The 72,089-nt window shown below is 44.0% G+C and overlaps 3 protein-coding genes across 4 annotated transcripts; all 3 read right to left on the reverse strand.

The window, feature by feature from the left end:
• Window positions 1-2,079: 2,079 nt before the first annotated feature.
• On the reverse strand, window positions 2,080-6,323 carry tmem119a (transmembrane protein 119a). Its single transcript, XM_080004053.1, has 2 exons — window positions 6,131-6,323; window positions 2,080-4,610 (listed from the first exon to the last, which is right to left on the reverse strand). Exon 2 carries the CDS (start codon window positions 4,593-4,595, stop codon window positions 3,864-3,866), a length of 732 nt encoding a protein of 243 aa, XP_079860179.1. The 5' UTR covers window positions 4,596-4,610; window positions 6,131-6,323; the 3' UTR covers window positions 2,080-3,863.
• Window positions 6,324-7,660: 1,337 nt separating this feature from the next.
• Window positions 7,661-48,648, reverse strand: coro1ca (coronin, actin binding protein, 1Ca). 2 transcript variants are annotated; one of them, XM_080003559.1, is made up of 11 exons: window positions 48,531-48,648; window positions 29,766-29,965; window positions 15,230-15,352; window positions 14,206-14,335; window positions 13,830-14,011; window positions 12,310-12,429; window positions 12,114-12,218; window positions 11,857-12,002; window positions 11,593-11,650; window positions 11,249-11,491; window positions 7,661-10,617 (listed from the first exon to the last, which is right to left on the reverse strand). In XM_080003559.1, exons 1-11 carry the CDS (start codon window positions 48,601-48,603, stop codon window positions 10,498-10,500), a joined length of 1,500 nt encoding a protein of 499 aa, XP_079859685.1. In that variant the 5' UTR covers window positions 48,604-48,648; the 3' UTR covers window positions 7,661-10,497. The 2 variants fall into 2 exon arrangements, with proteins under 2 accessions (XP_079859685.1, XP_079859686.1); XM_080003560.1 differs by lacking the exon at window positions 48,531-48,648 and adding an exon at window positions 47,196-47,297.
• A 7,163-nt stretch (window positions 48,649-55,811) lies between these two features.
• ssh1a (slingshot protein phosphatase 1a) lies at window positions 55,812-66,699 on the reverse strand (the record flags this gene model as incomplete). The annotated part of the gene is made up of 14 exons (XM_080003211.1): window positions 55,812-57,228; window positions 57,430-58,135; window positions 58,301-58,501; window positions 58,883-59,029; window positions 59,154-59,200; window positions 59,421-59,549; window positions 59,639-59,732; window positions 60,000-60,194; window positions 60,500-60,565; window positions 60,810-60,878; window positions 61,401-61,522; window positions 62,231-62,295; window positions 64,634-64,734; window positions 66,602-66,699. 14 exons carry the CDS (start codon window positions 66,697-66,699, stop codon window positions 56,107-56,109), a joined length of 3,162 nt encoding a protein of 1,053 aa, XP_079859337.1. The 3' UTR covers window positions 55,812-56,106.
• Between the last annotated feature and the right edge of the window lie 5,390 nt (window positions 66,700-72,089).

The following is a 72,089-nucleotide window of genomic DNA, read 5'->3' on the forward strand; positions in this document are numbered from 1 at the left end:
ACAATTAGCTGACAGGTCTAAATGGGTCAGGGATGGAGGGAGATTCAACGGCAGGCTTGTTAACTTGTTGCCTTTCAACGTAAGGACCCGCAGCCTCCCCAGGCCTTGCAATGCTCCCGGTTGGACGGCGCGGATACGGTTGTCTTCTAAATCCAGGCGAGTCAGGTTTCCTAGTTGCCAGAGCGCTCCAGTGGTGATGTAGGTGATGCGATTCTCTTGCAGCTGCAGGGTCTCCAGACTTGAAGGCAGTCCGCGTGGAAAACGGGCCAGCCGGTTATCTCTGAGGCTGAGCTCCTGCAGACCAGAGAAAGGGCGGAGGACGTGGTCCACGTTACAGAGCTGGTTTCTGGCCACGGACAGCGACGAGGTGCTGAGCGGGACGGAGCGAGGAAGGGACCTGAGGCCAAGAGACTCGCAGAGAACCAAAGGCCCAGGGCGAAGGCAGCAGCAGCCGGCGGGGCAGGGAGCCATCAGCAGGCAGGCCGCGGGACAGATACAGAAAGCCAGGAGGACACCACCCCTGCACCAAGGCATGGCTCACTGAAGCGTACACGAGGAGCAAAAGCAACACACGAGGTGAACTCCTGTGACATTACACCCACATGAGGCAGCATGCTGAGGCGCGTCCTACAAAGACACCGTAATAAAGATGAATTACGTTTCGAATAATCATCATATTTGGACATCGGACGAGAACGCGAGACCATCAGGATAGAACAATGTATCCACAGCCAATGCGTCACTTACCATTTTACGCCTCTATTATCTGCCGCTTCAAGAGAGGAGCGGGGCCGCTTTCCCAGTGGTCCTCACATGATCCACCGTCTCTCAAGACGACCGTCGTCTTTGAGAATTCCAAGCAGATGCTCATCAAAGTTTAAAGACAGTCTCACGGTGCTGTGTTACCCCTTCTGGATCCTATTCATCTTCCCCATGCCTCAACAGCTCTCGCTCCTCGTCAAATACTCATCGGAAGACAACATTAAATGTAGAGCTGGTGGCGAAAAAGCACATAAAACGGACACGCAATATTTTCTTGTGAAGTCAGTGCACGGGCAAGTTCTTGCCGGGGGGACGTCCTGTAGCCACGTGCTTTCCTGCACTCCGGTGGGGGAAATCGAAAGTGAAGTGTTGGTATTTTTCTAGAATTATTTAGCACCTCAGCGACAAAAGAGGAGGGAATCTGACCCCGGCGCAAAGCTCTGTCAGGTCTCACGTTTCGGCCACTACAAGGTGTGGCCTGCTTCTCAGCTCTTCAACTTTCACCTCTGATGTTCGGCCTTGGATAAGCTGACGCCGCCGTACCTGTCTGGTGGAGATTGTTGTCTTTATGTAAAAATCAGTTTTGTAGTTTACAGATTTGTTTAAAATTGAATCATTTTGACAGCTTTTTAATAATATCTTTTTGAAGAATAGATTACGGCTTGAAATGACCTATTCGTTTACAGATTTTTTTTAAGGCAAATTCTCGAAACATAAATCTGGTTGTAGAAATAATTGTTTGATCCCTTATTTATACTTAATGTTTATATGAATGCATTATTAAACTGACATTACTTCAGCTCATCAAACTTATTTCTAATCATAGTTTTTACTTCCCGCATGAAAAATCTCCCGAAAAAAAAATGTGTAACTGTTATTTTTTTTGTTTCGGGTTTTATGGAAAATTGCTCCATATGTCTGGTTGACACTGTTGAAATATTGATAGAATGTTGTACAGTAGCCAGTGGCGGGACAAAGACACTATCGTCATAGGATGCCGTGTGTTTTGCTGCCAAACCCTCTACAAGACCCTGTTATAGATAGACTTTGTATTTATCCACATTTCCTGTTAACCTGCACATAACACCCGAGACTGAGAACGACACCTGAGTTCGTCCAGGACACATTCTTACATGTTGACAATTTCCTTTAAAATGCTGAGTGATTTTAATCAATATTATGGATTGAATTTAACACCCAGATATAATCTGCTTCAGGTAAAAGTGTTTTCTTTTGTCTTTGTGGCCAGGTGTATATTCCATTTCCCCGATACCGTTCAAGTACAATGATAGTCCACGTCGACCACTTTATTAAACATTCTTTTTTTTTTTTTTTATTACTTTTTTGGAAACAAAGCCAGGGTTTGAAAGGGACATATAAGTCAAATAATCTCCAGAGAAGCAAGAAATAAAAAACGAGTATTAAAATATGACTAAATCACAAATCATACAAGGAATATCACACGTGTGTTTCGAATGGGTATCACGTGTAGTGGGACAGTGAGCTTTGTGTCAAATAGTCACACACATCATTTTTAATTTAACTGGATTCACCCGCTCTGCCCTTTTTTGGTTGACGTTCCAGGGTGCCTCCTTTTTTTTTTTTTATTTAACATTTATTGAATAGGTTTATTTATTGAATGGTCACTTCCACGCTTCCCATGGTTTCTCTGTTGCTCAAAGACGCACCAGAGGGGCAATGGAGCCGCTCAAGTCCCCAAACGCCTCGACCTCAGAGGTTTCTGTGCTCTGATTTTGACCATGGATCAGAAACACAACACTAAAAACGATCATGTGTAATGTAAAGTGTTAACTATAACGGGCAGGATGAACCTGGTTTCCTCAAAGATAATTGTAGTTGACAGATCACAAATTCCATTCAACTCAAGACACTGAAATCAGAATAAATATTCAAATAAGGGAGGATATTAAGGAGAGTATCGCCTTCGTTCCTTTTCACAACAGGGTCAAAAAAAGGTACAAGGTGTGAAGTCGGTCCCACATTGAAGCAGAATATGATATAAAATAACACAACAAAATGTAAATACAAAATAAGAAAGTTATTATAAGTAAAGGGTGTAAATCTCCCGTCGAGCGAGTAAAGAAAGTTGACACATTTCTATTTTTTGCATTATTTTACAGTACAAGACGTTTTGCGGATGTTGGTTGAGCCAAAACAAGCTCTTCAACTGCCAACAACAACAACAAACAGATCTCTGCCTCAACTGTTAATATTCGATGATCAAACCTTGTGTTTCACAGCAATCACTTTCTGTGGATGGGAAAATTTGATAGAAAGGACAAAAACCCGTTCTACTGAGGTCGTGAATGATGTTTCGATTGAAAGTTTGAATCGGGCATAAAAGTGTTGACACAAGAAGCATAAGAGGCAAAAGAAAACACAGGCGAATACTATTATCATTATTTTGTCGTGTGTAATTCCGAAAACAAATGATAATTTCATTTGCAAACGACGCCTTGAAGTCGGGACTCTTGTTTGATAAAATACAATAAATTATATTTGGTTGATGGAAGTGAAAACAGTTTGTGAAGTTGGTGTAATATTAAGGAGGAAGTGGATTACTGAGGAGGTTGTTACCGTTGTACATATTTGAGGCTGGCATCCATACACCCACCTCCACCTTAACCCTCCACACCACATGAGGACAAACAGCTCCAACCTCCCGGACCTGAAGGTTGGTGACACGGGATACTGACTTACTCCTGCTCAATTCCGTACAACTTTCTCACCATGTCCTGCTGTTTGAGCACCAGCAGAGTCAAACCGTAAACAGGACAACCATAGATATACTGCAGAGAGTAATCATTTATTTCCTGGTGCATTTCTTTGTTGCATATCTTGAAAATTAGAAATATTTTAATAGGTAGCATTTCACATGTTTTAATGTTTACGTCTCAATATATGAAAGCCCAGATTGCAGAGGAGGCTCTTTTTGTTTTTAGGTTGTTTTTTTCGTTTTGTTTTTTTTTAATACCGAGGACATCTGTTTTCGTCTATCTCCTTCGCTTGTGAGCCGTTACGATATCTCGTGAGAAGAAACTCCAACATCTTATTTCCTTTACCAAAGCCTTCCTAAATCCCTAGTGATGGGCCTTCTTGAGGTGGCACGTGCAGACCACGGTCTGGCCGGAGCTGGCGCCGGGGCCGGAGTTCTGCCGCACCTCCTCCCGCTGCTTCTCCTTGTGCTTGGGCTCCTCTCTCCTCTTCTCCACCTCCACCTCCCTCGCCGCCTGACGAGGCGACGACCGCACGTCCCTCCCCAGCTCGCCCACCAGGGCCTTGGAGGGGACGCGCAGGTTCTTCGGGGACGCGGCGCTCTGGCTCTGGATCCTCTTGACGTGGTCGACGGCGTACGGCCGGTCCTGCAGCTCGCCCGCAGCCTTGCTTGTGGGTTTGTCGGCGGCGTTCTTCCTGGGGGGTTGAGCCGGGGCCTTGTAGGCCTCCAGCTTGCGCTTGTGACTCATGGCGGAGGCGCAGCAGATGATGAAGACCATGACGATTAGGAGGGAAGTCACGACGATGATGATGAGCAGGTTCTCCTGCAGGAAGTCCACCACGCGGCTCAGGACAAAGTCCTTGAGGCGGATCATTGTGGTGGTGATGGAGTTGGTGAGGGTGGGCGCGTCGGTGGCCGGGGTGATGCCGTCGACGGGCGCCCGCGTGGAGACGGAGGTGGGAAAGAGGACCTCCAGCCCCGCCTCGTCCCCGCTGCCATCCATGGAGACGTTGTAGAGGGGAGTCGCCAGGCCCCCGCCTCCCCAAAGCAGGACCAGGGCAGCAGACGCGAGGTGGAAAACCAAGGAGGACTTCATTTTGTCTTCCGGATCCTACGGCGAAAAAGAGATGTTTTCAAATCAGGGTTTATTCAATCGGACGCCCGGAGCCCGACCAGATGTCTTTCTGTCACAAGTCGTAGGTGTTTATAAGAAAAACCTGGGAGGGTAAAAAGGTTGTTTTTTTTTCCACCGTTTCCCCATCTTGAATCAAATCTATTTTAGCCGGTGGAGCAGTCATTACTTATTTGGGGTGGAGACGGTGAGTTTAGCACTGAAGGGCTTATAATTTGTTTAGTGGAGGGAGGCCACCCCTCCACCACACCAAAGCCTTGAGGAAGCTATATATTGCCCAGGGAGCAGAGAGGCGTGGGAGATCTGTGGCTGCGGCCTCTATATTTACACTGCACAGCAGCTGCTCTAAAACACACGACAGTTGGAAATGGATGAGATTTTCCCTCCGTACGGCGGGGCCTGCGCTCAGCGTCGTGCCTCGAACGCCGTTGCTCTGAGAATCGCACATTTTACTACGGAGGTAGAACGAGCGAGGGGCCTCATTCTTTCTTCCCCCATAGTAAAATGTGCGATGAAATATTATTTAGCATTCAAAATGGCAACCTTCACTTCAAGGCCTCTGTTTCCATCCCGCCGACGCTGTGACTCTTATGATAGTGTGTAATTAGAAAAGCGCCTTCTAATCAGCGTCTCGTTAGAGCGAATCTCGGCCCCGCTCCTCTCTACTCGCCGACACTCTGACACTGTCTTTTTGTGTGGTCCCACGTAGGAAATACAAAAAAAAAAAAAAACTGGGCGACTGGACGGTCACCGCTGTGTGCACAGCTCTCGGGCCGCAAAAGTCAACTCTCCATAATTACATCCCCTGGCATCTGCTGCAGGGTCCGTAGAACCTTGAGAAGACGGTTCAAAAGCATATTTTCTTCTTTTTTTTTCGTCCAGTTTGTCTTTTGTGTCCGTAGGCCTGAACGTGTACCCTTTCATAATATTTTTTAAAGAAATTAAGCTTCTGTCGTCCAACTGCTACGTGGCTTGGCATCAGTACATTAGGACACATATAGAAATAGAAATAGTTTCTATCTGCCTCTGAAATAGGAAGGAACATAGAAATGAAATAGAAAGTTTCTGTCGCTGCGTTGGACTGGATGAGGGGTTGGAATCCTGACGAGACATTCCGGCTAATCATCCTCCGTGTCTGATAATTGCCGTTGGGTAATTGCCACTCCAGGAAAAAACATGGATCGAACTTTTAAACTCTACAAAGGCAGCAGCCGCACCCGGGGGAATCGGACTCGGGGAACGGCGCGTCAAGGCCGCACACTGGAACGGATGTTTGTTCAGCATGAATACCATTCAGTATATCATTATCTGGAGACATTACCCCCCCCCCAAAGTAAGACATGTAAGTACTGTACCGTTGCATTCCAAATATAAAAATTAACAAAAACTAAAAATCACACCAAAGTTTCCCACATGCAATGACTGAAGAACCAGCCTGTACCAGTTACATTCTCTTGCTATATTTTACAAGTTTCGATGAAAAAACCTAGATGACTTACAGAGTGTGACAGCCTGGCCTTGTCCTCCAAACAGAAGAAGTCGGTGCGTAAGGACGAAAGATGGAGAGAGGGAACGAGGTGGAGTACGGAGGGAAAACTGAGGGACGAAAAGAGGTTGCAAGTTACCACCCTTTTTTTTTTTTTTTTTTTTTTTTCCCGCTGAGGTCTATAATGCCTGTTCACTCCTAAAAGGATGTCCATCCCTCTATTTTCGGCTTCTCCTCCCTCTTTTCCAATTTAACTCCAGTGTACAATCATCAGCCTTATGTTCTCTTGCTCTTAGTCGTTGCAGAGATGTGCAAAATGTGCAAAGTGTGCAGTTTCATCACGCATGGAACAAGAACCTCCACCCGAATTTGGCCTTAATGCTTTAATGGTGGGAACACCGATCACCTGACACACAGTCAGCGTTCCAAAATGCATGTCGGACCCCAAATGAAAAAATCTTTTCGATAGAATATTACATACTAGGATTTCTCTTCGAAGTGAAATTCTCCGCATCACTGCCCTCGAGGGCACCGGCGACTGAGTATCGCCGTCGCCGAACAGGTTAAAGGGTATTTCTGTGCTCGGCGGGGCGAGGCTGCAGCTTTCTCTGCCTCCCAGCGAGTCCTCTCTCTAATTTGCTCTCCCTGATTACAGCCCGTCTCCGCTGGGCACGGCGCAGGAAAGACACGCCTTGCGTCCGAAAACACATGTACGACCCGACCGTATAAACCTTCCTGGTCGTTTATGCCTTGTTTGTCTGTGCAGGGATTTCGTGCCTTTGTGCAGTATGAGTGACTAGAACCTACTTTATGGCTCGATAGAGAACATCCGAGAGGCAACGTTAAAGGGTAGAAGAGGAGATTTGACAACAAGCAAAGAAAACAAAATTCTTCTTTAAATATTTATTCTGAATTCCAGGTTCTCCGGTTGGAGCTGATCATGAGAAGAGCTGTGTAGAAGACCAGGATACCCCAATATTTCCCAATGCTGTACCTATCTTCAGTTTGGTCTTTTTTTGATCGTTTTAATAAACGCAGAAACTTTGGTCAAAATACTATTGAGGAACTGTTGAGGTAAGCGTTTTGGGGCGTTGGTTGAAAGGTAGATATCTTGTAAAATAGTGCCTCATTATAAAGGGATTATCAACAGGCCTACAAGTACATGAGGGAAAAATATGGCAAGATTTCGATTTTTGATTAAAAAATAAAAACAAATTTGAAGGAGTTCAGCAATATTCTTTTCTTAAATAGAGTTAACGCCTTTGGTTTAGTTCGATCACATTTATGTTTTACAATTCCAGGACCAAATAATAAAAAATAATAATTTTGAGTTGAAAATGATCTGTACCAGGGATAAGCACTGATGTATGAACAGTTGATAAGGAAACATACCGTAAGGGAAATTGGTTCTATATTGGGACCTAATTTTAGCTTTTGCTACGACTTTTTTACCTGACCTGTTTGAACTACACCATGAATATTTACAGAAGAACAGTGAAGCACATCAGCCAAACGTCGATTTAAAACTGCAATACAGAGGAGCCACTTTTCAAAATTTCTTTATTAACTTTCTTATAATCAACATTTGATACTTGAAGCAGGAATAATGAACAAAAGCGCTGAGCACGCCTCCACATGAGGCTTCATCCTGGTTTGTTTTCCTCTGAATATTTTTCCATCGATATTCATAACACCTGTGCTAAAATGGAGGCTTTGTTTTCATTTTTCTTTTTTTTTTCTCATGATGCATTATGGCAAGGTGTAGAGAACACAGACGAGGGAAAACGTTTAAAAACCCACAATAATCCACCTTCCATACAGATACCCTCTTCAGCACAACCAACAGGAAAAAAATAAAAAATAAAAACCCAAAAAAGAAACAAAGGTCATATTTACACAGCTCTCACTCGTACACCCTAGGCCTTTATTACAAACATACATCTACCTTTCAACTGCACGTTTCTTCAACCTACCGTGTCCCTTTGAATAACTACTCACTAGTGTTCCTCACATCCCAGCGCTCCTTCCTAGAGTGCTATAAATAAGCCATAGACTGGCAGCCTGATGTCCGAGATAGGGCAGAACAGTTTAAGGACGACACAACCTGTTGGAGGACGACGGCGTCTACGCGACCAGACCGAGCACGAGACCAGGTTTCGCGAGTCAAAACCGCAAAGAGCGGGCATCATTTAATAATACCCGTACTGTGGCGGAAAGCGGCCGAATATTTTCGTTGGTGCATTCATAAGCCGAATTCACGACAAATTCACGGACGTCCCCCAAGCAAATCTTCAGCGGAGGAACGCTGCCTGGTTGTGCATGGGGCACTTCAAGACGGACTGGAAGGACTGAGTGCCGTCGCTCGGCAGACTGACATTCTTTGCTCCGGTGCTGGACCGGTCGAGCACCTTGAAAGAGAGAAGTGGAAACCCTTTGCACCTATCGCACGTTAGTTCTAAGCAACTCTTTTAACTATTCTAAGTCCTCCGTTCAACACTCCCCCGGTTCCTCTGCATGGCACTTTCTGGTCTCAACAGTGGTGACAAACTTAAAAAAAAAAAAAAAAAAAAGGCAAAACAACAGACTGAACCGCTACCCGTCTCACCTCCTCGCTCCGTAAAATGCAATTCATTTCTAGCTACTGAACTAATTTGGGATATTGAAGAAAAAAAAAAAAACAAACAAACAAAAAAAATAAAAATAAAAGAAAATAAAATTGGAAGCGCCAAGAGGGATATAAGCACAGTCGGAGCAAGAAAATTAAAAGTGAAGCAATGACGCAACTATTCAATTCATTGTACTTGTACATTCTACTGTGAATGGTTTTCATAACCAACCCCTCCCTCGTTCTTCCAGGGTGCGAAGACAAAACAAAATCTACATGGAACAAACTAGCTACATCCAACAATACCCCAAGAAGGCCCAAAAAAAAAAAAAAAATACAGTTTGGCCTACATCTGGAATGCTTTCATTCAGCAACTGGCTGTTGCCAACACGCAAAAACAAAGAAAGGTCGCACAAACTTTGTTTCAGATGAATTCCTGTTCTGAAGGTGTATCGTATGTTTGACTGCAACAAGAGAGATAAAGGGGAAGCCAGCCTCCTCTCGAATCCTAAATCGCCCGACGAGCGGACAAAACCGAGCGGGTTTGTGAATGAGAAAGAAGCAGGACGGGGGAATTCAAAATGTCACTGGTCGGTTTCTGGGGGGGTTCACCACATTTCACAGAAAAGAAAAATACAGGAAACCCACCGTTAATCACACACACACACACACACACACACACACACACACACACACACACACACACACACACACACACACACACACACACACACACACACACACACACACACACACACACAACTGTACCAGAGTTTGACATATAGAACACGCAGAGTGTTTACAGAGAGGAGGATTTCCCCCCGAAGCTGCTTTCGTTTCTGTCTATTTTGACTCATGAGAACGCGACACAAACTAAAAGAGAAGGTTCCAAAGGAATGTAGGTTTTAAATGAATCGTTGTGTCAGGAGACGGAACATAGTGGCTTGAGGAGAACTGGGGACTGGGATAGCGGAAAGAGGGCGTAGCTTAAAAACAGACAATAATTATGTCATAATACATTTAACTGTGGCAACTAAAAGCACAATCTGGATCGGTTTCCTTCCCCCCATCCCAGAGTTTTACGTTATTTTTTTTGGTCCACCTTTACTATCAATTTTGTCCTGCCCCCCAATTAATCATGATTGATAAAACCCATCTCATATTACTAGCGTGTTGCATTGAGCCTCAGAGTCGACATTTTGAATTGTTCCCACAAAAAGAAAGAAAAGAAAAAAAAAATACTGTTCAGGAGGTGTAAACAAAAAATACTTTGAATTTGGCAACGGAATAAGTGTGGAGGCTTGGGGAGGGGGGGGGGGGGGGTGGAATACTGAAATTGACTCAAAATAATAACATTTCAGTCGACCATAGCAAACGCAGAGTGCTCACGTTGGGGATTTTGGGTTGGTCATAATTCTACGAGAACATCATCCTTTTGTTTTGTTTTTTTCCTCCTTTCTTTTTTTTTTGCATAACAAACCCGATTCAAAGGAATATTTCTCGTCCCAACGGAAAGCACGGGTATTTTCTGCAAGAGTTTGCCACGCGTCCTCGGAATTCCATTTGCGTGGAGCGGAGGGAAGGGGCTTGGCTAAGAAAAGAGTTCGTTTTGGAATGTTGCTTGGGATCGTTGCTCAGCAGGCGTCGGGAGGAACGCTGTCATTGAGATTGGCAGTGACTGGTCCCGTCCACCTCCCAGCCAATGGAGCGTCCTGAATTGTAGTGGGTCGAGGGGAAGGGGGGAAAGGGGGTGGGGGGTGGGGGTGGGGGGTTCCTTAAATGGCAATTTTGGACATCTGCTCTTCAAGTTTGGTGATTCGCTTCTCCTGACTGCTGACCAGGTCCTTGAGGGATTTGATTTCTTTCAAAATTTCCTCCAGCTTGGCTTCATGTTTCTGCGGGGGAAACAGAAAGAGACAACAGATTTGAAACGTTTTCTTCCGCCTGATTTTTTATTATTGTTTTTTTTTTTTAAACATAAGAACAAAAACAACCGTGATGCTCAACTTAAAGCACGTCCTTGGAATTTGACGTTTGTCAAGCTTATTCATTGCACAATAACCCCCCCCCCCCCCCCCCCCCGCCCCTTTTTTATTTTTTAGTTTTTAGTTTTTTTTAAGCGCTACAGTCTGGAACTGTGAGGGGTTAACATGCTTCCCTTGCAGGCTGCCTCGCTGTAATTACAGGCCTGCAGGAGAAGCAGGGCCCTGGGCTGGGTCCCGGCCGGGGCGGTTGTGTTGTGGGCGAGGCGAGGGAGGACACGGAGCAGAAAGGCGCCCGGAACAGCAGCAGACCCTCAGTTTGTGGGTCAGAGACAACATCTCCAAGCCAGCTCATGAAGTCAGCCAGTAATCTGGCGTGCTACTTAGAACATGTACATTAGGCACAGGATGCACCTCATGCTCCTGAGCAGGAGCATCAGCGTAAGATTCTGATGGAACGGTTATAGTCCGTTTTCAACCAATGTCGTCAAATACGAATCAACCTTAGGAGCGGGTTGGTGCTAGTCGAGCAGCTAGAACTCACAATGGATGGGGTGGGAGAGGCAGACTTGACGGCAGGGCCCGTGTTCTCAGAGTTCTTGCTCAGCTTGTTGTCCAAAATGTTCTTCTTGACCACCTTGAGGTCACGGTTCTTGCCTGGGACGTAGCCGTGCTTGAGGGAGATGAGGATGGGATCCCCGTTCTTGCCCGCGAACCATTCCTCTGCTTCCAGAGCAGGGTCCGGTCCCGCGGTGTCCGGGTACAAGTCGTCCTGGAACAGGTCCGACTGGAGAGGGGAGGGGGGGTAAGGCGCATAAGCAGACGTGAGGAATGTTACGAAAACGCACAACAGAAATAGTTGACCGCCCATTCCGGCGCACAACTCACTTTTCTTGGTACGGTCATGATGATGGGCTCGCACTTTCTCTCGTGCAGTTTGTAGAACCTGCCGACATACAAATGCAAAGATCAATTGACCACATCCAAGCAGAGTGCTGATTCGCCGCGGTGCCTTTTTCGGGATATTGTTAATACGTGCTGCCACCTAGGGGCCAAGCCAAGAATTTCACTCTATTCGAGGAGTCAAGGTTGCTTTCAACTGAGACACATTCTGGGCGTTACAGATTCATTCTACAGCCTGACTGGGCCTACCTTGCTATTTCGCACTTGTTGACGTCAAGACCCCTCTTGGGCATGTAGCCCATGCCCCGCTGGGGCTCCTTGGTGGCAAAAGTGTTGAGGTAGTGGACATACGGAGCCTCGTCTGTGATCTCAAAGTAGCGAATGCTGCTGTCTCCCTGTAAGCGTAAGGAGGGTTATTTTCCCAGTTTTGACTTCATCGGATAAATTGTTTCCAGAAATATATAAACTTTTTTTTTTGCGGGTAGCAACCACTTGGAACAACTTACTTTCCCACAAAGGTAAACCACATTGGTGTCTGGGTCGTAGAAGGGCAAAAGGACTCCATTACTGGTGTCCATCTCATGGACAGAAATGGCCTCTTCCATGTTTTGCTAAATATGAAGCAGAGAAAGCAGTGAAGAGACGACTGACTTTATATTGTTTAACTGCACTAACTGTTCTGCTGTGGAGGAGGCAGCTTACCGGGTTCCACAGGGCGAGCTGTCTCTCACTCATTCGGCTGAAACCTGTGGTGAAGACATTGCCATCAGCCAGGAAAATGGCTCTCATAGGCCGAGCTCCGTCATGTGCCTTGTCCTTTTCCTGTGGAGCACAATTCAGAAGTTAAGCCAGCCAGCCTTTTATAAACTACTGTAATGAAAGAAAGGGAAAGCCCCTTTGATAGTTTTATTGCTGACACTATTGATCGCTGAAGAGAGGGATCCCTCTGTCGAATTTTCACTCTTCACTGGTAGGTCAGAGTGAGGGTGAAATACATCAGCGGCTTGTTTAGGGACGTTTTCCTACATGGGGGGGGTTTAAAGGCAGCGCTTCGAACCAAAGGCTTAAAACTCGATGCCATACACTGATCAGGCACAACATTAAATTCACCACCAATAACCACTTATATTGTGTAGCTCCTCCTCGTGCCGCCAAAACAGCTCTGACCCATCGAGGCATGGCCTCCACAAGACCTCTGAAGGTGTCCTGTGGAATCTGGCACCAAGACGTTAGCAGCAGATCCTTTAAGTCCTGGAAGTTGAGAGGTGGGGCCCCCATGGATCGGGCTTGTTGTTCCAGCACATCCCACAGATGCTCGTTCGGATCGGACCCTAACCCTGGTCATCCACATGATGAAGAAAAGGTGATTCATCAGACCAGGCCACCTTCTTCCATTGCTCCATGGTCCAGTTCTGACGCTCACATGTCTATTGTAGGCGCTTTCGGCAGTGGACAGGGGTCAGCATGGACACTCTGACCCATCTGCGGCTACATAGCCCCATACGCAGCAAGCTGTGATGCACTGTGTGTTCCGACACCTTTCTATCATAGCAGCATTAACTTTTTCAGCAATTTGTGCGAAAGTAGCTCTTCTGTCGAACCAGACGGGCTAGCCTTTGCTCCCCACGTGCATTACGGAGCCTTGGGTGACCATGACCCTGTCGCCGGTTCATCGATTGTCCTTCCTTGGACCACTTTTTGGTAGGTACTCCACAAGACCTGCCGTTTTGGAGATGATCTGACCCAGTCGTCTAGCCTTTACAATTCGGCCCTTGTCAAAGTCGCTCAGATCCTTACGCTTGACCATTATTCCTGCTTCCCACACATCAACTTCAAGAACTGACTGTTCACTTGCTGCCTAATATCCCACCCCTTGACAGGTGCGATTGTAATGATGAGACATGTTAATCACTTCACCTCTCAGTGGTTTTAATGTTGTGGCTGATTGATTTACATTACATTTTACATACACTGTGAGATACACTTGCCAGAGTAGTGTGCAGTGTTAACATACTACAATATTTCACAAAATTTCGTCATTCTGGTACTTTCGCTCAAAAATGTATGGCAGTAACGGTGGAGTTGATAAATCTGGGAAATGAATATCTACTGGAGGCGGCTCTTAAAATGACTGAAGTGAATCACACACCATCGACCCGTCTTCACTTGTGATGAACGAGACGAACTCAAGGAAAAGGGGAACATCAGAAAATAAGTCTCACCGCCACCAGCTCCTCCTTGCGAGGGTCGATGACACGTATGCTCTTGTCCTTGCAGGAGGTGCAGATCAGGCTGCCGCTGCGGTTCCAACAGACACTGTATATGATGTCGGGGTGCATGTCCTCCAGGGTGATCATAGCATTCCCTGTGCCCACATTCCAGATGATGATCTGGTTGTCGCAGCCTGTCAGTAGAGAAAGCGTTCACAACAGTCTATTTATTACCTTAGAGGCAGGTGTTTCGATAGTAGTTAACTTAGTGTCAGTTTTGAGCTAAAATGGTGGATTTACATTTTTTTTATAAGTTTATAGTGTAGCATGTATGAACATAGAACTGCAGGACAGATAGAGGCTCTAAAGGGCCGAGAAAGACACTGACCGGCACTGAGAAGAACATTGCGTGCTGTAGGGTGCCATGTGATGATGCCAACTCGTTTAGAGTGGCCGTCGAGGACCACCACCGGCTCAGACAGGGGAGTGGTCAGGCCATTCTCAGGTATCTGCCACACCTATTAAAAAACAAGGCCAAGATCAGGAATCACAGACAAAGGAAATTCAAATGTTGCAAAACCACATTTTTACCTTTATCTCTGAATATATCAACCCATACATCAATATCATTTGAGTGGCAAAAATCTAAAACCACACAATATTAACACTGTTATTAAACAGCCAATGATCTAATGAACAGTGACTGCCAGTTGTAGCAACTATCCAGTAGGGGGCAGCAGAGATTAAGAAGTCTACTGGCTACACAGCCACAGACATCAACATTATATGACCATGGTTATCATCCGCAAAACCGAACAATGGTTCAGAATAATTATATGGAACTAGAGAAGTCAGTGGCGTGACAGCCATACAAGTGGCCCTTTCAAACCGGTAACTTCTCCATATTCGTTCAATATTGACACATGGGGCAGTTAATAAGGAAGTTCTAATCTCAACTAAACACTGCTAAACAAAGCCTATTCAGATGGTGAGTTTTTGCAAGCGGTATCAAATGCAGTGAAGAGAGGAACCATTGACTCTAACTTCTGCAATTAGGGTTACTTCTGATCCACTGGGTGGGATGAACAGGGAAGTCAGCGCTTTCTGATTTCTGCCTTTCGTCAACCAAATAAGGACAGAAGAAAAGCACAGCAACAGTTTCAAAACTAGTCAGTGACCTCAGCCCAATAAAACGGCAAAATCATGCCCAAGCACTGATTCCTACGACGTACGTTTGAACCTAATCTAATCCACAGGGCAAGGCCTGTAGCCACTCTGGGCCTACTCCAGCCTTACATTTTGCAATCAAAACATGTAGCCTCCTGTTTGTAGCTTAAGGGTATGTGTGTGTGTGTGTGTGTATATTGTTTCGAGGCAAATGTCTCTGGAGTTCAAGGTGACGACAACCTTACCATGACGGTGCAGTCCTCAGATCCACTGGCGATGACTTGGTCATTGTGGGGGCACCAGTCGATGTCTAATACTGGCCCTGTGTGTCCACACACTGGGGGGTAGGATTTGTCGATGCGTCCCGTCTGCAAAAGACAAAGACAACAGCACAAAGTAATGAGATTAGCTGCTCAGACACCACAAGTGGTGGTTGAGTGAACCTGTTGATAAGGCCACACACACACACACACACACACACACACACACACACACACACACACACACACACACACACACACACACACACACACACACACACACACACACGAGATGAAAATATGAATACCTGCGGTTATCATACAGTAGCAGGAGAGAAAAAGCATAGCATTGCAGAATGTGGAATTTTCTAAAAATAAAAAGACATTGGTGGATGTGGTAAAGAGGCACTGCTCAGCATATTCTTATGTCAACATCATTCATATATTAAAAAAAGACATGCATATGAGCTTGCATATGAGGCTCATAATTGTGAGTGACTTTTATGAGGCTCTCTCTCTCTAGGAAGCGTGGATTCAAACAGGAAAATAAAGCGATAAACAACAACAAACAAACTGCTTGGCTGCATGCCTGGCCTGCATTTTACAATCCATGTTTGGCAAACAGTCTGATTATGTGGTCAGTGTTCATGTTATGTGCATCACATAGTCATGAAAACACTCCACAGGATAAAATCAACCATAATTGGTCACTTCATCATTTGGCCCCGGGGAGGAGGCTGAGGAGTTTATTTGTGCCACACTGCATTCTGGGATTACACTGAGCCCTTATTGGACCAGCCACATTAATTAAGCAGGAATCTTGGTAGTGGTGGCGTCATTATACATTTGATGCCAACAGATGCTTAGTCTGCTACAGCATCTCCTGAGGTGAAAAATGATAACCCTGAATCAGAAACTAAAGTAACCCCTTTATATAATGAAATTATGCAACCCATGGAGCAGATGACCACAAATAAACGTACACAGGAGGGACTGATTGACTGACACACACACACACACACACACACACACACACACACACACACACACACACACACACACACACACACACACACACACACACACACACACACACACACGACGGAATAAATCTGGAGTGGGATTTGATCTCTTGACCCCACAGCCCAACAGAATCAGTGTCTGAGCAGTGCAGCACAATGGCGGATGGTGGAGGAGAAGGAGACACACCCTATTCTTTGCTGTTGATTCCTCGCTGCACAGCAGGGCCAGAGCGATGATGTCATGTCACCCAGAGAGTCCTACTGCTGTGGCCCTATTTAAAGCATCATGGCTCCCCTAATAAAATCTCCTCCTGCCCAAAGCCATTCTACCATCAGACTGGGAAGTGACAACAACAATAGCTTTAAAATGCTCGACAATTACATATTCTGTCACAGGCATCGCTGGGGTTTCATAACACCTCGGGACAAACACAGGAGCAATGAATTGTGTTACTTGAATGAAAAGTGCAAGGCTACCAAAATAAAGGACTTTGAAGGTAGGGAAAGGAGGAACTCTATCCCGTTTTGTTTTAGTTACAAGTGAAACAGTATAAGCCAGCCACTATATAGTGGGCTACCTGACGTATATCTGTACAATACAGTTGTGTTTCAGTATCTGGGAATTAAAGCTATTATTGACGTTTAGTGTGGTAGGTACAGCATGTATTGATAAGACTGAACAGGACAAACCAATATGACGTCTTAATATCTTGAAAAATAACAACAACAAACAAACGGCAAATGTTGATCAGAACCAGAGTCTGCCAGTCCAGGAAATGAGTCAGTGCGTTGTCCACGATTTCAGGCATCGCTTTCCTGTCTCTGCAGCAGCAGACAACAAAGCCTGGCAGCGGCCATTCAGGCCTTAAAACACACACACACACACACACGACTGTGGTCAACATCGCCAAGCAACATGACTCACATCTTACAAGGAGGCTGCTCAGATACAGCGTGGTCGTTTGGTCGGACAAGATAAGAAAGAGTAGATACACAGGGCAGGACTCTCACTCTCAAAATACCAGCAGAAATTACAAAAAGAAAACACTGTGAACCTGGACGGATGCAATCACCTGACTGAACTGACACAGGGGTTCGGCTGTGACACATACTCCAAGTCCAAGCACAGAGATCAAAGTCTGAGAGTGATTGTGTGATTGTGTGTGTGTGTGTGTGTGTGTGTGTGTGTGTGTAGGTGAAAGAAAAATCACATGACTTTGTCAAGCCTCGCCTTTTCCAGAGAACACACGTGTTGCTGTGAGCTCCTGACACATAATTAAAGCAATCAGGCACTTTTTATTTATTTATTTTTAAATCCACTGATACCACTGCTGTTATATAAGTGACAACCGTCGTCATTAGGAGAAACTCCAGAAAGGCTGCATCCCGGAGTCGCCGCCGTGCAGTAATGTTGATTTCTAATCGACACTCGACGCAAGGCAGACTCAGAATTATCTTTCCACTTGTAGAGATTAACTGGCAGGATATCTTTGTTTGGCGATGACACGTCCGTACTGCTCTGCGGACAGTTCCCCGGGGCTCCGTACAGCAGGATGTGAAGCCGGAGGAACAAAGAGGACGAGGCCTCCCGATGCAGGAAGTGAATACATGAGACTGACCAAGGAGACTAGATCACCAAACACTTCCAGGCTGCTCAAAAGTTTACAGGTCCAAAGGGAAATAATGAAAAATACGCGAAAATAAATACACTATCACAACTTCAAGGTGTACAGTTTAGTGTTGGTAAATTCTTCCGCCGACATTTGATCCCTGAAGGGCTGAGGTTCCTCGGCGAGTCTGTACTCCAAACTACATGCTGCTTACAACTGCTAAACACACACTCTCTAGCACACACACACACACACACACACACACACACACACACACACACACACAATGCTGCTTCCTGCCTGTCCGGAATTTCCCGCTGACGAACGCTGTCCTCCTCATAGAAGCCTGGTTGACAGAACAAGTGTAGATTAATACCATGTGCCTGTGCAGCTCCTGGACTTTGCCACGTTTATCAGCAAATCGACAGTCAGACCGAACCATTAACGTTCCCTTGCACGTTATTCAGTCTTAAATGTTCGTTCAATCACAGGCTCTTATTATGATAATGCTAAACCGTATATAGCCTATAGTATGAGCTGGTGGACATGAACCATGGACCCCTGTCCCCCACAGCATTTGACCCTCGCCATGCGGACTGACCTCTTCGCCACCCGGAGCAGAGCGGGCCGGGCCGCCAGCCGCAGTGGAAGGGGCTGACGGCGGGTGCCTGAGGCGTTCCTCGCATTCTTCAACTCGGCCCCAGGCAGCTCTGGTATGGCTTTGACTAATGAGAGCAAGGGGGGCGCTCTGGTGTCAAATGTAGCACCCTTTGAGGTGTTAATGGTGTTTGTGTCTGATATATACAATTAGGAATTCCGAGGTCTGAGAGGGCGAGCGCGAGAAGAGCTCGGCGTCGCGCTTGAGTGAACAGGATTTGATAGTACGATTATCTACACAAGGCAGGAATGCAGCAGGCACGGAGTGAGCTCACTGCAATAGTGAGCGCTTGCCAATAAACTATCAAATTGTGAAAACACTTCTGACGTGGAGCAAGCACCAACCTCTGCCAGGAAAAGAAACAGCATCTTAGAGACGTAGCACTTTGTAAACTTCTCTTGTACAATGTTCGCAAATATTCATGGCTCTCTACTAGTGTAATTGGTGAACATCTACAACTTGACTATAATGGGATAGGTTCATAAAAGCGGTGGACACAACGGCTGGCCTGCGGCAACCTGCCTTAATTCCTCCTCCGCGTCCACGCCCCCTGAGAGATCTGGAGCCCGGGGGGGGGGGGGGTTCAGCCCTCATTCTGCTTAGAATGCCGTTACATTTACCTGCACGTCATCTGAGCGGCAATAAAACGAGCCTTCCATTCAGGAAACGTAGAGTCAAAAGGCGAAACTGTCATTGACATTTGTAATTTACAACAAATCAAGAATGCAGGAACACTTTTGAAAAAAGTGCTCGCTCCTTCAGGGTTTTCAATAAGGACCTAACAGTGACTTGCTAGAATGGTTGGTCAAATGCTTTGAACAGACCGATCCAGCCCGGCACCAAGCATCTCCACGGCAACAAGCCTGGAGGGAGTGTAATTAGCACGACTAGAGACAGTTGGAGTGAGCATCAGTTTGACTAGACAAGAGAGGTGAGAGCTGAGAAAATTGACAGCTCAAGGGTAAAGAACACCCACCCACAGGGAATAAACTCACAACAGTGGAACCGCTAACATGTTCATAACTCTGCTACACACATTTATATTCTCAGAGAGGAATGTCTGAGGCCAAACGAACAGGCTGTTGCATAGCAACAAGTGAGGGCGTACAAAATAAGAGTGAGAAAATACAAAGAGTGCGCAAAACATTAGAGGAAATGGATAAAAATGGCAAAGGCACTTTTTTATTATTTTTTTATTTCACACAATATGCCTGCATTGATTTCCCTGGCTGAACATGTGATTTACACATGCGTTATACTAAAGGGTCCTTCCATGTTGGCTGCCCAGTGCTCCTCACAACTCCATGGAAATTTCCACTTTTGCAGTTCCCCTCTTCTTCTGTATGGCAGCGAGACAAACCACTGAGCCGTGGTTACAGCAGCCCGTTAGCCCTAAAGCTTCTGTCTGTGATTTACAACCTTTGGATGATAGGGAAGGTGCTGTACAACACAATACAGTCCAGTTCAATGCGACCCAGGCAGATAACACACTAGCCATTAGTGCTGGACGATAAAGCCATAACTATCGCTATATATATTTTTCTCTGCGGTGTCTAAATAAAATAAGCTTGATCATTTTGATTATGTCTTCCGCACATTTGTTCATTATAGAAGCGTTACCTTACGCTCACACCATTGTGGTCGCTCAATCGCCAAAGAGCTGTCGCTGCAGGCTTTACACCACCAGCGATCGCTGTCGCTTGAGGGCGTTCCTGTTCAACTCATCGGTGAGGAGTTCCATAGCAGCGTATAAACAGATTAATGTGCAGATAGCTGCATTCTTCATTTACATGTTTGCAAAAATATATATTTTTAAGTGACACGGTAATTTTTATATTTATCTATAAATAAAAAATAATATTTAATATACTGTATACAGTGGTGTAAAGTAAAAACACTTCAATGTACAAGTATCTTTTGGGAGTATCTGTACTTTGTGAGTTATTACATTTCTGTCAACTTTTACTTAGTTACATTTTGCCCCAAAAAGTATACTTTTACTCCAATACTTTTCCCCTGAACAACTTCATTACTCGCTACGAAATAAAATCGGGAGAACAACTGGTAGTCAGTGATGTTAGTGAAAACCAGTAATCACAAAGTTAATATCATTACAAGGGTCATATCAGCCAGCAAGCTAAGTGTAAAAAAAACAAAAAAAAACTCTCAAGCCCGTGTTCAGAGTTGCCAGATTTCGGGTTTTCCTACTTTTAAAGTGTTGAAGCGGGTTGTTGTTTTGTCAACAAGTTTGGAGGGTGGCTGGGTTTGTCACGGAGACCTGGCAACCCTGCCCGTGTGAAGGTGCATTTTTGTGGCATTGCTACTGAATAAGCACAGGCATGTCCCAGAGAGACAACTAGAGCAGCGTGTCGAGAGCGACGGCCACAGCGAGGACCTCCTCCAGCGGTGATGCTGCAAAGCAGATGGTAAATATCCATTGTAAAATATACTCCGCCACAACTTAAAAAAAAACACCTGACTAATATCATGTAGGTCCCCCTCATGCCACCAAAATAGCTCTTACCCGCCTAAACACTGTTTATGTAGGTGGTACGTGTCAAAGTAACATACAGATGAATGACAGTGCTCAAGGTTTCCCAGTAGAACATTGTCCAGAGCATCACACTGCCTCCGGCGGCTTTCCTTCTTCCCATAGTGCATCCTGGTGCCATATCTCCCCGGGTAAACGACCAACACGCACGCTGCCATCCACACGATGTCAAAGAAAACGTGATTCATCAGACCAGGCCACTTTCTTCCATTGCTCCACGGTCCAGCTCTGACACTCACGTGCCCATTGCAGACGCCTTCGGTGGTGGACAGGGGTCAGCATGGGCGTCTTCAACTGCGTGCGGCTACGCAGGCTTTTCAATAGAAACACAAGATAAAACTACATCGAAATGTTTTAGTAAAGCGTGCAATCAATCCAGGTGTCCAGGAAAATGACCCGCTGGGATTGCCGTGTCCCTCTTTATTACGAACTTCTCTTGAACTTTTCTTTTGAACGGTTATTTTGTAGGAATGAAGGGAACCGAGTCTCGCTGGGTGTGAGCCGTTCTTTTTTTTGTCAAGTTTTACAGTTTTAGGTTGTGTCGTTTGTTTAAGTTGCCGTCTCCCGCTTCCGTCAAATGTTTCCCCTCTATGTAAAAGATAGCCTATGCTCCTCCCTCGCCGGGAGGTGTCCTGGCTGAAAAGGAGCACACCTACTGTCACGTCAGGTTCACAAAGCGAAGGCACACATGCACTGGTCTGACTGGGAGGTTTTATTTCAGAAAGTTATTTTTATTATTTATGTGTGAAAAATACGGTTTATTAGTGTTCTACACAAAAATAAGTAACTATAGTACTGGGTTTATTTTATTTTTTTATTGTGAAACATTTAAAAAATATTATTTAAATAAATAAATATTAAGGGAAATTAGTATTTCAGTTATCTGCTATCCTGGACACCTCCCCTACAATCAGATGAACTTATGCTAATTATTACAACCAATCAATGAACTTGAACCCCCGACTACTATAAAAACATTGTTTTACATCTTTTAACTTTAAATGTTTTGTTTTTTATTAAATATAAAGATACCGCAACCGTAAAGAGATACTTTAGACTGTTTGTAGTTTCAATAGATATCAGGGGAGTGCTGCTTTCGGTTGTGCGTCGTAGACTGAATGAAGGCGGACTGTGTAAATTGACAAATCGACAAACTGCGAGGTGTGCGTGTGACACGTGACATGACGCTTTTGGCGTGAACTGGGGGTTAGTGTGCAATGTTAACTTGTTCCCTGAGGTCTCACTTGTTTGATAGTCATGTCAAAGCAGGAATGACAGGTAGCGGTCACATGTGTTTACAGCCATTCTTATTGACTTACGTGTACACGGCCTGGCACCATTTCTCGCTGTGCAAACCAAAACAATATGGGCCAATGGGATTTAGATCAATACATACAGTATATGGCACTGGCAGTGTGGTTGACCAATGGACATCCCTCAGTTCATATATTTTTAGTAGAAAACTTGGAATATGTCAAAGGTTAATAAGCCTGTTTAAAATTTACACTTAACTTTAATCTATCTGATGATGGCTCCTAAATAAAAAACATAAATTTGTGTTTTCATGCGATACTAAATAACTGCTTGTGAAGCCTTCCCTGCACCATTAACAACCACACTGAGCTTTGTGTTATAATGTGACTGAGCAAGACACCTCCAGTTACTATATAACACAGTCAACATTTGATGTTAGCACCAATTTCTCCCATCCCGGCCGCTCTTCCTCTTCCAGCCTATCCCAGAAGGCACATGTGTGTCGGCATGGCGCACGGCAGCCAATGGCGGTGAAGGGAGGAAATGGTCTTGGAAGGCTGTCAGGCGGGGAGCAATGAATGACCATATATGGTAAAATCTGCAGTCAGCAGGACGGAGCGGCAGCAGCGGTGCAGCAGAGGCAGCTCGGTGCTGGAGAGGGTCCTGGAATACAGATTGAGCGAAATATGGGGAAAGACCTCTTTTTATTAAGCGTGACCATTTTATTGTTATTGTTTTTCACGTGTTAAGACGGAGAACGCGAATGTGGCTTAGCCTGCTGCTTTGCAAGTGTACATTTCGTTAGAGGTAAATAGTGAAATACTGTGCGCTTGTGCACACACCCAGGGATTACCAATACCAAAGGTTGAGTCGTGAATGAATGGGGGATTGAGGGACTGGACCTAAATCAAACACACACACTCACTCACTCCAAATCTGATCGTCCTTTCTGTATAGAGCCAGGGTTTGAACTGCAAGCCCACAACATTATATAGTAGAGAATGCACTGCTTTTCTAACCTTCAGACGGAACAACTTACTGAACGGTGACAAACAAATGCAGACTGTGTGGAAAATGAAGATGCTGTGGCTGAAGCAGACCAGACACCACTGAGAATTTAACAATGTCATGGTTGGCTGAACTAAGTAAGAGATTCCAAGGCATGGGGGATATTAAATCATAATAGTTGTGGTACTTTATTGGGACTTTTCTCCCTCCCCTGTATACGCTAGGCCAGACAGAAAAGAGAGGAATTAGCAGGAATGTCTGACTGAACACTTGCTGGCTGCTGCGTTCACACTCCCACAGCTTCCTTCATATGGTAATGAGGGCATAAATTAGTGAGCATCCAGCTAAGAGGAGAGAAAGGGAGAGATTGAAAGCATGAGGGAAGGGGATGACATGTGTTCAGCTGGACACCTGACACCCTTTTCACAAACCCCTATGTGTTCTGACAGGAGGAAGCAACAATGCTCAGGGCTGCGCTGAGTCATGCCGGCCCGCCGCACTAACCTCATCCTACTCAGTCACACCAAAGACAAAGAGCCGGCCCAGCCCCGTCCAGCGCCATTGGCCGAGTCCCTCCAAGGGACGAGGCCTTCGAGGCCCCGGGTCAGGTCACAGACCCAAGACATCGACCTCTGCCCTCCCCCAGAAACACGCTCTGTCTCCATTGAGATAAAAACAAACAACACAGAGACAAATAGGTTTCAGGAAAACATGTGCAGACAAAGCAAAAATTCTGTTCGATGCAATTGAGAGGTTGAGTTTTGAAAAAGGGGTTTGAATAAAACCTATACCTCAATGAAATAAAAAGACGACCATAATCCTGGGGGCCCTATAAATCAGACATAATCTGAGACAAATTTTGGAGGGGGGTGGGGGGGGGTGCACCTTACCTCCACCTCCCCCCAGCCAGAGTGTGGCACTGACAAAGGCTGCACTGCGAGTAGCTGTGGGACAAAGGGCCTGAGCAGCTGGCTGCCCATACAGACTGGGAGCAGCCCAGCATGGGCAGATGGGACAGCCAGCCAGATGCACCCTCACATTAGGGCTGGGGGTAGGGTCGGGTTGTCTTTAGGGGGGAGTGGGAATAAGACTCAACTGATTTGAACTCAAAGTGGCCTTCTTTGAGGAACACAATTCAAGCATTGGTGCAGAACTGAAAACCCACCAAAAACAAAAACTAAAGTGACAACCTTTAACCACAAGCGCTCACATCCAAAGTGAAGCATTACCACTGACTGTATGGGTGCCTTAGGAATTCATTAAAAGACATTTCTAACAATCCTCGAGGCAAAAATCATATTTTATTCAGGTATGCGGCTGCAAAGGGATGCTTTGTAATAATATTCTACAGCAGTCGTCTTCTAATGCAATACAAATACAACTCATCCAAAAAAACATAATTCAAGAATAGATTAAACGCACAGGGCTGTCACAGATCTGCGCCCTCAGCTTAGGCTGCATGGAGATGTCCAGATGGGCTTACCTTTCCTCAACGATTGCACACTGGATTGGTTTAGAGATAAAACCGTAAATCAGGATGCAGAAAAACTAAAACAGAACCACAGACTGAAAATAAATTACAATGAAATGCTACCTTATTGTCTCAGTGTTATACCGATGGACCTACAATTTGAATATAACAAAGCAAACAATTACAGCCTTCAACAATAGAGTGTGCCATGCCGCATAATTTGGCGTGACACTGATGAGCAGTTTATAAAGTATATTGCAAAGATTTAAAAATGTTTTACTGGGCCCAACATGATTACACCATGAGTACCTGTTGAAATATTTAGCACTGCTGAATTCCTTTCAGGTTCTCTTGTTGATTGTCAAGGAAAGACTCCTTAGTTAATTCAATGAAAGATGAAAACTCCTAACATGTATTTAACCTTACTTCATGCTATCATCACTGGCTTGAAGGTAGTCAGATCTTCATATATGCTAAATATATAGGAAAAGAGCATTCAAATTTCACTTAAGGAAATTGCCCAGGCTCATTGCCCTGCCTCTGTGCCATTTTTAAATTAAGTGGTGAATGGAAACTCTGTTCGGCGCAAACACACCATTTCTGTAGAGCGATATGTCAGGCAAAGGGCAACTCATTCAAACACTGAGACACAGAGAGGACGGGGTGAGTGTGAAGCTAATCTCGAACCCAGCCCTACTGTAGGACAAGCCCTGTATTGAATGAGCTGTTGATAGGCGTAAGCAGTGTGATGACAGGCCCTCAGATGACACGACAGTGAATTGGCCCTCTCCAATTACCATTCCAGGTTGGATGTGTCAACAGCACAGCAGCACTTATGTCACTCGGGGTGTCCGGTCCTGCCACTGAACCACAATGGGGAGCCGCCCAACAGGTACCCCAGCAGAACCGTGTCCGCTGTCGCCTCCTAAAACTCTACCTGTGGCTCGGCAATGTCACCCAAGGAACCCGCGGGGTTGGGGGTCGTTTTGCAGCCAGCGCTGGTGTGAATGAGTGTCGGATCTTTGCTACACCTTCATTAGTGCCGTGATGACCGCGGTTTGATCAAACTCTCGTTTACAGCCAAACAGGATCGTTTGCTGGCCAAAACGACGTAGTCAGAGGGGAGCGACTGGATGCCCATATAAGGACGTGAGATGCACGGAGACTGTTTCCACAGCTTTAGTGTGGTTTCTGCTGTGTACTGTACATGCCGATTGTGTGACACATCCCTCTGCTAAATGTTAGCGACGTGGATCTCAGCATTCAGCAGTCCTGCCTGTAGAGAAAGTTCCGTACGCAATGCAAATGTATGTTTACTGTCCACAAAGCAAACATGGGAAAAATACTGTCAACAGACAAGTCTGTTACTGACTGTCAAGTTACTGGCAACAGCACAGGAAACAAGAGTTTAACATGGAAGCCTCCAACAAACCTCAGTGACATGACAATGTTTTTTGCATCCAATCTCAAATATCATAACTGAAAATAATAACATTAAAAATGAAATGACAAAGAACATACAATGAGCAATTGTTCAAATTATGTCAACTAATAAAAATCATATTTGACCCTAATGCACATGCGTTTTCTTTCTATTCTTAAATTGTAATTAATTTGAGTACTTATTTAATCATAATATTTTAATACAATATAGGTAAACAATCCTCAGGTATATTTTTCTATTGCATTCAGTGACCAATATTTACATTGATCAGCCACAACATTAAAACCACTGACAGGTGAAGTGAATGACATTGATGATCTTGTTACAATGGCGTGCATAATCTCTGGGTGTGTTGCAAAGACATTTCACTGCATATATGTATGAACGTATGTATATGTATGTGACAAATAAACCTCTCTTGAATCTTGAAACTGTCAAGGGGTGGGATATATTAGGCAGAAAGTGGACAGTCAGTTCTTGAAGTTGATGTGGTGGAAACAGGAAAAATGGAAGCGTAAAGATCTGAGCAACTTTGACATTGTGATGGCTAGACGACTGGTTCAGGCCTGTCCCCAAAACGGCAGGTCTTGTGGGGTGTTCCCAATATGCAGTGGTTAGTACCTATCAAAAGTGGTCCAAGGAAGAACAACCGGTGAACCGGCGATAGGGTCATGGGCGTGTGATGTGGGTGGGGAGCGAAGGCTAGCCCATCTGGTTCGATCCCACAGCGCTAGTAATACAGCTACTGTAGCACAAATTGCTGAACAAGATAATGCTGCTATGATAGAAAGGTGTCAGAACACACAGTGCATCACAGCTTGCTGTGTAGCCGCAGACCTGCCAGAGTGCCCATGCTGACCCCTGTCCACCGCTGAAAGTGCCTATAATGGGCATGTGAGCGTGACAACTGGACCATGGATCAATGGAAGACGGTGGCCTGGTCTGATTAATCACGTTTTTGACGTGACCAAGAACACCCATAATGGCAGAGGTATTCCCTGATGGCAGTGGCCTCTTTCAGCAGGATAATGTGTCCTACAACACTGTAAAAATTGTTCAGGGATGATTTGAGGAGTATGACAAAGAGTTCAAGGTGTTGACTTTGCCTCCAAATTCTCCAAGTCTTAATCCGATTGAGCATCTGTGGGATGTGCTGGAACAACAAGCCTGATCCATGGAGGCCCCACCTCGCAACTTATACCGCTTTCACACCAAAATAGAAAATAAAATATGTGAGTGACACCTTTCCCATTACCAGGAGGAATGCAGTTTTTTTTCTGGTGCGTCACATTCAACGTCATAAACATGTCGGAGAAGGGCCGTGTCATGGCAATGTAAACAAACAACGACATCAAACTATTAAACTATAAAACTTGGGAAAAAAACAAAACGCTACTATACTACAGTAGAGGCAGCGTGGAGCACAGACACTCAATTCTGCCGGTGCGCGCTCGCGAAAGGACACTCCATGCTGGCGGTGCGAACTTGCACACAGACACTCCATGCTGGCCGTGCGAACTTGCACACAGACACTCCATGCTGGCCGTGCGAACTTGCACACAGACACTCCATGCTGGTGGTGCGCACTTGCACACCGGTCCTTCGGCGGTGGGGAGAGGGGACCTGGGGGTGATGTTGTGGCGTCCAGCGGGGAGCACAGGGGCTCTCCACTGTGCTCCTCAGGGTGCGGTCCACATACTCGCAACATTTCATGGTACTCCGTGTTGAAAAAAGTCAATAACTTCTGATTTTGGGATTCTAAACGGGATATGGAATGATGGATTGATACGGATATTCATGCACCAGCACTTGGAATTTCATCGCGCCAGTAAAGGGGCCAAAATTAGCGGGTCAGCCCGGGTGTCCTGTTCACACCAGAGCCAATCGGAAGTGGAGCTGATTAAAACCTGGGTCTATTGCCGGGTCATTTGAGCCGGGTTTTTCCTTTCCCACTGGTGACAAATTCCGGAAATTGGCGGGTGTCAAAGGGTTTTTGGTGCAGTGGGAAAGGGGTATTACAGGACTTAAAGGATCTGCTGCTCACATATTGGTGCCAGATACCACAGGACACCTTCAGAGGTCTTGTGGAGTCCATGCCTTGATACATCAGAGCAGTTTTGGCGGCACGAAGCCGACCCACACAAAATTAGACAGGTTGTTTTAATGTTGTGGCGCACACACACACACACACACACACACACACACACACACACACACACACACACACACACACACACACACACACACACACACACACACACACACACACACACACACACACACACACACACACACACACACACACACAATATATTGTCCAGACCTCTCCTCAGCGGTCTATTTCCACACAAATTCCTCTCCCTATTCAGGGGTTATACATTAATATCAATCCAAAGGTTATCCCTTGTGTTGTGGCTTTATTATTCTCTTCACTGACATAAAAATGATCTCAACCTTATTTTTCTCACATACTGTACTTCTATACATTTCTGTAGGTAATGTGATCCTCTTACATCATCTGTAAATACATCACCACATGCATACGTCCACTCGGAAGAGACAAGGCTAGTGCCGCAGCTTTCGCAGCGTTCAAAGCCATAGATTTCTTACTCGAGAAAAGTAAACCTTATAACTCTACTGATTTCTGATTTATCTTCCATCTGACCTTTGGCTTAGATGACATAAAACTAAAGAGGAGCTTATGTGAATTGATAAGATGCAGATGTGTAAAAAAAACAACAAAAAAAACAAAACAACCCTAAAATAATTGCGGAAGTCTATTCATGGAAATCACAGTTCTCCTTCTACCACTAGACCTAAGGGTGAAACAGGCAGTGTTCAAATACAGACAATTTGATATGCCCACATCTGGACTAGTTTGCACATCTTCAGTAGCTCCCATGACCATCACTGAGAAAGCAAACAATGCCAAACTCGATGCACAACTCACCCGCATGAACAACGAGAAACCCCACTATTCTATTATAAATCACAACCATAACGCACCCAAAGGGTAGTGCAAATGTATTTTAAAATCCAGCAGTGATTGGAATACGGGCCCAGTCATCTGGGCTTGTATTTATGAAGTGTGTCAGAGAAAATTGGTCCTCACTGCCCAAAATCTGCGAGTGATGCAACTTGGTCCTACTTTCACGTGTAGCAGTAAAAAAGCATTTCATCAACTTTATTAACCTCGGAAACCGCTCCCTTTCTCCAGCAGGATTTAGGAGAGGTCGCGAGCTGTCCTAACCCGCTCGGAATTCCCAGCAGATGGCGTTCAGGTACAGACAAGCACGTACGTTTCGGGGAGGAGGAATGTGTTGGGAATGCGTGACGAGATATTGTTTGGATAGAGACTGAATTTTTTTTTGTGACTGATCTACAACGATATCCCGCACCCTTTTTCTGGTCGCTGATTTCTCTGGGGTTGTAGGTTTTTTCGTCAGCGGAACATTGGAAATTCCAAACTCAGCCCCCAGTTGTGTCGCACCCCGCAGACTTACCTTGTGAAGTGGAAGTACCAGGAAAGCTCCTCCCCCACTGGCCTCAATGATTAAGGCAACAAATTTGGGGTTGACCGCGCAGAAGGCACTGTCCCATGTGACTCGTGACACTCTGATATCATCGTAGCATTGGTCGTTCTTCACCGCCTGACCAAAGACATGACGGAATTTGCTCTGCCGTACAACTCGCCTTGACATATCTGTGCAGAAAAAGAGGTGAAAGGAAGACGGAAGACTCCATTAGCAAAAGGGGAATGAATATTTTCCTCAATGCGACTCAGTGCTGTGTGTCCATTTTAAAAAGCTTTGAAAACCCAGACAGTGATAACACGCTTAGGCTATGACATGGATATTTGCTAATACAGATGTAGGCTACTTGAGCCACTTTACAACTTCCAAGCCCTGGGAGCACAGAACATCCTCTCCACACACTGCAACCGAGCAAGTACAACAGATTGAGGCCACATGGGAGCTTCTTCACGCAAAGACATTCCCTGTCCAGATGTGTACGAATCTCTGACTCCAAGGTTGAGTTGTGACAGACACACTCTACCCTCTTCCGTGACGCATCGCTCACAGTCCGTAGACATGAGCTGATGCGGCTCCCAAACGGCACAGACCGAGCGAGCGCATAACAAATTCTGCAGCTTTCTTTTCTCTTGGGAAAATACGACAACCTTAAAATATTTGAAGTATCAAAAACATAATAACAGCCCTATATTCTAATCTGTGATAATTCTACACACAGATATCCAGGGATTAACTATTGGCAAGAGTGTAGACTATCTGACTCTGGGAAACCTAATAAAATGAGCTTTGTACTGCAAAACATTGCAAAAAACACATATGGCACACAGTCCAGGTTTCTTCTAATCAACTTTTTGATCAAATTAATTCCTCTGGTGAGGTTGCACAATCTTTAGACTGGGAGGGATTCAACTAAACGCCTCCATTTCCATTAACATATTTTTATGTTCTCCAGAGGATATGCACTCTGTGGAATGGAAAGTCCACCTCAGGGCCTTTGCGGCAGATCTCTTGCTCAAGCGTCAGTATTTCACCAGCAGTGGTTGGTCCTTGATGTCTCCAAACTCTGATCACACTCATTCATGAACTCCACAAACTGTACACGAAGCTACCCTTTCTATAGCTTTATGAATAAAAATTATTTATAAAGCTCATTCAGTCCTAAACTCTATGACACCGTGCTGCATTATTATAATGCTTCACGGTTTGATTTCTTTCCGCATGGGGCCGGGCATTGGAATTTGATAATTAATGGTATCGACTGATTTGCATAGATACCATCTAGCATCAACACATGTTATTTTCAATTATAATGCCCACATACTTCTTCTTAAACATCTCTGTGTATGTATGCATGTATGTATATCCCCCCACATAAAGAACAGGAGAAAAGCTCTAGTCATTTGAACAACCTACCATTTGTCTTGCCAAAGCATAAACATAAAAGATTATCATCCGAGCTGATTTGCAACTCTCAAATAAGCTTTTTTGGATGTGATGTGTTCATGGGCTGGGTTAGCGGACCCCGGACCCCTGGCCCACTCTGTTGATTCTGTGCAAGTATTTCCTTGTTTATATTGACTTGTGAAATCCGGAACAATCCAGCTTTAATAGAACATATCAGTAGACGGAGAAGCACAATACATTTTTTTTTTTATAAAAATAAAAAAATAAAACAGTGCCATCTGAACCAGTGCAAACTACGGAGACGCAACACAGAGCTTGGGAAAGCGTGCTATGTAGTTAAGCCTGCATCTTGGGACTTTTTTTTCTACAACTCGCAGAAAAACACATAGTAGACTCTCTTTTTAAGAGCTGTGGGCGTTTATCCTATGAGGTTATTCACCTACGTTACCAACTCACTGTCTCCAAAGTGAATTTGCTCTAGTCCAAAGAATTAGATATAGGCATTTCCTTTAAATAGCATTATTCAACAAGAACACCACAAGTTTGATTGTAGCTTGTACAGCATGCCAAGTCTCATCCATGAGTATTTCCAAATCCTGGAACCACTTAGGAAATAGCTAAATAAACGAACACTACACAATATTTAGGCAATAATATCTGATATAACAAAAAAAAAAAAAAAAAGGAAAAGGTCCAGTCAATGACGCACTACGCAGTAGTGAGTGCCTTATAATTAAAAACAATAAAGGTCATGACACAGCCTCCATATTAAATGAGCGGTAGTACTGCAGTGCATGAAAGGCTAATTGTGGGCCACTCAAAATGTTCAATTAAAGTCAACCCCTACCGTCTGTCTGATAGCCATATGCTCTCTTCGCTGGAGTGAAATCATTCTTCCAAAAAGGGAGGGAGCAAGGGAAAGGAGTGGAGCAATAATCCTGCCATCATACTTCTACAGTATGGGGAGAGATTGATTAGGATCAGATTAGCCAACCATATGTGGAGGTAGAATTGCATCAATACCATTTTTTCCCAGACCCGCAAAGACGACTAAGTACTGACTCTTGGGCACTAAGTGATGAACACAGGAATTTTTCGTCACAATAAGTGAGATCACAAATTAAATATTTGGGTTTAGTCTCTCCAGTCATGGTATATTGCTTTTTTTTGCTATTTATCATCTATCAGTTCTTGATAAACCTAGTGAACCCAGGTCATCCCTCAGACTAAGTAATGTATTAAAAAAAAAAAAAAACCATTCCACACTAGAAACTACACAGTGACCTCACTGTTTATTTCTTGCCTTTTTACACCACTAATACTGGTATATAAAAAAATGATAATAAACTCATCTTAAAGGCTGAAAAATCACAACCCTTTATAATATACTTTAAAAAAAGATGTTGAATGTCAATACCCTAGTTATGCCTGTTCCCTCTTACAGCCCAAGAAAGCTCCTATGTCTCACTGAAGTGACCGACAGATGAACAAAAGAAAACATGTTTTTTCTTTCCACTTGAATAGAAATTCAGCGACTCTCTGCATGTGTTGTGGGGTCGGCCATGACTCATCCATGACTGTACAGCCACTTTAACTCCTCCTGCCAAGGTACAGTGAGGTCTCCTGGCCCCGTTTACCAACATGAAGACGCTGCTTAGCAACAGGGAAATACCAGCATAGGAATGTAAAAAAATAAATGTAATGTTTTCTGGGCTAAGGTGTGGCCATTTAAAAATAAGAGAATTATACCGTGTATGGCCATAATGTCAAAGGGCAAACAGCTGCTTAAATCATTACCTTTAATAAATAGACAAAAGAAACACACTGACGCAAACGTCCAATCTTCTGTCATCATGCATAAGATCAGACAAATGGAAGCAGACAAGAACAGACAAACATTTTGGAACTTCTATGGAAACAGAACGGGCTTCTATAATTAACCATTGCCATAGAACATTTAAACTTTATTTTAATCAGAACAATGCAGCCGGCCATCTTCCAAAATGATTAAATCAAAGTCATGCAAGAAGAGAACTCTTAATGCAAAGTAATAAACGGTGGCTTGCTACAACCTCCAGTTATGAGCATTCTGAGTGTTTCTGTTCCTTTAATACGCAATAGAGCAGATGATTTAAAAAAAAAAAAAAAAAAAAAAAAAAAAAAAAAAAAAGTTGTGTGTTTTGTGTACTCCAGGCAGCTTTATAAGATGGGTGTTTTATCACAATCGTGTGACTGGCCTAGACTAAACAGTCCCTGCATTCTTGTGGTCGGCATCGAGTCCCACAGTCACACCATTCTCCGCTCGGCAACAACAGGAAAGATTCAATCAATATCATATGCTGCCATGATGGACCACCCCTCGGGGGACGACAGACTGGAGCGCGGCAATACCGCTGCCCCAACTAATAGGAAAAGATTACGGATTCCCAAGAGTTCAGCTAAAGTATCATGGTAATTACTCGGATACAAAATGTTCCTGCCTGAAAGAGAAATGTTTCAAATGTATGACGAGAAAACGCCAAACTCAAGTGTTGATGTCAGAAGTCACAGGTAATTCTAGTTCCGTTATAGGCGGCGGTCAAAAGGGGAGCCTGCAGTCTTTTTGGAGTAGTGACACCTTCAAATGGTTAGGCTACAGATTCGCTGGCTTGATAGTGCCTTTTTCATTTCGTTGTGTCAAACTTCTGAGTCACTTCTGAGAGTGACTAATAAGAGTCTGAGTCGGAAAAGACTTGAAATTCTCAAATGTACGGGTGGCTCTGAGGCCGCTTCTCGCATGGGAACAGCGAGTGGACTCCCGATTTTCCCCAATTAAGCCCTGGTTCTGTCAGAAGATTCAAAACAACACTTTCCTTTATCTCATCTTGCCCGCAGCGCAGTGAGTATTGCAGCTACAAACCTTACAAGCAAATTTGACTTTTTTGTCAAAGTTGTGTGTTCCGTCCGAAATTCATTCGAGCTGCTTCGCTGCTACAATATTGAACAATGCAACATTTGTCAAAGGAGATGAAAAGAAAGACTGTGCAATATATGGGTTTAACTGTAGTAGAAATGCCTTCCCTGGGGGTTGGTGAATAGAATGTAATAGTCATCCATACATAATACTGATAATTTTTGACAAAAGGCAAAATGTTGGCTCAGCTCTAGGCATGGACCAATACCACGTTCTCCATTGCTGATATCGATTTCAAGCTTGAACTGTAATTATCAACACCATCCTAGTATTCACTTTTTTACTTTTTAACCTTAACATGAAATTCAGTTCAGTGTCAGAATCAGAATCAGAAATACTTTAATAATCCCAGGGGGAAATTACTAGTGTGAGAGTGGTTTTACTCGTTAGATATTTCTATTTGTACAAACTGACCTATAAGCAACACTGTAATCTGTCCTACTCGCCAATATTAAAATTCAACCTTTTTTCAAGCAATATTTAATATTTTCATAACATAAGTCCATATGAAGGAGTTTGGTTCACAGATATTTTTGGATATGCATTTCGTGACATTAATTCATTTTAAATAGGACTAAGGCGACCTCACCCTAACCTGTAAACACAGCCCTTGTTGCATTAGCTACAGAGTTTGCATACGAAATGTTTATAAAGAGGGTTGGGCTTTTACAACTCTAGTAGACGACGTGAGGAGATAGCACCCTAGGTGCGGTTACTGTTTGTTATAAAACATTATGACTCTTGTTACATGGTGTGGTGACACTCGCAATCCCTTCTGGGAAGATATCTGTTTCCTGAGTCTGCGGCAGAAATAACGTCCAATCCATGAAGATACGCATGGCGAGACAAGGTGTAAATATGTGAGGACACAATGGTGATCTTTTTTTGGGTTTTTTTTTTTTTTTTTTTTTTTTTTAACAAATGAAGAAATATTGCCACAAAAACACATCAAAATTCCAATCAAAGACAACAAAACATGCTGAGGGCACAACTGGATGTGGAGTGATCTTTACACACTAAATTGACATTCCAGACCAACCCGAGAGCTCTTTAACTCATTTAACAGATCAGATCAAATCCGGGCTCCCTTTGTGGCGGCTCAAGGCAACCTCTGCAAAGTCAGAGAAGTCATAAGAGATTCAGAGACCAAAAAAAACAACAAAAAAAAAAACATTAAAAAAACTGAAGAGAAACTAGTTTTCCTACAGTTTCGGGAGTGGAGATTCCGCACCCCGCTGCTGTCTGACCACAACCAGTGACGTTGAGGAAAGATGGATCAGATGATCATGGGACAATCGTGGACGCTCACAAACCAAACGCCGCCGCAGAGTTTGAAATGGAAGCAGAAACACGTTGAAAGCCGGCCAAGCACCTTCCAGCTCGTTTACACAAGCAAATGTCAGCGCGTTTCGATTCATGTCACCTCCACAGCAACAACTGGCATTATAATGTATTGTCAAAGTGTTTCCATCCTGAGATATATGCTCACATTATTCTATTTTGAGACGGCTGGCATTGCGTCGCAGCCAACTATGTTCCATGCGCCTTTCACAACGGCTCAGGACTAAATTACTTGACTTGTCTAAGCAAAGTGAGGCTCGCAGTGGGGCTGTCGTCCATACTGTTCAGTCAAAATATATTAGATAAATGATCTTGACTCATGGTGTGCTCTTATGTATAATACCAACATTAGTTTTCTATAAGAATGGCTGGTTAACTATTTAAAATATGCACATTATACCAAAAATTTAACGCTACTGTAGTTGTCAATTATGTTCTATATTACTCTTGTGTATGACAAGGTACATGGGTGCAACTGGAAATGAAGACTTTCACACTGTGTCATTTGTTGGGGCAGCTAGATGCCATGGCTCCGTGGTGTGACTAACAGGCTCTTTAAAAGGGAAAACGGCCGCCAGGAAAGACCCAAGATTCCGAAAAAGTGATATTATTTTGACATTGTGGCTTATTATGCTAATTTTAGCTTTAACATTTGTAGTAAATAGACTAATATTAAAGGATTTACCCATGAAAAATTTCTTGGCAGTTTAATCAGCTTTAAAATACCTATAAAGTGAAAATAAATGTGTTCGGACATTGTCACACCACAGAAAAATGTGTTCTTAAACACCCAGCTGAATTTGAATAGTTAAAAAAAAAAAAAATCGCCAAGTATAAAGTACAAGTATAAGTATAAAATTAGGTTTCAAAATCATGGAAAAAAAGGAAGTTCCCTCTGCTCTGAGACGCTGGGGGCGTGTCCGCTGAAGACGCTGAAACCACGGCCAATCGTGCTAACCATGTAATAATATATAAACGTTAACATTGGAGTAACTTCCATGTTTAAATGTTGGAAGCTGCTGAACCCAGTCCTGTGAGTCTAGTCGCTCATCTCAAAGCGCCGCTGTCGGTCTGTGGGGCTCCCTGCTCTGCACTGTCCCCTGCTGGCTCCTCCGCGGGCCAGGTCGGGGCACCGCCGCCTGCTAGCGTGCAGCTAATGCCAACGTAACCAAACCCTGCGCCGTCAAACCAACGAGACGCGGTTCAAGGTCTCCCTGAAGATGCCGTTTATTCCAGGTGTTTATTCCTAAGACAAGAGTTTTCTCCCAAACTCCCGGCTGTTAGCTTAGCTTATTTCACCATCCGACCTGACGTTTATATAGTGTTAGGGGAGGGGCCATGCCAAGGATGACCACGCTATGTCATCGAGTCATGATTTAGCTCCGCCCAAAAAATCCGGATCACAAAGATGTGAGAAACAGTTTAATGGTCTAACTGTACAATTCAGTACGACATCATTCAGTCTTTTCACGTGTTTTCATAAATTTTCTTTCTAACATGTATAATGTGTTGAGATACAAATCACAGAATTCACTTTACAGGGACTTTAAACACCAAACATAGACTTAAAAAAAAACCACTCAGAATGAGATTAAATTAATCCTTTGAGTGGTATATTGTCAATGGCATATATACATAATTGTTTTTAAAAAATTAAAACAAAAAGACCTCATGTTAAGACCCAATGAATAATAATCTATAGATAATATATTGTTCAAATCTCTGGTGACTGCACAACTCATTAGCATTTTAATGACAAAAAAAAAAGGTCTAATTATTTATGTTGTGGATAGAAGCACACAGTCAGGTGGAGATATTATTGGGAATTTATAGGAATTTCTTATCATAGCAAACAATACCCTGGACTGACCCTTGGGGAAGGGCGGTGTGAGGGGGCGACTGTATATCAGACTAGTGCTCGGTGACTCGATTAGCCGTGTCATTGGTGCTGGAAAAAAATGGATTATGAATTTCACATTTAGCATGTAATTAGTTTAGGTTAATTTCCCATTGGCACCGAATAAACTTGAGCTAGTGTAACTTGTATAGTTTAGGTATTTATCAGATGCTTTTATACCAAAGCGTGTTTCACAAGGTGTTAGCAAGTGATATTCCAGATTTGAGATGATCACATTAGCAAGTGACTAGCATGGATTTTGATATTTCAGTAGCGACCCTTGTTGGTCTGGTCTGCTGGGACGGCCCGCCAAAGACTACCCAAATATAAGTCTCTGGGTTGCTTTTGGTATGAGGCAAAACTTGCAGGATATATGCATCAATACTATTATCAAAAAAGCTGGGGAGCAAAATGAGTTTGGCTCTAGCGGGACTCTGCTCATTCACAGGCTGAGATGCAACTTTACATGGCTCCAGGGCAAAGGCAAAAAGACAAGGCTTGGCTGCGAGGAAATCATTTCCCGAAGCGACACATGCCTTCACTGTAATGACGGCTAATCCTTTCCAACCACTTAGCCAGGTATGAAACAGTTTTTGCATTGCTGGAAAGATACACCGGTGTTCTGTACGACAAGACAACTGACACTGAAAAGGTCAATGATCTAAGGAAAGACCCGTTCTCTCAAAGAGGTCTCCCAATGGACACCCTCCTCCCAGGCAGGCTCTGTACTTGCCCTTGCACGGCATAATGCCAATGTGCTGGAACAATGTGAGTTGGCACACATGTGAGTCACTAGATTATGTCCCATAAATCAGATGTTTTATTGCATGTTATAAGCTTTTTAATTGTTATTACCTGATGGCAAATGTTAGTAACCCTGAGACTGAAATTAGTCCACGTGGGTGCTTCATAGGTCAGTTGGCAACTGTTTAACCAACCATTTGGAATTACTTCTTGGCTCAGTTCCCGTTGAAGAGATTTTAGGGGCACACCATGTCGGATATATTAGGATCATTCAAAGTACATACCAGATCATCTGCTTTTATAAGGTCCTTTCTGTGCCTGTCAAGGCGGCCATTTTGAGTTATTTTCAATAGCTCACTTCCTGTTCAAATATTTTTTTGGGCACCCCTTCTAGGACGTCTGAGGATCACCCTAGGACATGTGTGCCCCATTTCATGCTTTTATGAGGTCCTTTAAGTGCCTTTCGAGTCAACTGCCAACGGTTTAGGCGGCCATTTTGAATTTCTTCAAGAACTCACTTCCTGTTTTTTGGGCACCCTTTCTAGGATGCCTTGGGAGCACCCAAGGGACATGCGTAGCAAATGTCATGCTTCTATCAGCCGCGCAACCACTTTTCGCATAACTTCCCCTTACTATACAGTACAGTATGGAAACTGAAGTGGTAAGTGTGGTTAATAATGAAAGTGGTAAATAGTAACATCCACAACTGGCAGGAGCTTAAAGGGTAGCGCTATCAAAACAATGAGTCATATCAAAACAATGAGTCAACTTGTTCCTAATATTCACAACATAATACCTCCCCACAAGACCCCGGCCACTCGTGCACAGGTTCTGGTGGAGTAGCATCTCACATCCCAGTGACCAGAAAGGGCTTCCCACCAGCTCCAGACATCAGAGACAGGCAGACACAGCCTTGGGGGCTGCAGCGGCGCTCCGTCACGCATTCGACCGGGTCATGTGGCTCAAAGGCCGAGCTTTAACACAGAGCGACGTCCCCTAAAGGCCCGGCCGTCCGATCAGAGGCAGAGCGGCAAATATAATGCGGTGTACCTGTTAGCACAGCGGACCATGATATGGAGGGACAGAAAGAGGAGCAGTGAGGATCACGCCATGTGTCTGTCGCTCACTGATAGGCCGCGGCTCGCAGCCTGAGGAAATGACATGCAGGAAATGGGCCAGTGTGACATAGTTTAAGCATCCTTCTCTACATTCCACAGCTCCCTCTGCGCGGACGTTCTGAAGGCGGAAACGTCGGCCTCACTGGCAAACCTTTTGAGTTTCTGCGGCGTACTAGCCCTGGAACGGCGCGATTATGTTCGTCCAGCCTGATATCGCCGTCGCCGAGAGGGGTTCGGGTCAGAAAAAAAATCTGGCGATGTGATATGCGTCACAGTACAGGTTGCGATTCAATATACCATGCCACTGTACACTGAAAGCCTTGTGATACATTACAGTGACAAACTGCAGTTGTAGTAAGTTTGGTTTGGGCATTCATCTGTAGCTTTGGCTGCGTGAATCATTAGCTTGTGTGGTATAATCGGGTTGACTCCAGAGCAATACCGTCACACACACACTGGACGTGACGTCAACAAAAAAAGCCACAGTCTCTCTCTGATAACACAAGGAAAAGACTACTCAAAAATGTGAAGTGATCAAGTAAAACAAGAAATCATTCATCCTTTAACTGCTTGGACTATTATCTCTAACAAGAGCAGAGCAGTGCAAAGTGCTGTCTTCTGTTAAAAGGGGACCGATTGTGAAAAACTGACTTCTGCCTGTGCTCATACAGTACATTTGGGTTTCTGATGGGCCTACTAATACACAAACTGTGAAATAAGACAACCCAGTCAGTTGTTGCCCCCCCCCCCCCCCCCAGTTTTTGTGCCTCGGTCAGAAATCATGTGATCCAACACGCTGTTCAGATTTGTCCTACCATACAAATCTATGAAACAACCTTTAATATAACTTTTTTTTTTTTTTTAAACAAACTGTTTCAAAAGCCCTTTTAGCCTGCTATACAACTACCTACTCAATGAGAATAATTTTTCAGTACCTACACAGCCCGGTAATTTTTATTTTTGTGAAACATAAATTAAATGTAATTAAATGTAAATATAAAAGCAATTAGAAAAGCAATAAAGTTAAGATAATCAAATCAATAATTAAAGTTCAAATATTTTAAATGGAGCCCGACCGATGCCAGATTTTTGGGTCAGGTTTGGAGAGTCCTAGCCCACAGATTACTGATGATTTGACCAATATTTTGTAAACAAGTGCAAAATCTATTTGAACATCGGATTTTATTTAAGTTTCTATATTTGAAAACATTTGACTTACAAGCAAACAAATAAACATAAACCACAGAAAGAACTGTTTGATGGATAAAAAAAAAAAAGTAAAAGATGATATTCAAATCAAATTCTTATTTTTGTATCCCCCCCCCCCCGAATTCCAGCGAACATCCCTTCAGAATCAATTTAGTTTTCAGAGTTTGCCTATTAACGAAGCATCGCTTCCTGTTGAGACCCGTGTCCTTGTCTAAACACAAGTGTAAACATTAAAAAAGGATGGATTTATAATGCCTAGTCAGACTTCTGCGCTTACTTTGGTGAGTAACTTAAAAGTAGTGTCAAATAGACAAGTACAGGATATATAATCAGTATTTTTTCGTTTATTGTACTTATTTGAAAATCAGGACACATCAGCTGCATAACTCCAGATCCCAATGTGGTCAAAAAAGTAAAATACGTTGCGCATATACGCATACGTTGGTTGGGCTCTAATTCAAACTTTTTGTTACGCAGCTTCCTTACAGACATGGAGAAAGCATGAAGTCAACTTTACTGCACATGTCTGCTGCGGCTGCTGGAGTTTTGAGTTGCAGTGACGATAAATGGCTAAAACAAAAACCGTGGATTGATAAAAAAGTTGTTTTTTCTATTTATTAGTTGCACGGAGGCTGCATGGTGCTTGTAGCGAGGAAGCACATGGTGGTCATCAAGGCAAATATTGGCCGATACTGATGTGCGGCCAAAAAATCGGTGCATCCCTAGAATAAATACCAACTGTCTGTGACAAAACTGCAGACGAGGGAAATGAATGCATTTAAAAAAATAGTTCCGCTGTGTTATGATATGTTATGTTATGTTATGCAGTAGGTAGACTGTAGGCTGCGGTGTAATATTCGCTTGGCGTTTTTCCAAACAAAACGTATAAAAATAGTGTGTTTTTATTGTAGATGTAGTTCTTTTTATTTTATTTTCTGACGCTTAGTAATTGAATGAAACAAATTATCTGCGTGTGATGGTTTTACAGGCATTTACTGGCTAGGATAAATAATGTGAGTGGAATTTTCAGCGTAAAAAAACCCCCCAAAAAATAAAATAAAAAAACAAAACATCCTGTTTTGGGGACTTCAGAGAACTGTATTAGCTTGTTGAAAAGGAGCATAATAGGTCCACTTTAAAGTAAGGGAAATTGTTTTTTTGTGACAAGACCGCACGACAGCCACGGAGGGGAAAGAGAAAACAAAATAATTTATTAAATAAAGTTGCGACTGAGATGGAATGAAATCTCTAACGCTGCCTCGAGTACAAGAAGGATATTTTTGTCCGTTTCTCTCACAGCCGAGCTGTAGTCAACACCATGTGGCCTGCAGGACAGATCAGTCACCCACAGTCTGTGACACTCCGCCCCAGTGGACACTTTCCAAGCTCTGCCGTCATAGAGATCACTGCTTCAATTAATGTCATTATAAAAATGGTCTTTAGAATACGTCAATGCTATTTTGGTATTTTAGGAAAATTTTAACTCCGTTGTACGACTTGAACAACGTGATATCTGGTTAAACTCTCCTTTGAATGGTATTGGTTGCTGACCATTAAAAGCCGCTGGAGTGCCAGGACAATGGCGTTTACTGTCTTCTGCAGCTGATTTGGAGTTTTGAAAACTAAAGCCTCTTTCCTGGTAAATTGTGTCTGCTTTTATTTTTTATTTTTTTAAGGACAAATCGGTCAGAAAATATTACAAGCTCTGCGATCTTGAGTCCTAAAATGACAAAACAAACAAGAGGAAAGCAGACAAGTTTACAGAAGGCAGATGTGTTTCCAGGCTTAAAGGGGATTTTGTTGAACATAATGAATAAATGGTGTTGTGAAAATAAAGAATTCTCAGATTTTTGGACTAAATCTTATTGGGATCATTCATTATTTGGTGTGAAATGTATGCGTTGGCTCGCAGCACTAGATGTCCTTCTCCTCTTTTCAGTACAACAGCAAACAAAAAGGCAATCCATCTTTGTTTATGGGCTGTTGTAAGACAACCCATAAACAAAGATGTTTTCATGTGCATAGGCAGATGATCCAAGTCAATTATTAAATACAAGAGACAGTCAGGCTGCATGGTATTCTTTCCATATATGGCAGTCTTCATGCATTCCCCTTGGGCTGTCCCATCTTGTCAATGGCGTTTTGTACTCAAACTTGTTTATCAATGAGAGGGCTGAGACGCAGCGATATTACTGCCACACCCTGGAAATGTGTCACGGGGAAGGAGGTTAAACACAATGGCACCTAAACAAACCCATGCATCCATACATATGCAGTGGAGCAAAGCTTGACTATTGGATTAATCTGGTGCCTTCACTTCAGAGGAGAAAAGTCAAAGTTTGCTTAAGCTGTTATCCTGAATTCGAAACACACTGAAATCACAGCAGCTATAGCAAAGGAGCTGAAAGTACATTTTAGAAACCAGGCTGTGACATCTATGTGGAACACATTTTCCTAGAAGATTCAATTAACAATTTGCATCTTGGATTTTGGTCAAATTGTTTGTGGCTATATCTTAACATCTACAGCTTATTCATATCCAGGAAATTATTCTCGTCAGAGGCCTCGTTTCATCATTTACCCACTGAGTAAAATAAACGTTGCATTAAATATAAAATCCTCACAACAAAACGGGTCATGTACTGAGGAGGGTGGAAACATGGACCCACATAGTTGAGCCATTACAACCAAAAAGGGAGTTTATATAACTATTATAGATGGTAGTCTCCATTTCCTTTGTATTTTGCTTACATCAATTATTTAAAAAAAAAAAGAGCTGGTGAGCTAGTATTACCCATATTTTCCCTAGGAGGAAAGGAGAGCCTAGACTAGAATCTACTTAATAACAAATTACATGGAGTAAGCTTTTACATTTCCCAGGGTAGTAATTTTATATTTTATTACAGTGAAAATAGCTTGTGAAAAGACCAAACCCACAATGCTGGGTAGTGTATACTATACTTGGTAATGTATACCAAGTTCCATCATTCTTTATACAATTCAACCCAATGTCTGGGTCAGATGCTGATCAATATGCCGAGTTTGAAGACATAACTGACACTCAAACTCAAAAAAATCAGACGTGGTGGATCTACACTGTTTTTCTGTACAGCACATGCATGAGTGAGAGTTTTCAGGGTAGCATCTCCTTGTTTCATGAAAAAGTATGTCTGTCATGATGAACTATGATGAACTATGATGCAGAAGGCATAGAATCTGGTTTGCATTAACAGGTTTTCCACACAAACAATAGAGATATGAGATATGACTTTCATGATATGGAGCGATATCTGGTGAGTTACGAGGGAGATCCACATTCTTGTTTGCAGGAGAAACGTACCATCGGTTTTGACCTGTGTTGACAATACGAAAGTTAAAAACGACGCTGGCCTGACCCTTTAACAGGCCAAAACTTACAGGCCCAAACTTTTTTTAATTGTTTATTCAACAGATACTTTCCCCTGAGGACAAGGATGATTTACACTGTTGAACAAAGAGCGTTTTGTAGGAATATTATGTCTGCTTCCTCGAAACAGGAGGATCCTCACTTGGTAGCAAAAGCCATCAGTCCTCCCACAGGCTAAAGATGCTGGGCGAGGCTGTGACCTCACAACTAGAGGTAAAGTTGACCCACCACATGGAATGTTGCACAGTAGCTGGCAATTTGAAAGCGCACAATTTGAAGTCTACTTTCAAGTGATTTTCCAAATAGTCTTGTGTGTTCTTTGCGGTGGAGTCACAGTTTCCTCAAAAAGACTTGGCCAACCGGACTGATTGTGGTTTCTTCTAATCTCAACATTAGGAAAATAAACAGCCATACTCATTAATAGACATCTGTTAATAGTAAGCCCACACCTTATTACATAGACATAACAGCAACTTGTGGAAAAACAGCTTCTCCCCCCCGCCACAGTCTGTTGCCGATGTTGCGCCATGATTCCCTGCCCGTCCCAGCGCTGACGCCTCAATGCCCTCCATACACCAGCGGCGATTTGCCTTTTGTCACCAAGAACGCATGAGACGCCACCTAAATCCCCTTCCTGTAACCAAGGCCACGAACCACCATTGTAATCAGATTCCAGCCACATTCCAGTGCTTTTTGCAACAATGAGATAAGGTGCTGTTTTTTTCACCTCTCTCTGCCCCTGAGCGACCATGTGCTCATCGGAGAATATGTTTAAAGACACAACGTAGCATGCGACTGTGTTCTGGAATGTTGTTGAGTTCTTTTGCACTTTGGAGGGAATATGAGCTTTATAGATGTTGGGCTAACATCAGAGCTAAGCCAATGTGTAGACAGAACCAACCACCAAAACCAATTATGCAAGTTAGGTAAAGCCCCCCTACACCCATCTAAAACATGGGATATATTGGATATGGCACAAAAAGAAACTCACAAATACTATAAAACTACATACAGAATGAGAAACTTATTTTTTCTGTGTATGTGGATTACTTTATTATTTATAGGTTCCTCATTCTGGTTAAATAAATAAATAAATAATAATTATTATTATTATTATTATTAATAATAATAATAATAATAATATTACTATTATTATTATCATCATCAACAACAACAACACCTATTGTTATTATTAAACCAATCTTATGTTGTATGTATATGTACATTGTCACCTTCAACGATGGCATTTCAAAATTTTGAAAATAAGCAAGTCCTTTTCCTGGTCAGTTGGCCTCCCTTCCCCCAGTGAGTAATGCTACAGCCCCTGCTCCATTTATCCAGATGGTATGGACCAAGGCTGGGAAAAATAAATGGAAGAAAAAGAGACTGATAGATATATCTATATCTATATGACTGGTGGTACTAATGGTTCTCACAGTAGAATTATTGAACTATAGTGAAGTCTACTTCGGTGGTACATGGTTCTTCTCACCCACAAATGATGAGCAGGTGGTCAGATAAGTCCTAAGCACAAACACAGTACTCTGTCCCCCAAAAAAGGAAATTGGTGACTCCTTATTTGATGCAACTCAATCTAAATTAAATATGTATGTTTTTTTTTTAATTTACAATAAAGCCTTCACTGTGAGATTTTGACTTTGATAGCCATCGTGCTGGGTAATAACCCGATCCGTGTGGAGGAAGGTCAATATTTGAATAAAGGAATCAAGTTCAAAATACAGGCAGAATATTCCCGTCCTCTGATCAGCCAATACCATGACCACTACAACATTACTTAATGGTCAGGCTACTTACAATTTCAATACTGAGGCAAAATATAGAACAACAACAAAAACCTCAAAAATGAATGTAAAACCATACAACTGCACCAGCAAAGGCAGGAGCATCTTGACTTAGAGCTACAATGTTCAAATGCGATTCCTTTGCTCGGGGATTTACAAATGACCCGCGTCATTTCAATTACGTCTTTAGGCACAACAGAGTCCACTGCGAAGAACATGCAACTCTCATTGTGGCATCCCATGCTTAATTCCCCTCCGCTTCCCGGCCCGTTTCCTCTCTCTACACAGCCATATAAAGGCAGGCAACTCTTTTGCATCCTGGGTGGACAACAAGCTCCAGCACGGCGATGGAACGGCTGATGTGTGAGTCAGTCAGCCTTCACCTCCGTCCCGCAAGAACACTGAGCGAAGAAACCTCCGCAGCTCCGAAGCTGATGTTAACATTTCAAATGATGGATTAAACTAGTTCTAGAAAGGGCAAAAAAAAAAAAAAAAAAAAAAAGTACAAATTTGACTTTCCCCTTTGGTATATTAACCATCAAGGCAATTAGAAATCAGCCATAACTTCACACATGAGCCTGAGTGGTGGCATCATAACAGGGGTCACTATGTTGGGTCACAATGCAGCGCCGAGAACCATGTATGGAGCTGTTGCCACTCTTTACTGCATCGAGCGCTACTCGATTTCCAGCCTTTGCAACGTGCCAGTTTGAGCGGCACACCACCCACCCACCCACACTCCAACCCCCCGATTAACTGCCATGCATAGCCAAAAATGAGAACGTCAATGAGGCATGGGGTGGTGTTCCACTGCTGTTATTTCCGCATGCCCCCCCCCCCCCACCACCACTTAGTTAACTGTGATGTAGTGGATTCATATTTACGCTCATTTTGCGAGGTGATTACTACTGACGGCCATCGGCGGCCCGCGCTAACGCTGTGCCCCGCAGCCCCACCGCAGGAATACACCCGAACCTGTCTTTCGATCCGATTTCGCAGGGCTCCGTGGACACGGGGAACAAAAACGCCAACATCGAAAACAAAACGTCAACAATAAAACCTGACGGAAAACAGAAAAGTGTAAACGCTGCGGGTCAATAGGTGTATGCGCAGACGAGTGAAGCTAACCTGAGAAATAAAACATTTTTAAAACGCTTCACTGTCGGTTTTAAGCAGAATCATTCCCAAATCCAACATCTGGATTGAAAAAAAAATAAAAAAAATAAAGCGTAGTGCGGCTTTACGCGCCCCATCGTCGGGCGTGAAAAATAAAATTAAAAAAAAAGAATAAAACACGGGCACTCGTGTCGTAATTACGCTCAACCGCTCGGGTTTCCATCTGACCGGAACCATTATTCGGTGGACCACATTGTGCCACGGGCCTGGGCGCGGCTGCACCGCCCGCACCGCCTCCATCCGCGGCTTCTGCTCGGCGAGAAGTTTCCCCGAGCCGCGGCGCAACGCGGACATTTCGCTCGGCGAGCCCCACCCACGCGCTCCCCGGGTCGGCGGGCCCGGACCCTTACCTTCTAGGATCCAAATAAAAGTACGCTCAACAGCCGACTAACACAGCACAGTCCGACGCTTGTCCAATGGTCCCACCCTGGTCGGAGCCGCTAATGACAACTGGCCCGTGAGTGTCTTTCTCCCCTGTCACTGTGCGGCTGCCCCGCCCTCCCACGGCCCGTAGCCCCGCCCCGCGGCACGTAACCCCGCCCACCAACCAACACCGCCGCCCCTGCTACGGCTTTTGGGCTGAGCAACGCTATGCCGCGTTCCGGAACTCGGAAGATCCACGCTCCTGCCTGGGAAAAGTGCAAAGCCACGGGCGTTTATTGTAAGTCGGGGCACTAAGTCTGGATTTCGGGGGTTGGCAGACCTGACGTTTCATCAACATGGCGGCACACACCGTCAACCACATGTTTGCATGTTGTTGTTGTTGTTGTTTTTTTTTAAATTATTATTATGATTTCAAAACATTATCGAACTCCGAGCTCAACTACTCTGTGTATGTCTCTCCTGTGCGTGTGTTTGTTGAATCCACAACATTGGTCTTTGCGGCGGATCGTCCACGTTTTCCGCCGGCAACGGGACGCATTAGCCGGGAGGCGAGAGCCGCCCAGTCGAAATGAACGATTTCCGAGTCTCCGAGGAACGCGGCACGAGCGGCAACGACGGCCACCGACGGCCCAAAGCCCCGGATGAGGGCGGAGGACCTCCACGGCCCCCGGGCTGCGCGTCTGGAACGGGGGCCACTGCGTCACATAGCACCGTGGAGCAATGCACGGGGAGGGGAGCGGTGAAGTGACATGTGTGTGACACTGATTAAGTGAGACCGGTGGGATTTATACACATTACACCTACGCCTATATATGAGTATAACTGTCTAAACAGCCTCATGGGATGTCAGCTGCAAAGGCAATAGAACATTGAGACGCAGCCGTACAGCTCAGGACCTAATGGAAAATGTTGTTTCTCGTTTTCCCCAAATGTCCTCTGACATTTTAGGACGATTGAATGATCTCCATGAGAACAAAATGTACCATGTAGGAATTATTAGGACACCACAAGATGGCAGTATTTTGCAAATGAAAGAGGGGGGGGGGGTTATGTAAATAGCTGTAGAGCATCATCCTTAGTTTTGTTTTTTTTGTTTTGTCTTTTTTTTTTTTCCAGAGGTGGAAAATTCCATGTTCAGAAAAGAAAAAGTCCTGATTCCTGATTTCACTCATTACCCGGAGCTCTGGGATGTGATCATTAGCAAAAAAATTAAAATAAAAAGAAAAACCCAGACGGCTGACTCTAAACGCCGGGGAGGACTTTCTTGGGCCTGGACGTCCTGCCTCTTGTTTGTTTCCTACCTTTTCTCACCGACGGCTTCCTCTCCAGCGCCTTATCCGGGGACTTCTGAGCGGAGTCGAAGGCCGCCTTCATCTGCGCCACCTTTATGGGGTGGCCTTGCTCGGCGGGCGCGTCGAGCTTGACCTCGCACGACTTGGGACGGCCCTGCTGCTTCAGCTTCCCGTGCAGCTGGATCGTCTCTTTTATGAGTTCGGAAACGGGCCGGGGCTTGGGACCGGGCCGAGACGCGTCGCCCTCCTCCCGGTCCGGGCCGGACTTTGGATCTGTCGACGTGCTTTCTTTGCGGAGAGTCACATTTTCGGACCGCTGCTTCCCATCCTTTGCCCCATCAGTTGTAAGTCGCGGCTGGGTTCCTGTCATGGGGACCGATCTCTCGTCACTCAGTAATTGGGGGTACACCGTGGCGTCGCCGCCGGAGCATCCCGGCGGACGCTTGGCCTCCGTGATCTGGGATTCGGAAGCAGCGCTCGCTTCCTGAGGTCCACTATTATCAGGAGCGGTAGACTCCATCTCTTTGGAGGACATGCTTTTGGAGGCGTCTTTATTTGGCACCAAGTCGACCCCCTGTCGGCGCGGGACCTCCGCCGTTTTGGCGACGTGATCGGAATGCCGGAAATGAGCGCCGTGTGGATGTGCTTTGGGGAGCGCCGGCTCACTCCTGGCTCCAGTATCTCCGGCCTCCCGTGTCATCGGGTTTTGATGGTGGACAGCGCCCTTGGCGAGGTTTACATCACGGGGGTTCTCCGTTAAATCGGCGGGAGGTCGAGTCGTTCTGTTGGCGTCCTTAAGTGACGAAGCCGAGTTTGGAATCGACCGATCGATCCTCGGAGCGTCCTTTTCGTCTTTCATTTCTTCGTCCTCTGCATCCACCTCCTGTGAGTCGGGGTCTTTCTTGGCGTCCCTCCCGCCTGGAGCGTCCCCGCTGGGCTCGTCTCCTACGTCCACCTCCTTGATCTCTGACAGTCCGGGCGTTGCCTCCTTTCTGTCTCTGCTCAGCAGCTTCTCCAAAATGGATTTAGATTCACCGGAGCCCGCACTCGACGCGGAACAAAGTGATTTCTTTGAGTTTGCGTTGCACTCAGTACCACGCAAAGGTCTTTCATCGTCGTGGTCCGGAATGTAACGCGGAGATTCCGTGGCAGTACTCCCTCTTTCTGCTGTTGCAATCTCAGCATTGGTGGGTTGTGGTTTTATGGTATCATCATCTTTGGCAATCAGCTTTATCTCATCCATATATTTTCTGTCTTTAACATGTGTCTGCCCTTCCCCTATATTCTCAACACATATTCCCTCTGTTGGATTACCACAGGAAAGAGTGTTGCTCTCGGCTAATAGAGAACCACTTTCTTTACTGTTCGAAGGAGGTCGGCGTTGAACTGTGGGCACTTCCTCCATCTTGCTCAAATGGCCCACTGTATCAATATAGTGCATAACATCATCCTCTTTGTCTTCCGCTCTTGTGATTTCATCCTGGTCTTGCCGAACGGGCGAAAACAACTCAGCTGAGCCTCTACAGTGCAGATCATTATTATTCCCTGTCTGATCCGCACCGGTGCTCATCTCCCTCGGGGTTTCTCCAAAGGCAGGGCCGGACTTGTCCTCGGAAAATCCAGGTGAGAAGTTTTCCTTTCGGCTCTCCCGATGTCTTTCCGTGGCCTGGTACTCCATCTTGGTTTTTGAGGCGGTGTCGGGCTCCTCCTCACTTCTCCTCTCTCTCTTCATTTGATGGAGCTGCCTGTATGTGCTGGCCCTCTCCTCACTTCTTGAACCTCTCTTTGGATTCTGGCTATTGTCCGACTGCTGAGCAAACGGAGGAAAAGTTATCCCTCCCTCCTCCTCCTCCTCCTCCTCCTCCCCCTCCTCCCCCTCCTCCCGTCCTCCCTCCTCTCCACTTCCATCCTCTTCTCCTCCCTTTCCTGCCGCCCCTCCCTCTCCCACCTCCATTCCAGTGGAAGGACTCATGCGTTTCTGCAAATATATGTGTTTCTCAATAGAAGGTGTTGTTGGCTCCATGCCTGGGCATTCATCCAAACGCAGCCTGCCTGGCTTGCCTGAATGTTCTCTGGTAGGACCAGCCTCCTCGCTGGGCCTCTGCCCCTCAGCAGCAGCACGAGGGTCCGGGCCCTCGTCCCCATCTCCGGGGCAGGGCCCGCACTTCTTCCATCCCTCACCCGGGGCCCGCTCTCCCCCTTCCACTTTGTCCTGGATCTGTCCCATGCTTGTCTGCGGGGAGAAACACGCTGTTAACTTATTAACTAATTTGACAAAAAGGCATTTTTGTGCATTATGCACGAAAACAAACAGCGAAACGCAGGAACTGAGCAAATAAGGAACAAAAGGAACACGAAGCGGTGTAAATAAAGTCGGTCGACAAGGCCGGTAATGAACAATGAAAGAAAGGTACACTGTAAGAAATAAAATAAAATAAAAGCAATCAAAGAAAAGAAAAGGCATTTAGGGCTACGGGTGCCAAGGGTGTAAACACAATGGCAGCGTATCGATTACTGTAAAAGCGTGTGCTTTCTCCATCGTCTAGACAGCACGGCTGCCGGTGACGCTGTGAGAAGAGGTGATTGTCACAAAACAGCTTAGTCACACGTTTGCCATTTCCACGGAGCCGGTTGACGCCGAGTGCCTTATGACCGAAATGACTATCAAGTCTGCGGATTGCGCGTCCTCCTTCAATGCTCACTATTATCGGGCGACTTTTGAGAAAACAATTTAGAGTCACAAGATCTCGCTGCCCATCTCACTTGAGACCTGAGCCCTGCCTGTCGCCTGATCTCGAGGAGAGGGGAAAGAAAAAAATAAAATAAATCTCCGAACCACTCAGGGTTACATTGACCATAACATTTCACAAACCTTCTCTTTGCAGCTTCATTTAATTCACGTGGTGTTTAAATGATCCACATACTTCAACAATTCTAACAAACACATAAAACTGGAGCGACGCGTCAAAGTGCAAGTTTGAATGACATACGTCTTCCCAAAGCGATAGGTCCATGAGGTTTTTTTTTTAACATATTAAGACGCGAGGTAATACACCGAGAAATGGGTTAAAGAAGCAGGGAATATCTGTTGATTATCTCCTTGGGATAATCAGCTTTGCAGGAGATGAACCTGCTGGAAATAAGACGTTCAAAGCCAGCCGCCCTAAATTAATTCTTCCCCTTTAGAGTTTCAGAGTGGCTTAGTCGGTCCGTAAATCTTCCTTGTAAGTCTGAATTTCACTTGTAAATCTTCCACTGCCACATACATCCTACTATGTATTTTTTTCCCCCCCAATCGTACTTCCATTTGTTCATTAAGTACAGTACAAGTACAGATTGTTACAAGACAGTTCACAATTATTCCTCATTTTCTCAATGTTGATTTTCATGATTTTCTTCTCCGATACAGATTTTAAAATATGACATAATGCGGCTGCTCTAAACAAATGTAGTTGTTTGAATATGTATAATTATCAGTAGTAGAAGCACACATAGTAGGTGTATATGCTATAGTGTCATCTCTAGTTAGTTTGTCCTTAATGAAGAGCCCATATTGCAGACGTGCGACATTCCTTAAAGCTCAGTCTCGTGTCACATCGATCGTGGCGCTGACTCTACTTTGAACCCGCTTTTTTCCAAATGCATTAACCCTGGCGCGAAGAGACGACCAAGCGGAGTGAATGAGGATGCGTATCGGAAGTGTTTCCTGTTGATGTCTCCACGCTCCTCTGGAATACGACGTGTCTTATCATCTGACAGTGTTTAACACTCGGCAGAGCTGCGGTCCCCGCCAAGCGAGCTCGCATCGCCCACCGAGCACAACGCCCGAGCTGTGTGTGGGTGGGGAGCGCATGCAGACGTATTTTAATAGGGCAGACGATATGTCTGTACAGTAAATATGGTTGATCTTTAATGATATCGTCCGAGCGACGTGATCCTGAGTCATCGCATCATGTGGACCCTCACCACCGTCGGGCGCTCACACTGGGATCACTCCTCAGCACGCTCCCGAGTCCCCGTAACCTCCATCTGTACAATGGTCAATGCGAGGTGAGGACCCCCCATCCCCGAAGGCGCTGGATCCCTCTCTACAACCGGCCCATTATCCTGCATCCTCCTCCCCGGGGCCCCCGGGGCCGATCACTTGATCTTCATGTGTTCAGCTGCCGCAACATACTCAGACTTAAAGGAATTCAAACAAACAAACCCAGAGTCTCGGGAAGAGCATTTTGTCTTCGGCGTCCGGGGGAATGTTTAACGTACCCGCGCCTCCATATCCGTGTGCCCGGGGGCTGTTCAAGCAACGAAGTTTGGCCGAGGCCTCGCTTAAGACTGCGAAATACTGTGTAAACCACGTATGATATTGATCGATTAAAAAAAACAAAACAACCCCAACCCAAAACAGGTCCCTCTCGCTGGACACTCACCAGTTAGACGTGGACGAGTCGATAGCACTTCTTGGACTGACAGACGGCTCTTTGTTGGAGGTTTGGTAATTTTCAGTCCTCCCTTAACTGCACAGGCATTGGGAGACTCATGTCCAGGCCATGTGATGTCACACCCCATTTGACTACAGTCACAAAAGCTGGACATGGGATTTAGTTTTGAGAAATGCCAAAATCAAAAACACCTTGATATTTTGCTCATGTCTACCAGGTCACATGGAGTTTGTGCTTGAAATTCCATGGCGTGAGAGGATTCTTTCTAAGTTGACGCTACGTCCACTCTAAGCTGAAGAGAGGGGATATACAGTACTTGGGGTTGTATTAACTATGACCAGTTCAGATGAGGACACTGGACGTGTTTGTTTCGTTCTTGTTCTGAACCCCACAGTAAGTCCGCTTTTGCCTACACACGTCTGTTTTAAGACATAAAACACAAAACGAAAGGAGTGCCTGATGAGTGTAAACGATGTGGAGGGCGGTAAAACTGAAGAAACATTTAACAGCCCAGGTCCACATAAACTGTGCGGGGAAAAAAAAACAAAAAAAAAACAACCCTGAAAAATAGCTGAGAATCTTCTGTTTTTCCTTTTGTCTCTATGGCAACCCCCATAACAGGATACATGCTCAGATAATAAAACAAAGGCAGAGGTATGGGAAGCGAGAATTCACCAGCAGCATGGGCAGAAGGACGGGAAGAGAGAGCCCATGTTATACACAGTGTATAACATGACGGCTGCTGTGCTGAAAGACGGTCACCTTCCAGTCCTTCTATTTCTGCCGCTGTTGGACGGGCCACGCTATTTGATTAACAAGCAATTTCAGTCCGGTTAAAAAAAAACATCTTACACAGAGAATCATGTGAGCCGATTACTGAGTTGCTATTTCCATTTCCATCTCAGCTGTCGATTTGATGCACATGACAAAATATGAGCTATAAAACAGTATTTATTTAAGTCAGTTCACATTTCCATCATAACATCTTCACTCCCATGATACGCGCGCGCACACACACACACACACACTAACACACAGAGCGCAAAATGCCAGGAGGAACAAGAGCGTGCATTTTAAGTGTTTCATTGATGTCATGCAAACGGGCCGGGGAGCTGAATGTTATGTAACCTGGCTGTTAGAAAACCGCCCTCATGCCAAGGAATAAAGATGAGGGCATTATGGTGTAATGCCATTTCAGGATGCCCATCATCCCAGTCAAGAGAAATGCTCTATGCCACCTCTGTTTATCCCACAGGACACGGCCTGTTTTGCAGTACATCCTTAACAATCTGGGTGTTTTTCCTAGTAGGATTAAAACTATACAACACTTTTTTTTTAGTGCAGATATATACACCTTCTCAAACGTTGTTATTGTAAATCCTCGTACCATTTACAATGCATGCAGTAAATAAGCTCCAACAGCCACCACTGCTACTTGTGAATAACCTATTTTTTCATGTAGAAAAAAAAACCAGACTGGGATCAGGTGATATGAAAAAAATGTTTATCTCATAATAAACAGTACAACATACAGTACATTATTTCAACCAAAATAAAAAGTGCAATATGCATTGAAACTACAGCAAATGTACAGTACAAAAGTTACTGCATAATTCAATATAAAAGAAAGTGGTTACAAAAACAGTGAAGTAACCTATTGTGATCTCTTTCACATCAGTGTGACAAAAGCTTTATTATTCATGAACGATATGAGCACAACAGCCATGAGCTCAATGACTCGCGTCTTTTTTTTTTTTTCCCCCCCAAAGGTGCAAAAAGCTGTAACAGCATTTAAATACATATATGATTCACATAATCACTCATGTGCTTTTTACAGCTTCAACAACATATCCAATTCAGCCAAACAACTTTGGTCTTCCACATTTTATAGAGCACAAATTAATCTGAAATCCTTGGCAACCATTGTGGATATATTAATATAAGGAATAGAAAATGCAGATTAATATAAGGAGAAGAAGATGCAGATTAATACAGTAGAATGTTCTGCTATTTTGTATTTTCACCAGTAAGGTTCAGGAAGCTTTTGTCTGGAGAGAGAGAAAAAATCTCAAATTATGATTTGACTGTAAAAAAAAAAAATCTTAAGACTTTTACACTGAAGGTGCTTGCATTACAGGTTGAGTCCAAGCCATGCAGTGTATCTCCTCACCCTGCATTCTCAGTTCCATCAAAGGGAATGGTGAGGTCAAATATACTTTTAATGCCATTTTGGGAAATAGCGTGTTGTATATCAGTATCCGCCAATTAAAAGTAGTGCAATAAAAGGGAAAAGAATGCTATGAAATGCTTGTCCTGAAACGCTGACAAAACTCACTCAAGTCATGCTCACTCAGACGCAAACTTGCATACAGTTCTGCATTAATACTTTAACATACTAGAAAATGATTTTCCTCACACAACTTAATGACACAAGAATGATAAATGAACCAAATTAAAATTCTAGCCCAGTGTTTTTTTTTTTCTAAGAAAATAACTGAATGACTGTATCATGAGGTAACCCTTTGTTTTACAATCCTCTAGCCTCTAGAGAAGTTGTGTGGTGATCGATTTTACAACTACTTAACACCTTCCTTTCTTTCCAAAACTGATTGAACGTGTTCATCCATACACAACTCCGCACTAGACAGGTAAAATAATGTGGGTACAAATTGAAACCAAATAACAGTTTGGTAGGTACCGGGTAATGACGGCTTAAACAGCCTGTAAAGTGAAGGGTTGCAGAATGCCTCCTAGGAAGTCTCCTAGGCTCCTTTAAATGCTCCTCTGTGCCTCCTCCGCTCCCATGTGTAAGGCACTTCTGTGTCCATGAATTAAACCAAGGTAGAGGTGAATTGATGGCTTACACACAGCAGATACAGCAATATGACCCTCCTCACAGTGAGCAGTAGTATCACAAACAAACTGCATTAGGAGGGTTGTTGATCGGCACCAACGCAAACACTCTTCACAACTAAGGTTCGCATTCTTCTACGTTTGCTCAATTAAATAGGATTGCCAACTATCTTGGCACACACACATATGGTTCTCCTTCATGTCCACTTTATCTCTAAAATATGTCCAACCCTCTCCAGCTTCTCAGAGTAAGAAAGGGAGGGGTGAAGGGAAGAGTGAAACCGTTTTTCTTGTCAGCTTCTGGGCTCTGCTGGCAGGGGTCCCTGAGGGGTCTGCCGGTCCTTGGGTGGCCGGGGCCGGTTGGAGGTGGTTGGACAGTCCCATTCTTGGCTCGTGTCTGGCTCTGGGGATAAGGAGAGGAGCAGCAGGGTCCCGGCGTCGGAGGAACAAACCGAACACAAGTCCTCCGAGGAAAAGTTGAGGCTGCCCAGCTTGGCCAGGGAGTTGGAGCGTTTCAGCCTGGAGGGCACGGTGAGGCCGGCCAACCGCATGCGTGTCTCGATCTCTTGTGCCCTTTGGCGCACCAGGCCTGGCTTGCCCCTCACGCTACGCAGACTGTCACTGCTTGAGCTTCGCGTCAGGGCGGAACCATGGGGAGAAGAGGTGGGTGTGAGCCCCCCAGATCCCACCACTCCAAGCAAGGCCTCGTTTGTTAGCGGCAACACCAGAGGCTCGAGTCGCACCTGGCATGGCATGGAAGATTTAGGGAAGTCACCGGGGAAACCAGAGATCTCCCCTTCCCCCTCTGGGTGAGTAGAACTCATCTTGGGCCCATGGCAAGTACGCAGAGGTTGCAGAGAATTGAAGCCCTCCTGAGAAAACCCTGAGAGCCTCTCGAGTCTCTCTGCCCGGCGACGGACGAGCCCAGATCTGTGCAGCTGCACCAGAGTCTCTTGCTGCAGGCAGGGGTAGCAGGCCAGTGCAGGCATATCCCCCATATCCATACTCAACAACTCAGGGACAGCCTCAGAGAGCCCTTGGGACTGCTGATCTCCACTCTCAGTCCTCATGTCCAGCACTACACCACCGCTTTCAGGTGGTATTAAGTGGGGAGGATCTCCCAGCTGCCCCTCTCTATCAACATCAGGCAGAACTGTAGAGAGTGAGGCAGGAAGGTTGGCACTGTCACAAAGAGGGTTGCATGGACGCAGGAGCCCTATGGGAGGATGGGACTCATCTAACGATGAGCTGTAAGATAACGGACTTGAAACACGGGGGACTTGGATGGAAGGAGGAGTGGGGTTAAGGCAAAGCTTAGTATCCAAGGATGGAATGTCTATCATCTGCCTGGAGTGACAGTCCCACCAAGACAGTGAACAAGAATCAATTGGATGATTGTTTGTAGGGGCAGTTTCCTAAACAAAAAGAGAAAAGAAAACAATAAAGGCCAAAGTAAAATAATAATTCCTTGAAGTTTTATGAAAGGAAAGGATGATTAAAAAAGGGAAATTAGCCAAAAGGACTAGTAGGGAAATGTGGGTGTCAGATACCCTAGAATGTAGATTTAAATCTAGCTAATGCAACATAAGTTGTTCGACACCCCTTTCAAAACTTACATTGAGGTTGGGCGGGGTTCTCAAGAGGTTGTTGTTGTTGTTGTTGTTGGAATTCTCATTGAGCGTTGTCAGGTCCATCCCGTTCCCCTCAGTGTCAGCTTCTACCTCCACATCTTGTGCTTCCTCCGCATTGGCCCTTCCCCCTCCTCCATCGGGTTGCATGAGTATCTCCATCTCGGCCTCCTCCTTTTGAACCTCCTCCTCGTCTTCCTCCTCCACCGTGCTGAACTCCAGCCTCAGACGCAGCTCCTCCAGAGGCTCGGGGGCACGGCCGCTGGTCTGGGCGGCCGTGCCCTCTCCCGTGGACCCAAAGTGGGGGAGCGGCGGGCCTTCGCGCCCTTCGAAAGCCTCATCATCCAGTAAGGCGTCCCGCTCCACGTCCTCTATCTCTATAAAAACTTTGTCCATATTCAGGAGCGGCGGGCCACGCACGGGTGTGGATGGCTCACTGTCCAGGGCCGAGTCGGAGAGCCGGCGGAAGTAATAATTATTGTAAGCGGGGTCTACCTCAAGCGAAACAGTCCGGCACGGGGTGAGGCAAGCCGCCCCCTTGTCGGCCAGCGCCTCCTCACAGCAAGGAGACATCCCGGGCTCTGGAGTGAGGTGGCCGGTCTCCTCTCCACCGGCACACTGGGACATCCCCGGGTGTCCCTCCGCCATCTCGCAGTCTATGTCTGGATGCCACAGCTTGTTGTGACGCTGCTTACTGCGAATATGGATACACAGAGATGACGGGGTGATTCTTCCTGGCGCGCTGACACGCAACATCTGGTAAACACATCAGGGTTCTGCCAATCACCATAACCCCAACGATAATCGGGGTTGCAAAGAACGCGTGCGCGCTAGTTTAGGGGTTAAGTGGCGGCTGTACCTTGCATCCAGGATTCCTTCGTACTCTGCCAGCTGCCTCATGAAGCCGGCATTGGGTCGCGTGATGCTCCTCTTCTGTTTGACAAAGTTATAGGCCTTCTCCAATGACCAGCAATACTCTTTCATCGCGTAGGCAATAACTGTAGAGGCAGATCGGCTGACGCCCATCTTGCAGTGGACCAGACACTTGGAGTGATTCTTCCTATTGGTGAGGGTTACATTTTCAAAAAGCCCAAATTAATTCATAGTTTGATTTAAAGGGGGGGTGCTTCTGACAGTTTGTTTTTTTGTTTTAAAATCCGTCCAAATGGAAGCGACTCATCACAGCCACCAGATATCCTCTGTCATCTACGAGTGATTACAGCTGTTAAACAACTGACGGTTTTGTCTGACGGTTGATAAACAATTGGTTTCTTTCTCCAGTAAGGAATTCAGATGCAGTTTAACATGCCTGTTGTAATGCCTGTACAGCTCATACACGAGGAAAATGTATGAAAGTATGTATATGTATGTGACAAATAAAAATCTTGAATCTTGAAAATAGCCAAGTGCCCTACTGACTCTTGTTGTCTACGAGACTCACTTTGCTTTGACAATGAAGTTGTACGTCTCATTCCAGTGGGCCAGCAGGTCAGTAGCCTCTTCATCGTAAACACGTATGTTGTGATAGCTGAATGTGCCTGGAAAGAAGTTGTCAATCTCCCTGGTGACGTTGAGGATATAGCCCACTCTAGGGAGGAAAGATGTTGTTACGAGACACTATTTCATAAACAAAATTCCTGTTGGCTTGAATCATGGCGAGAAATATGTTTTGAATGTGCGCTTCAATCACAACACGCTGCAAGTACAATTACCCAGTGTCTTGCAGCTCCTCCAAATTAGAAGCATTCCATTCAGAACCCTGAAAACAAATGAGGGAAATTGCCGTTCACACAGCGCACTTTTTTTCCACCTCCATTCTGTGTAATAATTATTATTCAAAAGCTCATCATTTGACATGCATGTTACATTCGTCGTCAGACTGGCGTTAAAGCCCGCAGGAAAGAACCAAACCTTACAGTCCATAGGAAACAATGTGCGGACTAATGCTTCGGTAAATGGAAGAGAATTAGATCTCCTACCAGGTACAGATGGTCAAAGATGAGCGTGGCCTTGTCCATCTGACCCAGGATCAGGAGCATTTCATTGTCGATGTACTCCTTGTACTCCTTGAGGTTGCAGTTCATGTGCTGCTCCAGCTCGGTGCGGATCTGACAAAAGATATATTCGACATGAGCTCACACGAGGCCACACATTTTTGCAGCTCGATAAAAGTTCATTCGTTTGGGCAGGTGTTTACTTGTTTAGAGGTGACGTTCTCCAGATCCTGGCACATCATGATGCTTCTGAGTTTGGTTTTGAGAAGGCACTCTGTCCTCTCCCGTTCGGAAGGCCTACCAAAGAGCAGTTCTAATTATACATAGATATAGCAACTTCAAAGTGGCCCCGGACACACACACACACACACACACACACACACACACACACACACACACACACACACACACACACACACACACACACACACACACACACACACACACACACACACACACACACACACACACACCAAGTTTCAGTGAATTTCAATGCTTTGTGCAAGATTCCTTCAGATTTTTTATTTATTTATTTATTTTTTAAATTGAGTTAACATCACTCACTTGTCAACAAACATGGTGGGCGAGTCGGGCCGCGTGGTCTCCAAGTCCTTCATTGCATTCCACTCATTAATGCAGCTCTGGTCTGAAGCGATGCAGCTCTCGTAGTAGCCCATCCAGGTGAGGGCCATTCCCCCAGGGAAGTAGTTGTGCCTGCGGGACACCTCACACGCCTTGTGCAGGACCTGCAGAGCTGACCTGGAGAAAGTGTGGTAAAAATTACAGGCAGACTATAAGAGGGCTTATTTTTTTAATTATTATTAAAAGTTAGACTAAACTCACGTTCTAAGACACAGAAAGTAAAGTGATTTTACAATCTGCCAGAGCTCTGTGTAAATGCACACTCAAAGCCGTACCAGCAGATGGCAGAATGGATCACCATTAACTCAAACTACTGCTGTTTTTTCAAGTAGTGTTGTAATCATTGTAAATTGGATTTTTGTTTTAATTATTAAAAGGTAGCCACCGTTGTGTCAAAGCTTTTTTTAATTTTTATTACTCACCACATAGCCTGCACTGACACCGGTTTGAAGACGTGCGTCCGTCCCGCTGTGTTCACAGTAAACCCACTGAGAAGGAGACAGCAGATCGTTATTCTGGATCATGCACTGATGATCTCTCGTGCAGTCCCTGCACCGGTTCTTTTTACGTGTCGAAAAGTCAGATAACAAAGCACCTGCAGAGCTCGACATCTATGCACAATATTCACATCTAATATTTACAAAAGAGTTGGAAACTGCTTATTGATGTAAATGATGTAGCGGTGTAGTCTCATGCCACATTGCGAGGGCCAGAATCAGAGCAGAAACTCACCCATCTCCATCCAGATGTATCTTGGCATCACTCCACAGAGGCAGTGCCATACCGACTGAACAGCTTTTACTGACAAACAAAAATGTAGGGGAGAAGAAGACAAGTTCCAGGATGTTACTCTGCTGCATTGCACCGTTGGCAGTACTGTAATATGTGTAGTATGCTAGTTTGTATGCAACATATGTTTAAGACTCTGGAAAGGGTGGGAAAGGTGATTGAGGGAACTGTTTTCAGGAACGGGCAACTTTTCTGGTTCGCAACTGACAATACTGTCATTGATCAAATCGACAATGTTGTTTCAGAATTGTATTTATTTATTTAAGTGTGTAATGAACCACACTCAATTAAAACCACGCAGTATGGCAAGTGGAACTTGTGATGTTATTTATAAGTTGAGAACTAGTTTTTCAGTTTTATGGCTATGGGAGGATCTGCTCACATTTACAGGTAGTGGTTTAGCTTTCCCTTCATAGCTATTGCACACAACATAATGCAGGATTGTTTTAAAACTGATGGGTATTCTCATTAGTATCCACTACAGATCACTGACGATTTGGCTCATGGATCCATGCACGAATGGTTCATCCCTACCTGTTCTTGTCACTGAAGTCAATCCCCAGCAAGATGTTCTCCTCTGTATCCTGTCGCCCGCTGGTGTACACAACAACCATGTACCGTACACGGTCCGACCAAGCACTCTCCAACCGCACAGCCTGGAAAACGAGGACACAACACATCAATCCACTTCAAATTGAATTTCTTCCTTAACAATTCATGTTATGTACAAACTGGGTACTGTCTGCTCTAAGATCAGTTCTGTTAGGTGTTTCAGTTGCTGAATGACGCTTGGATGTTTGCATTTAGGCAATAGATGATCATGGTGTTAAAATACACATTTACAGCCTGAATTACTAACCCGCTCAATCCCATTTACCCAGGCTCCATTGCAATAGAAGGGGTGGGGTAAAATGCCGCCACGACAGGCTAGTAAAACACTCCATAACAGCAAACGTTCGAGAACTTCAGGAGGCACACCCTAGTTACTGCTTGTGATCGTGTGTACATATGCTATGCATATTATGCAAGAAATGTAGGTGGCAATATGGCAATTCACCTCTTGAAAAAGGTTTGAAGGCATAGTGGTGTGTAACATAAAACAGACAAACACTACAGTAATAAACACAATTTCACACACGGTGGAAACATTTGGTAATGCTCTCCTGTGTGCGTTCAAACATGTGCTCATGACCTCATAATTATAGTGAGTAAATTAGAGTCTTAAGTACACAATAAAATGCATTCAGGAAGGTGTGCTATGACAGGGTGCCAGGTTCTTAGTCACTTGCCATGATTCTATGCAAGTATGTGTGTGTGTGTGTGTGTGTGTGTGTGTGTGTGTGTATACTCATGCCATCTCTCACCAGTTTGATTCTGTCCTCTGAACGAACAATGTTTATCATCACCTGCAGGTGCTGAGGTAAGTCCCCTGTGGAGAAAGATCATAAAACAAATAAAAGATCCATAAGTTGACAACCTGTGTTTAGCTGCTCAGCATCACAGCATTGTTATGTTTTCCTACAGATTTTATTTGTCCAGTCATATTGTCAGTCAATCTTTAGGAATAACCAAAGAAGTTCAAACTTGTGCCACCTAGGCCATACAGAGGGAGAACACTAATGAGAAATTTGTAAAACACTATGGAATGCAGAATGAGTTTAGAGAATGTTAAGGCTATTGTCTTGTCTTGAACGTAAGTCTTGTCTATTAAAATGAACAGTGCCCTCTAGTGTTTAACTCTATATTATACACTCAATTGTTGGCTTCTCATATACTGTAAATGTATTTCATTTTTAAATCCGCCGAAGTGTGTTATCAAAGTTTTCTTTCAATTTGAGGCAATATTTCGCCCTTTGTTCCTTTGACAGATCAGAGGACTGTGCCAGGTAATTTAAGCCATAGGGTTATAATAGGACAGGGTGTGGAGACAAGCAACATGACGGCTATACAAGACAGGCCTAGACTATATTTCAACATTACAGGTGAACTTATCACGTCCTCCAGGGGAGGTTTAATCACAGCTTCCACTATGAAACAGAAGGTGCCAGGCTCTCCCTGCTCGGGTTGCTCGTGAACCTTATGACTCATTACTTTATGGTTGACACTTTGTATGACGGATACATTTCTCATGAAAGTTGTCTACAGTCTTGGCATATCTTCACATTTTTTTTTTCAGGGACCGTAGATATTTGAAAAATATATTTACATCTAACCAAGTTGCTTCCCTAAATATAAAGAATAACAAATAAACATTTTGAAGGCCGTACAATTATTATATCATAAGAGGAGTTTTGAATTACGATAGAGGGGTTAACATTTTTTAAATCATGCCTTAGAGATGCTGGCCTGCAGCTGAACTACATATAGAGACTTATGAGGTGACTCTTAGGCAAAAAAAAGTTGAAACCACTAAAGCACCGATTTGATGTTTTTGACAAGCCAAGAATATCATTTAAAGTGAATCAGTATGCAGGGCCTTAGTTTAAATACTACAGTGTATACTGGTAGCCAAATTAGCATCTGTTCTTTATAACAAAAGCTGGAGGCTACAGGAGTTCTCTCTTGTCAGTCCAGATCAGAGGCACTCAATCAAACCCCAAAACCAACATAACTCTACACACAATTATAAATCACATGCCTGAGTTAGAATATGGATGGCAAGAAGCCAATTGAGTTGGAAGTCCATATTGAATACCGGCTCTGAGGCCAATGTATTTGAGCTTTGGAAATGAATCTAAGGCATAAAGATTACGTATGGGCAATTGTTGAGCAGGCATTCATACAAAAGAGTTCCTTGTTCCCGCTTATAACCTGTGATGTGACAGCAAAGTGAAACTACAGAGGAATGGAAAAATAAAAATATGACTATGACAGGCTTTTTAAGGCAAGGGATTGAGGGAAATGTAGTAGTTGGGAGCAAGCTTTTTTTGAATGGGAAGCTTTAGATTTAACTGTAGGACTGATTCAGTTTCCAGATGATGTTTATTACCTGGCGTGTTAACTGGCATATTGGCAGAAAGGTAACTAAATGTAACAGAAATGTTACTGACTATGACAGCAGGTTATCAGGCTCTGTGCCTTTTAAATACTTACCAGGGTCTTGCTAAAGAGAAGCTTTGAACATCCAATACCAAGACCTTGAACAGTTCATTTTGAACCCACTATTACTCCCTCACTTATTACCCACTTTTACTCCCTCGATAAGAAGTGCATGACTGTAGATTGCTCCAATTTCCAAAAGTCTAGAATTTTCCTTAATTGGGTACCAGCCGTATACAGGGACTCTCTATAGGTCACTCAATGCCAAGATTATAGAATGTAGCCCTACTTACTGAAAGACTGTATGCTAGCCTTATGGATGGGTACACGATGTAGGGAATAGTGTCAAACAGGTGATAGAAACACGATGGTTTCTCTCCCACTTGTGAACAGAAGCTCCCTCTGAAGTGCGATGCAATGGATTTAACCGCTAATCTGCCTAAGCTATACGTCTGGAACATGCTTATCATCAAATCACCCTCCCCCCTCCTCCTCCTCCTCCTCACCTCAGGTAAAACATCTGCTGTGAGGTTAGGGAGTGCGGCACATGGACTCACCAGACAAATGGGCTACATCAACTACACTAAACAACACCATGGCCGTGTGGCAAAGGGGTAAATTGATGATCTTAAAAGTACAGTTTGGTGTAGGAGTGTGTATTCAGCGTGATTCGCTAAACACTATGCATTCCAGCTGTGCCTGGTGGCGATGTGCCTTGCGGTTCTCACCTGCATGTTTGTGGTAGGGTTGCACTTTCTGGCCCTGGGGACTGCTGCCCTGCTGGAGGAAGAGAGCGGCACCCTTCACCATGAAGAAGCTCTCGCTCAGGCTAAGAACCAGAGAGGAGACAGGAGTTAAAATTGTGTTTCAATACACACTGAGGATTAAAGACACCATACTGCAGGCCACACCTCGGCAGTCGAGATCTGAGACCAACTTTGCTCCACTGCAGGTTTGTTAGAATGGACATTATTTCCCGGTGCATAGTGAGTCCAGGCTGACACGCAAAGACAAAAGCATTCCGTTTTAACGCAGCTCTTTAGTTTGAAAGGACAGACAAACGAAAGCAAGCTGTGAGTAAATTAATAAAAAGTTGCCTGAAAAGGAAGTTTTAAGGGGAATTAGTAGTTTTGTAGCCGTGGATCAAGCTTCGGTCCTATATGCTTATTTGGCCAATTTGTCCAAGCTTTAACTGCTTGGACCTGACGCGACTGAAGTAAACTGCTGCTGTTTATGACACCCAACATTTCTGGATAACAATTCACACCTGCCTTAAATATTTAGACAACCTTCAGGTTTTGAGCAATCTTCAGATGACATGACAGACTTAGTGTAGAGACAACCATGAAAATGGGATCGAGGCCTTCCCCCAGGGCTTGGTGCAATTATTCCATTTCACTGTGCTTACCGCATGACTTTCTCAGCAAGCTCATAAATTTGACTTGGCACCATGTGGCAGAAAACACCAACTAAGTATTCTGTGTGCAGTCTGGTAAACAGAAACATCTTAAGACAAGTACAGGTCTGCGTTCAATTCATCTCATTACGCTCGTCTTACTTATCCATGAGTGAGGTGTAACAAAATATTGATAAACTTTAGAATAGTGATGATTTGTTTTCCAATACAGGTGGATACTCAAAATGGTATTGATATTTAATAAACCTATTTACAGAAGTCAAAGTTTGTTGTCTACTAAACCTGAGAGATTATAGTGATACTGCAACACAACATTTAGTCTGTTTTATTTTTATTTTTGAAGACATCAATTTATGACAAAAAAAAAAAAGTCTCATATATAGCAGTATTAATACTATAATAGTTGTACTATGTGTGTTAAAATCCTCCCATGCCAAATATTTTTTAATTTCTGTCTATTTATGATTATGAGGGATCAATACGTTGATACGTACTGTCACTGAATGCTATATCTGAGTTAGGAGCTGCACTAGAAACAGACTGGAGACAACATCAAGCCCTGTGTTATACAGTAGCAGTAGAAACAACCGCTCCACTTCAGCCTGTAGGCCAGGTTTGTTCCTATGGGACATTGAATCGAATACCTACCCGTTTAAATACACATTCTTGGGAATTGTGAGGATGTGTGAATTTCTCTGTGTGTGAATCCAAAGTTGTCCCACCACGTTACAGGCTACCTTCAGACAGACTAATTAAATTGCCTCCTCTCCGGTGTCTCCGGCCCTCCAGCACCCTGCTATCAGCTTCTCCACAAACACTAGGGCTAAAAATATACACCTTGTGTCAAGGCCAACAAAGACCGTGACAGAAAGCTTTGCCAGATAGCCTCAATGAGCCCACATGATTACAAACTACAGTCCATACACCCCCTACGCAGACATCGCCGTTTCTTTCCATTGACGTCTGAAGACCTGTCATGTCGATTCGTAAAGCGGTAGAATCGAGGGCTAACACAGTGACCTGATTTCATTCAATCATGACCAGCTTTGGAACATAACTCATCATTTTGAGAGCTTAATATTGCTATAATTGTCGTTCAACACCTAGCCCTCATTTAAAAGTTAACATTTTTACTGTATCCATTTCTCCATTTCTGTACTCCATCTCTGTCTAACACAAAATACAACCGCTATGATTTGGGGAAAAGCCCATAATACATGTTTAACTAATTCAAACAAAAAGAGCCTCGTCAGTAACAACAGAATGGGTAATTACTCACATGCGACAGATCTCGCTCTGGGTCAAAACAGCGTTCTCCACAAAATAAGGTAGCATCTTCATCACAGCCTCTTGAGTGGACTCTACAACCAGATGCATAATGTTGGCCGGAGCCCACCAGGCGATAGAGGCTACGTTCTCTTCATCCGTTCAATGAAACAGCAACGAAGCCGATCCCAGCAGAGGAGGTTCACTCAGCGCCTGTGGCTTTTGAGTGGCAGACTGACTGACAGCCAAGGTGTTGTTTAGTGTCAAAGCCCCAGGCGGCCAGATGCCTCCTACCTTCCCCTCGTTCCCGATCCCTGTGCCTCCTTCATTGTAGGAGGGTGAGGAGCTAGAAGGAAAAGTATAGCGTCTCCACCCACAGCCCGAGGAGAACAGCACTGGGCTTGCCTACTACTCTCCTCACTCTTTTTTCCCCCCTTACCATCTTCTTTTGGTTGCATGCTATACAGGCACAAACACACTTAACACACAGGCTTGACTGATTCACACACTACCTCTAGAAAGAAATTATAGGAACTCTCTTTCAGAACTCACAAGCAGTCAGCTGCGCTCAAACACACCATACAGACTTACACGCAGTCAAAAAAGCAAACTCCGCTTTCCCTCTTTAACAGACACACGAGGAAGCAAACGCTTGCGAGGGCAGTGAATGCAGTAAAATCTGGCTTCGGACGTCCTCTTCCTTGAATGTGAACTCTGACTGTTTTGCAGTCCTCCTCCTCCTCGGCTCTGATGTCGCAATGGAACATTGTTGTATTTTCAGTTAAAAGTCAGCCCCGGGATTCCCACTTTAAAAATAAAAAACATGTCAACAATCCCAGAACTTGTGCTGCCCTCCAACAGAAACAGGTTTTTGGAAATACTTTAAGTCGCTTTCTCCCTTCCTCTTAGATTAGCAAGACTTCTTGTTCAATCAAACAAAGAGAGGTCAAATCTTACTAATGGGATGTCTTGATTTGCATACGGGTTAACTCAATTTCAGGTACTGCTGCCAAGGAGCTTCCCCATGAGCCAAGCATCGGTAAGGAAAGGGCAGCAAGTACTGGCAAGGCTCCCCCCAAATCTCATTACACTTAGGCTTACAAGGTGGGGGGATTACCTCCTCTCTCCTTTAAGTGGCCAGTGTTGCCTGTCACTCAAAGTGATCTTCAGCACACAGATAATTTGATATATTATATAAAATTCTATGTAGATTCAAAAGTATATTACCAAGATACATAGATACATACAACTTTAGTGAATACATGTGGAATTGGCATCCTTAAAGGGGCAACAGACAACTCTTTTGCTTTTACTAAATTAATGCACATTGCACAGTGTAGGGGCTATATAATAATGACACCAACTGTGTTGAGATTGGTTCCCCATAAGCTATGTTGATCATAAGTTGATCATTTACACTAAGTGCTCTGAGTTATTGTAAAGCATCTATTGCCCCTTTAAAAAAATAAATTTGCTTTTGGTGTAACAGTGTAAATGCAAGTTTCATTTTCACAATGTTACACTTAGATACACATGAACAAATAAAAAAAACTTTACTAATCTGAAAAGCTTGCTGAGACAGAAAAAAAGAACTGCACTACACATATCAACATGCCCCTTTGTCCTCTTTTTAATGTGTCAACTTCGACATACAGCTGCATGTGTTCTTTAGTTGTATAGAGGACTAATGGCAGCACTATTGTTACATGCTTAGAGAATAGCTTGCTGCTGCAGCCAGATACTGTTGCCTCGGCTTTGCAAAACAGGGCCAGATGTCCTCTAAGCCTCGGCTCTGAATCATCAGGTGTGTGTGTGAGGAGTGCAGGGATTATACTAAGGATTCTCACCAAAGACACTACAGAGGAGGTCAGCTCTGACGGAACTGGCTTTTATTTGCACAATGTTGGCACTTTCACACTGAGGAGAAGGGGGGGGGGGGGCAGTCTACAACGAGAAGCAAACCACCCCAGGTGCCAGGGGGCAGAGATGCATGGTTGTCTGCACATGAAACAAATGACATCAGTGTTTAGGAAGAACATAGTGCCTTGAAAACAATTATTTTTCTCCTTTTAATACGCTCGAAAGAAGCCGAGGTAAAGGCTAAGCCGTATAAAATCCATAAGACATCTTTTATCACTAGTAAGCTTGAACAACGACTGCTGACTACACGTAGTATATGAAATGAAAGTGAGAGCTGGTTAGTAGATTCGATCATTTTTTCTTTTGTTCAAATGGCGCTGTTCAAGGAGTTTCTTCTTCTAAAAATCAATGCTAACCAACTTTAGGACAACAAACACACATCCACATTTACCACTTGCTTCATTTTGCTGTGTACCATAGAAAACTCATGTAGAAATTGCTTGGAACTAATCAGACACCGGCATAATGTTCATGCAGTCTTTGGGATTGTCATTATCTAAGGAGGGAACAGCAACACTGACGCAATATCATACCTGTTCTACAGTTGTAAAGCTGTGAATAGGCAACTGTACAGATTTTAGTAGTTTAGGTTAATATGCCTTTAAAAATCCTAAAATAGATGAAAAAAATGTAGTTATATGACCCAAACATGAATTGCAAGTTAAACGGCTTTTGCCTATCTAAAAATAATTAACCTAGAGGCAAGCCCATCTTTAACGTGCGTCACACAGATCCTTCCTGGATACAAGTATGGCTTGAGGGCACATACCAAGTAGACTCTTGCATAAGAGAAACTGTATATTCAAAATTACTTTTGACTTTGAAAATACAAGGCTTCTTAAACAAACAATCACCCTCGAGTTCTGGGATTATCCAATTTAAAAAGGTTTATACAAGATCGTGTTCATCTACATGCAAATCTTAGAAGAAAAAGAAAAAGGTTACAACGCAGGCTTTGAGAAAATGTTAAAGAATCTTTTTTTTCCTATGTGTTGGTGCATCCTTTCACTTGTGTTGAGCCATTAAGCTAATTGAGCTCTTGGATGAGGTGTCTACATTGTGCCTTTCATAACAGAGGCTGGGCTCTCCCTCTTTTCTTTCTTTTCATTCCAAGACTGAAGCAGGAAGCCCCTGCCTGCTCTCAGGCTTCCTGTTTAGAGTGGGAACAAAAAGACTACAGTTTTGCGTCCACGCAAAAGAATGGAGGACAAAACATTCAAAACAGTCTTAAGAGAGATGGAATCATGTGTGATAACAGTCTTTGATCTAAAAAGTTGCTTTCCGGTCAACTGTCATAAGAAATAACTCTTATGACTATGGTGCCATGATAAAGACATGCAGGATAGGTTGGATTTCCCAGTCTTCTCACAGTTTAAAATCTTTATTGCAAAAGTATGAACTTCAATTTGCTCAGAGGAAAAGCTTGGGAAACAACTATTACTTCAACTTTATAGTTTGCTCTTTTTGGTATTGTGGTCTGTATTCTTGTATAACATAAACAATGATGCACAAGTGGGAAACAAAAGTGATTAGAAGAATTCTGCCACACGGGGAAATCTTTGAAAGGAATACAGGAAGTGAAATTGACTGGAGCTAACTAACTAAATTACACTTTTAAAGAATGTGTACAAAGCTCTTTGTAAGACTGAACACGTGAACAAAAAAAGATAGATACACAACTATACCCCTCTTACTTCTGAGACAAAAAACAAGAACAAAGCAATTAGATACTTTCTTTCCAACAATACCCATCACACAGTCAACAAACAGGATAAACCAAATAACCCTGATTGAGCATACTGTTACACATTTGGAAATTACACTCTGAGTACTTTCCAGGATTACCAGAAATATATTTTCCATTTTGTTTAAGGTGAAATGATCAACTTTAATTAAGGGGACTCGTCTGTTTCTGATTTGATTGAAATATTAAGGTCATATATCAAAATAAAGACATTTCCTACTTGAATTTCAATAAATTCCAATAGGGTGGCAATAAAAAAAGTGAGAGTGTCCGTCTGGGTGGGTCTTTTTACTTGAATCAGCCCCAGGAATTCTGAGTTTTAGGTTACAGTCTATGGGACAGTATGCATTTGGCCTACAAATATAATCAACACAAGACTATAGGTGTGAGCTGATTTTGATACATACACTGGTCATAATAGACTTTCTAAAATTGAGTTTCTTCATTGTGCTTGACAAAGAAATAGAACACCTACCCACCTATCCAACCCATAAAATAGCTTGTGAGACAACCAAGAACAGCATGTTTTATAACTGTCTATTAGGAATAGGTGGCTTCCATATTAAAAGACATGTTTTATAACGTTTTCTACCAGTTATTTTCTATTGTTTGCTTTCTATTGCCCCTCTCCCACTTGCACTGAAAGCCGTTAATCTACTGGCAATGTTCTGTATTGGCGTCATGTGGGAAAGAGATTGGGTGTCGATGTACCTAAAAGTCGTTCAGTAAATTTCCCCACTCTCGGCCTGGTATGATTTCCAGGAAAATGCCAGAACGGCTGTGAATGGAGGTGTGTGTGAATTGAAGCAGTAACATTGCCGTAAAGTAGGGGTGGAGCAAAATCCAAATAAAGCACAAATAATGGGTTGTTAGGAATACAGGTACTCCTCACTTAACAAATGAGTTCCGTTCCTAGGACCAGGTCCTTAAGCAAATTGATTGATAAGCGAGGACCCGTGTTATTTCATGGTAAGGAGGCGTGGCCATTGCGAACGCTAGTGTAGTGAATACTGACAGACTGCCGGAACGAGACTGAGAACGGTGATGAGATGTATACAGTGTATATAGTATAGTGTATATAGTGTATATAGTAATATAGTGTATATAGTATATATAGTGTATATAGTATATATAGTATATATAGTATATATAATGTACATAGTACATGTAGTATATATAGTATATATATAGTGTATATAGTATATAGAGGGTGATGCGTGATGAGACGCTTGACGCTGAGACACCACACACGCAGCGCGCACACCGCGGTATTGTACAGGTACATCATCGTCTGACCAGCGATGGACACTTGGTACTACACTTGGTAGGTTCCGGGCGCCTCGACGAATGCTTCCCACTGGTCCTGGCTGCCCCCCCGGAGGAAGGACAAGCCAGGATGGTTCAAATGCAGAGGCCTCATTTCACCGGCCACCATCCAAAAGCACGTGTATGTGCATGTGTATATGCATGTGTGGTGTGTTGCGTGACAATTAGAGATTCTTCTTCAATTGTATGCAGAGCACAATCCCGACTGGTCAGAGAGCTGGTCGTTAGTCCAAGCGGTCGTTAAACAGGTAGGTCGTTAAGTGAAGAGTACCTGTGTTTATTTTATACAATAATTTTAAAAATTATTTGTTTTCTGGCAGAAAAAAAACCATTTTGGAAAAATGGCAAGTCCAAACTGTGGTGCTCAGCTGCAAAGACGAGAAAATGAAAGTCTCTATGGAGACGGGTCTTTTTATTCTTTCTCAAATTAAAAATGCCACTCAGACCCTAGACGTGTCTTTTAGAGTTCATCTACATCAGGCACAAGCACTTCGCTTGCCTGCTGGCTGCA

Source organism: Zeus faber (genome assembly GCF_960531495.2).
Source record: "Zeus faber genome assembly, chromosome: 7".
NCBI classification, from domain to species: Eukaryota; Metazoa; Chordata; class Actinopteri; order Zeiformes; family Zeidae; genus Zeus; species Zeus faber.

What these genes read in the sequence shown, in the direction of transcription:
- coro1ca (XM_080003559.1), bottom strand. Translation starts at nt 48,603, where the DNA reads ATGAAGGCGGCCTTCGACTCCGCTCAGAAGTCCCCGGATAAGGCGCTG. An exon ending in CAATGTTCTTCTCAGTGCCG is followed by an intron (nt 14,012 to 14,205) that starts GTCAGTGTCTTT and finishes CTCTACTGACAG; the next exon opens with GCTGCGACAACCAGATCATC. An exon ending in AGCTCGCCCTGTGGAACCCG is followed by an intron (nt 12,219 to 12,309) that starts GTAAGCTGCCTC and finishes CTTCATATTTAG; the next exon opens with CAAAACATGGAAGAGGCCAT.
- tmem119a (XM_080004053.1), bottom strand. Translation starts at nt 4,595, where the DNA reads ATGAAGTCCTCCTTGGTTTTCCACCTCGCGTCTGCTGCCCTGGTCCTG.